Here is a 70,319-nt window from a genome sequence, read left to right on the forward strand (position 1 = left end):
TTCTGCACAGCACTATCAACTAGCTAGGATTTTTTGTCTTGTTTGCTTACTTATTTAATGCTTTAATTCTCCCCCAAGTAGAAGTAAGCTTCTCCAGAGCTTGTTCACCAAGCTATGGGTTCATAGTAGGGCTCAGGAATTATTTGTTGAATTAATTAGTAAAAAATGGTCCTAAGTGGCCGCCCTCATTTCTTCTAGTGGGAAGAGAGGGAGAGGATCTGAGTTCCCGGCCCTTAGTGGGCTCCCTTGTCTTGGCTCTCTGGGAGGTGGCCTCACTGTGCCACCCCTGAGCTCCCCCAGGCCCCAGGCGGCACCCCTCCTTTCAGAAGGACCAGCTATGTGTCCTCCACATAGGACTGTGTGCAGCCCCTGGACCTCTGAGGACATACCCTGGTGCCTCAGTTCTGAATCTCAGGGCCAGGAATGGGAGTGGGAGGGTTTAGCCTTCATCCCAGGACTCCTCGTCAGTGTCCCAGCGGGAGGTGCCAGTCCCTGCTCAGATTCCTCAAGGTCAGGGAGCTTCTTGCCTCTCTGCCTTCAGAATCACCTCCTCTCCTTCCACAGAAACGTGCTCCCCACCTGGTGGCGCCCTGGAGCCCCTCTCTGCCCTCAGGGCCTGGAGCCTGCCGGGGAGGGGACTGCAGACATGCGGAGACAGGGCAATCCTCCAGCCTCCTTGTGTGTGGAGACTGCGGCTGCCCTTGGGCCTCGCTGGCTCCACGGTGGATGCATTGCCCTAGGGGGGCCTGAAGGGATATGAGGGAAGGAGTCCCCAGGTGTGGCAGGCCTGGAGGGATACTGGGGGGCTTTGCTAGGGCTGGCGGATTGGAAAGTGGGTCCTGGGGTATAGAGCATATCTCCTGGTGTGCCTGGGGAGGGAGAGGAGGCACAGACGGGACAAAAGATGACCTTCAGCTGGCGGTGACAATGCAAGGGAGACTCCAAGGAGCCATGCCCCACACCCCGCCCTCTGCTGCCACCTTGAGCCCATTCTGTTCACTCACACCATGGATCTGTGGCCCACTGCCTATCACGTGCTCACTCTCCTCCCCAGCAGCCAGGCTCCAAGACAGGATCTGGAAGTCTTCTCGTAGAAGAGGAAGAAACCCTGATGGTGCAAATCCAGGCCTCTGCCAGCAGGAGGGGGAGGGGTTTGGGCTGGGCCTGGCATTCCTGGGCTAGAATCTAGGGTGCCTCTTCTTAAGAAGGTGGTGGGAGAAGGGTGGTCCACACCCCAAGGTGGCATCAGCAGTGGCCCCTCTCACCTCCTACTCTTCCAAGGCAGCAGGTGGCGTCCGAGGCTGCCAGTGGGACCAGAAGAGACAGGCCTGGAGCCTGGGGAGGTGGCCTTCCTTACACACACACACACACACACACACACATATGCATGCAGGTGGGGGTGGGGAAGTGCTCTGAGAAGAGGTCATCAGCTCCAGGGGCTAGATGCTTCAAAGGTTAGGACTATCGACCCGTGCTAATTAATAGAGATGACCTGCTCAGCGCCCACTGAGAGGGAGTCACTCTTCTTCAGGTCAGTGGGAGGGAGACAGCAGGAGAGGAAGAGGCAGAGAGAGGGTCAGAGGAAGGGAGGAAGAAAGAGCCCCAAGGCTGGTGGAAAGTGCCTGTGCCAGGGCAGAAGAGCAGCAGAACCCAGCCTGGAAAGAGAAAGGGAGGTTGATGAAGCCAAGGGCAGCTGGACAAGGAGTCATGGCCAGCCAGGGGTGGTGGGCCAGTGCGTGCCACCATCACTGGGCACAGTTTGCCTGGGTCCCTGAAGTGAGAGGAGGGGCTGGCCCAGGGTTGCAGTGTTTTCCCCCCAGCCCCCTTGTTTCTTCTTGCAGGGCAGCCTGCATTTCTCTACCAGGCACTCTCACCCACCTGGACAGAGGACAGGCTGAGCCCAGACTGCAAGCTCAGCCAGGCCAGGAGAAAGGTGTAGGCTTTGCAAGACCTGGGGAACCCTTCTTGCCTCACCATCCCTGCTGGGTGACCCAGCCCTCAACCACCAACACACACACACACACACATGCTCCCACACAGGTGTGATGTCAGACAGTGTCACCCAAAATACTCCCACACTCCCCATCTCATAACATAGCCGGGCTGTCTCACCCACAGTCACACTCATATACTCATCCAGCCCCCTATCCGACACCCTGTTTCCACAGATGTTCACAGGCACCCACAGTCTCAGTCTTTTGTTCACAGTCACACACTCCTCTCCCTGGGGCTCCCTTCCAGGTCTCCAAGGGGGGCTGGTGCTGGGATGATGAAGCACTCCGCCGCAGGGTGGGGGGACCGAAGACTCCAGGGTGCTGGCTCAGAGGCCCCGCAGTCAGCTCCTCCCTCCTGCACTGCACAAGGGCAGAGGACGACTCCAAAGGTGATTTATTAAGGAGCGAGGGAGGTACAGCGGGAATACACAGTGCGGTTCACACCGAGACCTTCAGGGTGGGAGAAGCCCCCTCACCACTCCTCCCTGTCGGCCCCCAGCTCAGCTCCCCCTGCTCTAGTCGGGCAGAAAGGGTGGAGTGTGCTCGACACAGCTCTATCTTAGGGATGATCTGGCTCAAATCAGATCCCGCCCCCATTAATCCCAAAAGGTCATGTTGGGGTAGAGACAAGGAGGGCGGGGAGGGACAGAAGGGGGTCGGGCAGCCTTTCTCAGCAGGCGGGGACAGGAGACAGCCCAGGCTGAACCCATCCTTTCTCCCCCTCTTCCTCCCACCCCTTGGGGGCGCGGGCCTTGCTGAGAGCCCCTCAGAGTGGCTCTGCTCGCAGTGCCCAGGGAGGGAAGGACCAGCAGCCCAGTTTCCGGACGTCTGGGGAGCGAGATAAACTAGGGCCCAGCAGACCCCACCCTTTGAGGGCCGTGCCTGGACACCATCCTCACACTCCCCGCTCCCTCCCCCGGAAGTTCCAGAGATGGGACAGAGGAGGCCACCTGTGCCCAGCACCGGACCCGTATGAAAGTTTTCTTTTTCTTGTCTCTCCTCCTCCCTCTCTTTTTTCCTAATGGCACTGATGGGAGGGAACCGGGACAGGGGAGTCAGGACCGGGGACCCGGGAGGCTAGGGGGCGACGCCCTCCCGGGGCAGGTCGAGCCGGACCCCATCGGCGCGCGGCGCGTAGAGGGCTGCGGGCGCGGGGGCATCCAGGGCGAAGGGGCCGGGGCTGGGGCTTGAGCGGCCGGACGACGCGGCCGAGGGGGCGGGGCTGATCTGCACGGCCGTGGTGTCCTGCGCCGTGCGCTCGCTGCTCTCCATCTCCAGCGCCACCCGCCCGCCGCCCCCGCCCTGGCAGGGACCCGCGGCCGCCTTCGAGCGCGAACGGGGCGCGGGCCCGCGGCGGCGGCTACACACGCAGCAGGCCGCGAAGAAGCCGAGCGCCAGCACGAGCAGCGCCGGCCCCAAGATGAGCGGCGCGTTGTGCCCCGGGACGAAGGAAGCGAAGGCGCCCACCAGCGTCACGTTCACGCCAGCCAGCAGCACGCACAGGCCGCAGGCGCAGAACAGCGCCGGGGACGGCGGGCCGGGCAGCCGGCCTTGAGCACGGCCCGCGGGCGTCCGGGCCGGGGGGCCCTGGCTCTTCTCCGGCGGCGGCATCGGCCTGGGGACTCCGGGCACTCATCCAGCTCCCTCCTGCCGCCGGCCCCGGCCAGCCCACATGTCAGGGGCTCAGCTCACAGTAGTCCTGTGGGCACAGATCAAGGGAGAGGTCAGCTGGGCATCTGGGCTTCCAACCCCACTCTCCGTTCTGTGGCTACATTCAGTGCCTGGGAGTGCAGAGGCCATGCCGTCTTGGCCAGCCCCTGTCTCTGCCTCTGCCTTTGGGAAGCAACAGCTCACCCCCCATGGGAAGACTCCCTTATCCCACCAGGTCCCTGGAGTTCCTCGTGGCTAATCTTGCCATCTTCCCTCCCTCCCCACTTCCTTATGTCCTCCAGACAGACACCAGTCCTCCACCTCCTCTCCTCCAGAAAGCCTTCTTGGGCTAATTAAGTGAGTAAATAGGTGTAAAGTCCTCGGCACAGTGATAATCCTGATCAGTAGTTCTAATCAGAGGCCAGGTGGCAGCTCTTGGGACTTAGCTTCCTCCCTTGAGTGTTAGAGGCCCTAGAAATCATCTGGTCTAGCCCCAGCTCGCCCAGAAGAGGAAACTGAAGCGCTGAGAGATCTAGCGATTTACCCAGTATATCTGGGACCGGGACCTCATGACCTGCTGCCTGGCCTGGGGGCCAGCACCCCAGGTTCTGATAGGCATAGCAATGACATTAACTTTCCCGAATATCAGATGAGCCCCTGGAGTGAATGAACACATAAGAGTGAGGAGCTCTTGAAGTTTTAGATGGTCAGTGAGAAGAGACAGTCCCTACATGGGTTGGGCTGGAGCAGACCCAAGGCCCCGGGTCCTTCCCAGACTGGGCATTTTATTAGATTCCACTCCTACCCCCATCCCATCCCCCAGGAGTCTAGTGTTGAACCTGGACTCAAAAGCCCAATCACTGGGTACTAGGATCCCTTTCTAGGATTTTCTCATTGTATCTGGTGGGATCTATCACTGGATTCTATAATTCTGGGAATGCATACAGAAGCAAGGGTAATGTCATCAGAGTCTGGGGAGTTTAAGACTTCTATTTGAGAATTCTGCTCTATAACATGAAATCTCAGGTATTAAGGCCCTCGAAGGATGAGATCATAGCCATGGAGCTGTGTTAGAATTGTGAAAAAGTGTCGGAAAAGGGCTCTGAGTTGGGGTGGGAGGGGAGTAATTAGATGGGACTACTGGTTGGCACAGAGCATGCTGGATGAGTAACGGAGCATGACCTGGACAAGTGGCCTAACTCTCTGTGCTTCAGTGTTAACACCTGTAATGTGGGGCTCATAAGAGAACCTACCTGATAGGGTGTGGTGATAACTAAATGCTGTAAGCTAAATCAAGTGCTTACAACAGTGCAGGACACAGTGAGATTTCCATGTTACTCATGTCGTAGTGGTGGCTGATAAAGAAGGGGCTCTAAGGTCTCAGATCTGGGGGGGGTCAGTCATGTCAAGTTTGGAAACAGAACAGTTAGTCTGTCCCTCAGATGGAAGTGCCTCAGGGACAGGCCCTGAATTATCCTTCCCGAGTCCAAAGCCGGTACACAGAGGAGTTGGAGAGAATTTGATGATGGGGTGTGTGAAAACGAGGACTAGTGCTGGGGAGGGGCAGCTCAGGTTGTCACTCTGGATACAGGTAGGAATCAGCTTAGCCCAAGCAGGTCAGAGGATCTGGAGGCCACCTCCGGGCCTGCCCAATGTGATGACTCCAGGGCTTCCTCCCCTGGCATCACAGTGGGAGGTGGCACCAGGGGAAGTGACAGCTGTCCTGCAACTCCAGCGAGAAGCTCCTGGCTGACACAGTAAGCTGGCAGGAATTCAGAAATCCCCAAATCCTGGTGAAGAAAGCATGTGTTGACCCTTGAGGGCATCTACCGACCACAGATTCCTCAGGAAGCTCCATATTTGCATGAACCATCTTTTTTTTTTTTTTTTTTTTTTTTTTTGTGGTACGCGGGCCTCTCACTGTTGTGGCCTCTCCCGTTGCGGAGCACAGGCTCCGGACGCACAGGCTCAGTGGCCATGGCTCATGGGCCCAGCCGCTCCGCGGCATGTGGGATCTTCCCGGACCGGGGCACAAACCCGTGTCCCCTGCATCGGCAGGCGAACTCTCAACCACTGCGCCACCAGGGAAGCCCCGCATGAACCATCTTTGATCTGCAGCTGTTGGTTCTGCCAGGCAGCAATAGCAACTGCTGAAGGGGTACAATTTTTAAAGCAGCTTCACATGCATGACATCACTGAATGATATACCTGCTTGATACTTATTAACAGCCACATCTTACAACTGAGGAAATGGAGGCTCAGAGAGGGAAGTTGATCTGGGTCTAGTGGCTGGACTAAAAGGAAGACCAGAATCAGAGAACACATGGTCTAGTTCACAACGTATGCAATCGTGCTTCATTTTAAAGAGAAGGGTTTGATCCCCTTGGTGTTGATGTGGAGATAAATCCCAACACTTTCTTCCTGCTGCCCTCAGGAGGTGCTGTGAGATCCCCAAATTTCACCCCTTCTGTACCTCATCATTATCTGACATTGTCCTTCCTATGGGGAAGGCTCTGTCTGAGGCTGATGGAGGGAGCCCCTGATGGAGGGGATAGTGTCTGGCCTTTCACCTTATCTCACAGCAGACTCCTGAAAGCTGACACTGGACAAGGGTCGGGGGGTGGCGGGGGGAGGCCTAGGTGGCTGGAGGATCCAAGGCTCTCCTTTCTTTTTCCTTATAGAGAAGACTCTTTATCTTTGGGTTTTGGCAGTTTTACTATGATGTGCCAAGGTGAGATTTTCTTTGTATTTATCCTTTGTGGGCTTCCTGATGCTTCTACAATCTGTGGCTTGATTTTTGCCTCTTTTGGAAAATTTTCGGCCATTATCTTTCCCTCTATTCTCTCTCTTCTCTCCTTCTGGAAACCTAATTGCATACATGTTCAACCATTTGACATTGTCCCACACATCTCTTATACTCTATTCTGTATTTTCTAGCCCTCCCCCCCCCACCCCACCCCGGTTCTCTCTGGCTATTTTTCTACCGATCTGTCATCCAGTTCACTAATCCTCTCTTCACCTGTGTCTTCTCTGCTGTAAAATCCATCTATTCAGTTCTTAATTTCAGTTGTTATAACTTTTCAGTTCTAGTATTGCCACTTGATTCTTTTTCATAGATTTCAGTTTTCTTCTGAAAAACTCCTTCTTATGTATTTTCTTGAACATATTAAACTCTTTGAAGTCCTTGTCTGAAAACTCCAACATCTGGATCTCTTGTTTTTATTGTCTGTTTTATTGCTTTTGGTTTGGGGGTCATTAAGTCTTATCTCCTGTAATGCCAGATCACTTTTTTATTAAACGCCCAACATTGTAGAGATAGCTTGAGGTCCTGGATGATGTTATCTTCCTTTAGAGAAGATTTACTTTTGCTTCTGACATGCAGCTGAAGAAGGGGACTGCAATCTGGGACTGCACTGACTGGGAGCTGTGTTTCAGTCTTCCTGAGTCTGGTCTATATCTGGTTAACCAGTACTCGCAGAGGATAGCCTTTTGGGGCCCCCAACTAAAAGCTGGAGGTGTTTAACAGGGCCTTTCCACTTTTTAAGCCCTAAGTTCCAATTTTGACTTCCCAAATCCATGGCCACTGCCCCCTACAAACTGGAAAATGCCTTAAGGGAAAGAGTGAAATAAAATATTATTTCTCTTCTCTCCAAGATCTTGGCCCCTCAGGTCCTTACTGCCTTGATAGCTCTCCCATGCCTTTAAACAGATTTCTTAAATGTTTAATCCAGCCTTTTTAGTTACCCTCAGTGAGTGAGTTGGTCTGATACAAGCTAGTCTTTCTTAGCCATAAACAAGTCTAGATGAGAATCTGAAATTAGCACTTTCAGATTGCTAACCAAGTTAGTTGTGTTGTGTTGAGCACCTTGCAATAACATCTAATTTAATTTTCACAGCATGAGATTAAGTATTATTGTCATATCCCCATTTTGTATATGAGGATATTGAGGCACAGAAAGATTCAAGTTTCCCAAGACCATTGAGTGGCAGTGGTGGTGCCAGGATTTGAAAACTGGTGTCTTGACACCAAAGCCTGAGTTCTCAACCCAGTATAGCGCTAGGTTTGCTAAGTGCTTGTTGAACGACAGAAGCACAGGGCAGAGGCTTCTGTAGATAAGCTCCTGTAATCAGTACTTATGCTGCTCAAATATCAACAGCAGAGGAGGACAGGGTGTGTTCTGTGTGTCTGTGAAGGAAGGTAAACTCACTTTGCCCCCTCCTTGGCTTAGCACACTCAGTTCAACTAAAGCAAATACCTGCCCAAGGGCTGAGCTTCCAGGGGCTAATTGCCAGCAAATGATTCTTACCTGCTCCTGGAAAGCAGAACTGACAGACTACTCCCAGAGTCTCCACCCCAGGCAGAGAACAGGCTAAGGGCTGATTCCTGAAGTTGCCTCCACCCTGGTTAATTGGGATCTGGAGCACGCAGGGGTGAGGTGTTGAGGTCGTTCAGCTATTGCAATTAATTCAGTCCACAGCACCATTTCCATCTGGTGGACTGTGGCCCTCCAGCTGGGGCTGGTGGATACTGTTTTGTAGCGAGTGCTCTGGGTGTCATTGGTGCTGTTCACTAAATCTTTCTGATACTCCCGCCTTCTGAACACATGTTATGATTGCACTTTCTGGCCAATTTGTGATTAGGTGGGGCTGTGTGACTAGTTCTGGCCAATGAACTGTGACATTCGTCACTTCTAGGATGGAGTATTTAATTTCAGAAGCAGGACCCTCCGAGTTGGTGCTATTGCTATCCCTTCAAATATCCCTTCAAACCCTTTCTACCTCATCCCAAGGCCAGTCTTCAACTCCATTGCCTGAGCAGGAGGGAAGGTCATTGTTCTGAATCTTGAGTTTTAGAATTGGGACCTTCTCTTTAGTGAGCACCCCAAGCTGCTGAACCTGTAAAGATCATCTTGTTCAATTCCTTCATCTGCAGAGGGGGGACACTGAGGCTAGGAGTGAGGAAGTTCATGGAGGGAGTCTGTGGCCAAGCCAGACCAGAACCTGGCCTTTCCCCACAAAGCCAGGGCTCTGACCATTGCCATTCAGCTGTGCATGACCCTGGTCAGGCAGCCAGAGTCCCCCCTGCCCTGCCTTGGCCTGGGAGGCCTTGTGGACTCTACTTGGGAGTCCAGGCCATAAGCAGTTAGGGGCAGAGGCAGACACTAGGGGCAGGGCCTCAGATAACCAGGGTTCTTGACTCTGGTCTGGTTGGGCAAATTGGGAGGGCCAGGGCCCCTCTCTGGGCCTCAGCTGCTGAATGTAAAGGGAAAGGTTTAACCAGATTATTGTCTCTGAATCTGTCCTCCTGCTGCTGGTGGTTTGTGAAGGTGGACATGGAAACCAATCAGAAATTACTGCCAGTATAGCAAAAGATCTCAAAAAACTGTACACTTATCTGTAATATGGCTTTGCTTCGGGCTGGGATTAAGTCATTCCCCTCACCCTGCCCTGCAGAAGTAACCTGATGCTCTGCTGTTCAGGGTGGGGGTGGGGTGGGGGGTAGCTCTGATTTTGGGGAGATGGGCACTCACGTTGAACAGCCACTCTGAGCTAAGCACTTTCCCTGCACTCACACATTTAATCTTTACTATGACCCTGTGGGCTGCTGCCATCCTGAACCCAGTTCACAGTGAGAAACTGAGGCTGGGAGAGGTGAAGAACGTTCCCTGGTTTACTCAGCTGTGATAGGTAAAGCTGGGATTTGAACCCGGTTCTGTCAGATTGAAAAGCCATGTTGTTTCTGCTACACCAGAATTTCTGCTTACGGAAGGTATAGAGATACTTGATTATTTTAAAAATTAGTAATTGATTATTACTATCCAGCCAATCATCAACAAGCTTGGGGCCCAGGGAGGATGGTCCTCCATAGGTGGATGCAGAGCTCCTAGAGAGGGGATCTCCGTCTGAAGCCCCTCAGGTCAGCCTGACCCACCCAGTCTCTGAATCTTGGATGTCTGTGTTGTTCTAGAGCAGTTACTTGACCAGGGGCAGTTTCCAGGCCTTCTGGTCCCAGGTTCCTTGGGCAAGGACCCAAGAGCCTCTGGGCAAGGGGGCTGGGGCTTCGGTCCAAGCATCAGGCACTGGTCCCAACCCCCTGTCTTCCATGTGAGATTGAGTCCCTCATTTTCTCAGTCTGAGCTCTTTCCCCTCACTGTGAACCCCTCTGTTTTCCTTAGCTTTTGCTCTTCTGTTCCCCTTCAGTCCCAGAAAGTCTGGGCCAGCACCCTCCCCTGGCCGCCCCATCCACCACCCTCCATTCCATCCCCATCCTCAGGGAACCTCCCACATCACCATTACTCAGTGCCAGCTTGTTCACTACCCTGGAAGCTCTCAGCTTCTGCCAACTGAATTCTGCCTCCTGGGAGCCCCCAAAGCTGCCACCACCCCCACCCTAGCCAATCCCACGGCTCCCCTACTTCTGCGCGCACACACACACACACTCTCACACGAGGCTCACCCAGATTCTCCAGGCTGGAAACAAGAGAATGAAGAGAGTGAAATCTGGAGGTGTGGCTTCCCAGCTCCTGCATCTGACACCTGGGCCCCGTGATCCTCATCCCTCAGTGTATGTGCACACACACATCACACGTGTACACTCAGTGGCCAGACATATCCCGAAACACACACACAGATGCATTACACACTGAGAGTTGCAAACACATAGTCAGACACAAAGACCCTCTCAGTTGCCTGCCTATCTGGTAGAAAGAAGCTGTTGCCCAGCAGAGGTACCTCTGGAGCCTTCTCTTTGCCTGGGAGCGTGGAGGTGGACCGCAGATTGGCAGCAGTGGAACTGCCCTTCCTGCCCACCTCCTTCCAAGGCTTTGGGAGGCGCTCTTTCTCCTCCAGCCCAAGTGCCCTGAGGGACTTCAGCATCCTTTGCACGACCGCCCCACCCTGCACCCTCTTAGTTCCTTGGCTCCTCATTTCCAACGCCCAGTTCCTCCGTTCCACCCCAACTATGCTCCCCCTCGTTACCCCAAGGACCTCACCACCCCTGTCATCACCCTGAATCCTTCCACCTCTGAGAAACCCAGCCATCCTACTCTTGACTAAACCCCATGGCTACCACTATAGAAACACCTGCATAGCACCTACTATGTGCCAAACACTGTTTTAAGCCCTTTATATTATTAACTCACTTAAGCCCTATGACAACCATATAGAGAGATGCTATTGCCATCTCCAGTTTTGGATGGGGACAAAGAGGCTCAGAGAGGTTGAATCACTTGCCCAGGGTCACAGACATGGTGATAATATGTGGCAGAGCTGGGATTCTGACCTAGGCTGTGTGTCTTCTAAATCTGTGTTCTGCACCACGAGTCCACAGCCTCTTGCTGTAACTGCTCTGATCTAATGCAATCCTGGAACTCTCTCTACATTTTCTCCGTGAGCCTCTCACCTCTGCTTCTTTCTGCTTCCACCGGAGAACCCCCACTGCCTTACTTCACTTACCCTCTTGCAGTTTACCTTGTCTTGCAACTTGTTCCTTTGTCCTTCTGCCAAAGCTGCCCAGTGATGCCTCGACCCTGCATCAGTCCAGCTTTCTGTCTCCTCCACGTTTGTGCCCAAACTGTTAAGCTTTGTAGGTGATAAGAAAATCACCAGCTGGGCAGCAGGGCCCTCGTGCATCCCTGTCTGGCATGACTCGGGCCCTCAAGGATCCCGGGGAACGTCCTCCTTCCTGGTCAGTGCTCAGCCCTTCTCACCGCGCCTGCACCTCCCTGAGGCACTCGAGCCTCTCCTTCTTGAAACCAAACAAAGCCCCCACCTCCCCCACACCTGCCTGCATCTTGAGAGCACTGTCTGCGCTCCCTACTGTACCTCCTTCTCAAAGGTCAGTCCACTCCCGTCGCGCTTCTCTGCCACCGCGCTCCGAAGGCGCTTGCTCCAAGGCCGCCAGTCACCTCCTCGGTGCTGAATTCAGTGAGGACGGTTCAGTCCTTAGCTAACTTGACCTCTCCACAGCTTTGGACCCCTGAACCCTCCCTCCTGGGAACATTCTCTTCCTCTTAGAAACAAGCCCATTAAACTTCATCTTCTCCCACAAAGCCCAGACTCCCAGCCAGAAACCTGGCTTCATCCTTGCACCTCCTCCTCCCTCAGGCTCTCCCCGCCACATTTCCAATATAGTCTGTCACCAGCCCTGCAAATTCTTCCCTCCAGGGGTCTAGAACCCATCCCTTCCTCTCTAGACTCACTGCTACCCCATTCCACTCTCCTCCCCCTTCGCTCCCTGCTGAAACCCCTCCTGGGCTCTCCCAGCCCTAGCTCCCTCCAGGCAGCCCTCTAGATTTTGCTGGAGCGGAGCAGAACTCGCCAGGTGTGGTCGGGTGGCCAGGCTGCTCCTGTTGCCTCTACGTTCACCTGGCTAACTCCAGCTCAACCGTCAGAGCACAGCTGGGACGTCGCTTCCTTCAGGAAGCCTTCTTTTGCCTCGGTGATGGGGAACTGCTGTGTCCAGGTCTGTATTCCCCACTGGTCTACCTTGAGGACCAGGATTATATCCACCTTGTTTGCTGTCACAGCCCCACTGGAGTGTCTGGGTCTCCCCAGGTGCCCAGGAAATATTGGTTAGACAAATGGTTAAGGTCAGAGGGGCCACTGTGGCCTGCCTTTATCTGTCTCTTGGTTTTGAAGTCACTCTGTGCCCACTTCCCCCTATTCCCTCCTCACTTTGGGTCTTGGGAGGGTGTGGTAGACAGCTGGGTGGGGACTGGAGGTGGTTTCTGGGGCAGGTTCTTACTGAGTTAAAGACGGGGGAGGGATCAGGGTAAAGCAGAGGGGCCCAGGGCAGCCTCTCCATGCTGTGTGTCCCCCTTCTCCTGTTTCCCTCTGTCGTTCTCATCTCTTTTCAGAGAACTGTGCTTAAGGCTACAGGCGCTTGACCTCTTGTCTGGGCACTACTCAGTTCCCCTGGGGTTTAGGGCTGGATATAGAGTATCTCCTCCAATCCTAAAGCTACCCTCCCCATCGTCTCCCTTCTCCTTTCATCCCCTTGCCCTCCCTCCAGCCTCCCCCAACGCCTGTAGCTTGCACTTGCCTGAGCCGGTCCAGTGGACACTTCTCTGCCGGTCCTGCCCCCGGGAACCCCCAGGGGAGGAAGGATCCCTAGAGAGGAGGGCAGCCAGGGGGGTGCCAACTTGGAGAGGGGTGCTGGGGGGAGCGGCGGCCGCCCCCCCCCACTCACCCGGCTGGCGGCTTGCAGATCCCCGGCTTAGCGGGTGGGCGGGGGCGTGAGGGCAGAGGGGCTCCAGGGAGCAGCTCCCGGGGACCCGGAGGTGCCAGGAGGGCCCTGGCTGTGGGCTGCGCCGTTCGGAGCGCCCATCTCAGCTTCCTTGCGGCCCCTCGGCTCCCTTTGACCCCCCACGGATCAGCGTTCCCACCAAGTCTCTCCTCTTCTCTTTGGCTCCGGCTCCGCACCGCCCTTCTCCCCTCCCCGCCTCTAGGTTTTAATGCTTTTCAAGCGCCTGGCAATGAACTCCCAGCCGCCCCCACACTCTCCAGTCTGGACTTCGTGAGTCCGGGATGGACACATTGCCGTTCACTCTAGAGCGAGGGGTGTAGGTCTCACTGGCTCTGTCTTCAGTTTCTGGCAGATTCCCAACCCTGGGCGGGGGTGGGGCTTGGGGGGCGGATGGGAGGGGGATGCAGCGGTGAGAGCAGGAAGATTTTTCCGGGGATGGGGCTTGTTTTCAGCAACCCTTCTCCAATCACCCTCCACAAATCCTGCATCCTAGAAAGAGGTGTGGCCACGAGCCCCTTATACAGCTCCTGGTGGGATCTGGTGGGATTTGTAAGTGTTTCTTCGGGGGGTGGGAGCGGGGAGGGAGTGCTTGGCCTGCCTCCAGGCTGGACTGTGTTGGCGAGGACTGGGTGGGAGTCTGAGGTGTTGATTTTCCAGGACCTGGGGGAGTTCAGCTGGAGGAGCATCTCCAACCCCCTCTTCATTCATTCACTCATCCATTCATAAATCCGCCCTGATGTGAACCACGCGCCAGGCCACCTTCATCCTGACAGTGGCCTGGGAGGGACCACTCATCTTCCACCTGCAGATGAAGAAACTGAGGCTCGAGGCCTCACAGTCTCTTGTCCAGGCCCTGGAGGGGGGAGGGGGGTTGCTGAACCAGTACGTGAGTCTTATCCCTAGACTCCAGCTCCAGCCTGGTCAGTCCTCCAGGTTGGCCCAGTGGGAATGTGACTTCCAGGGGGCTGCCTGGACCAAGCACTCCCCACCTTTGGTATAGTCTCAGCACCCAGCCCAAGGCTGGCTAGTCACATCCACAGTCGAGGTCAGAACAGGGCTATTGGATAGAACTGATTTCATTTATTGAACAGACCACTGTCCTATAACCCGTCCCTGTCCCCCACCCCCACCCCCCACCCCTGCACTGAATGGAGGGTTCTGGACCTGCTCGGAGGGGAGAGGGCGCTTTCCCCTAACACTACCCACCGCACCACCCCTGCCTGCTTGGCCCAACCTCAGCTTCTTCCAAAGCATGGATGGGGAGAAGTCACGTGTCTCCACAGGGCCACTACTGGGACCAGGTGAAGGGGGTGGGGGTCAGGGGTAGAGATGCAGTTGGGGAGGAGGTATCTGGACACTCACCTGGACTGGGGGAAGGGAGTTCTCAGGAAGCCCATGGCAGGGGAAAGAGAGGAAACAGGCCCAGGCCTTGAGAACTCCCAGAGTTTCAAGGGTCCTTGGAGCCCCACCCAGTTCTTCCCCAAAGAACATAGCTCTTGCCTTTTCACGTGTTCATTTCCTAATTTAATCCGCTCTGATGCCCAGCGCTGCTCTGTGCCTGGCCCTGCCAGGCATCTGGGATACCATAGCCCTGCCTGGGGGAGATCATGGCTGGGAAGGGTTGATGGTGGGTGAGGGGGGGGACCACAATCCCTACAGCTCAGGCACCCCTTCCCCACTTCCACCCCATCCACCCCTAGGCATCTCTTTGGGGTGCTGCTGGTGAGCATGAAGATGGACCGGAGGAAGCATTTCCTTACTGATCAAGGAAACCAGGCCCGAGTTATTGTTGATGACGATGATGTTGAGGAAAAGGAGAAGGGAGAGGGAGCAGGCGGGAGGGAAATGCAAGGAGGGGGACACTGACTTCCCTCGGGCTGGAGGAACACAAGTCTCCCCAGCCCAGCAGCATTTGTGAAATTTGTTCTATCCATGGAGGTCTGTCCCACAGTGGTCAAGGAGTTGGTCCCTGGGGCCCGTGTAGAGGACAGCAGAGGGTAGAGCCGTGGGTGGGGAGAGAGAAGAGGCCTGGATTCCAGGTTTGGGACAATCTCTCACCATGGGACTTGATGAGTCCTTTTCTTGCAGGGCCTCAGCTTACCCATCTGTACAATGGAGTGCTGTCTCCTGCTTTTGGTGTGGTTTTCCAACATCCACTGGATACCTTCCACGTGCCTGGCCCTCAGCGCCCCCACTCTCGTGAGGGGGAAATAGACAGAGGCCACTCAGAGTGCTGGGGGCTGTGATGGAGGGGAGCCCTGGGGCTGTGGGAGCACAGAGAAGTCAGGGGAGGCTTCCAAGAAGAGGTGTCATCTGCACTGATTCTTGAAGAATGAGACTCTTCCTAGCTTGTCTTTTGCTCACCAACCAGGACAGAGGCCACATGGAGAAGATGTCTCCACAGAGGTCATACAACTGTGCTTCCCCCTGAGGTCGCAGGTGTATGAGGAGTGGCGTGGAGGGAGGAGCAATGTTTCCTGTACAGCCTGGCTCCAAACCCTGTACACATGTGGAGCCCTGAAGTGGCTCTCCCAGGAAAGCCTAGGGAATTGTTTTTCCACTAAATTTAAGCCATTTAACATTTATTGAGCACTTACTGTGCACCATGATGGTAACTGGAAAAGGGCAATAGACAGTAGGTTTAAACAGGATTAGTAACTGTTTTGTGAAAAAGAAGACTTCAACCTGCCTGGAGGGTGTCGAGAGAGGGAGACAGAGGCTGGTGGAAGAGGATGAGGAGGGCATTGTGGTTAAGGGGACACTTGGAAGGAGGCCTTTAAGGATGGGGGATTTGATAGGCAGAGGGGAGCAGAGCGGGGGGCATCCAGGAGAACACAGGCCAAGGCTTGGGAGCTGGAACGTGTTTCGATGGTTCAGGAGCAGTGAGAGGGTGGGGAGAAGAGGAAGGCTGGAGGTCTTGTTTGCAGTCATATCATGAAAAGCCTTAAATAGTGGAGTCAAACCCCAAGAGTCTCAGCACAGGGCTCAGCTCAGGAGACACCTCCTCCTGGAAGCCTCCATGCCCGTGCATCACCTGGGCTCCTGTCAAGGCGGCGACCATTTTGTTTTTCTAGGCTATGCCGCTGTCTGGTTCACTGCTGCTCAGGGCCCGTTCCTGAGGAGCTGCCTGGAGCTTTTGATATTCAGGGGAGTCTGGTCCAGGCCCTCTATGCAGCCAGTGAGCTCCTGAGGCCCAGGGCCAGGCCCAGACCCGGTGTGGTTCCTGTGAGCCTGCGGTTCACTTCCCTGGCCAGGCTGGAGCAAGAGACTGGGGTATCACTGGGCCCCAAATTCCAGAGGATCCAGACAGTTGATCAAAAAGGGAAGAAAGCCAAGCTGCAGTTCAGAGAGAAAAATCCAGGTCAAGAGCCTGAAACCAGAGACACCGTGGTCCTGGCCCCACCCCACTACAGGGAATCCATTTCCAATGGCCTTGGTGAAAGCAGGTCTGGCATCTTCAGGACCTGGTTCATCTCTGGTTTGGACCCGGGCAGGCTCTGAGATTGGGGTAGCGGGTGGGAAGAGAGGGCAGTGCAGGGGGCAGCCCGTCAGCCCCTGCCTCAGCCCTCCCCAGCCCCCCGGCCCCCTGGCTTCAGCTTCTCCAGGGTTCTGCTCACGGTGGACAGGCTGCTGCGGGCTCCTGCGGGAGAGACCAGGACAGGGCTTGCTGAGTAGGCAAGTCCCGGGTCAGAGCCACCCAGAGGGACACAGGGTCAGAGCGGGCTAGAATGGGGAGGGAGGGAGGCGCGGATGGTCAGAGTGGCCCTTCTGGAGGACAGCAGCATGGTGTGGGTGTTAGAGGCAGGACTCGGGGCTGAAGGCCTGGTTTCTGGCCGTACCACCTCCCGGCTGCCTCATGTAATCTCCCTGTGCCTCAGTTGCCCCATATACAAAGTGGGGCTAATTATAGCACCTGCCTCATATGGCTGTTCTGAGAATGAAACAAATTAACATATGTAAAGTGCTTGGCAGGGTGTCTGGAATGGAACCTTCTGCTGAGTATAGGCACTTCCACCGGCAGCAGACACAGGATGGAGGCATCTTTGAGAAACTCTTGCTCTGGCATCTTCCAGTGTGTGGGGATGAGGGAGGAGGGAGATGCCCAGTTTCAGGTACCAGCTCTGAGAGCTGGATTCCACAATGGAAGAGGAGAGTGAGAAAATAAGCGGGCATGGGGCCTAGGGGAGGGAAGGGGGCAGTGTGGTGCCATGCTGGGTCTGACAGAGAAACCCTGGGGACCAGAGGAGCTGAGCTCAGCTGGGAGCAAGAAGGGTTTTGACTAAGCTCATGGAAGAAATACCCAACGCTGCTGCCTCCCTGTGATCAGAGAAGTCCCCTCTGCACTTCCCTCAAGGTTTCTCTGGGGCCCCACAGAGCTGTGCACCCAGAGGGGGAAGATGGCAGATGGACTCCGGGATTTCTGGAACTTACCTTCTTTATTACCATTGGCGCTGGATCTTCCTTCCCCGTGGTCTGGCCCTGGCTGGGGGTGGATTCTTAGGCTCCCTATAGGATGAGACCACCCCAAGCCCCCTGGTTACCAAGCCATTCTCAAATCAAGTCCAGCTTTGGGAAGGGAAGGCCTTGCTGTTATCTACTCTCCATCCCTGCTGCTGTCTTTGCTCCACTACATTCCTTTACGTCTCCCACGTGATCTGAGCTGATCTGGGGAGAGGAGTGAAGGTGGAAGAAATGGGCCCTGGAAGGAGAAGGTGGCAGATTTTTATTTTATTTTATTATTATTATTTTTTTGCGGTACATGGGCCTCTCACTGTTTTGGCCTCTAGCATTGTGGAGCACAGGCTCCGGAAGCGCAGGCCCAGCGGCCATGGCTCACGGGCCCAGCCGCTCCGCGGCATGTGGGATCTTCCCGGACCGGGGCACGAACCCGTGTCCCCTGAATCGGCAGGCGGACTCTCAACCACTGCACCACCAGGGAAGCCCAAGGTGGCAGATTTTTAAGGAGGTGGAGGTCCCGGGGAGACCCAGGGATACGTAGCCCCACAGGATTGATGGAGATGGGAGCGCATATGTGGGGAGCTGAGAAGAGGAGGGGAGCTGTACAAGGGTCCTAAGGTCTCACACACAGCCAGTACCAGCGACACACCTGGGCTCGGCTCCACTGCAGAATGGGCCACAGACTTACAAACAAAGCGTCTCACCCAGTCCTCTGCTGGCGGCCGGGGAGAGGACTCACCTATCGTAGGCAGGATGTGGTCCAGGTTGAACCGAGCCTTCAGGAAGGGGTAGGCCAAGATAAGGAGCCCTGAGAAGAGAGACACAGAGGGGTTCCGTGATGGCGAGGGAGCCTGTTTAGTCTGAGCTGCATGAAGCTGTGGGCTGTGGGCTGTGAGCCTGGGGGTGGATTATGGGTGAGCATGGGAGGAACCCCAGTGGCAGGGTTGGGACTGTGGGTGTGTAAATGCAGCCTGTGAGTGTGTGCGTGGGGGGTTCCCCAATACCCGGCCCCAGGAGGGGTTGGGGAGCAGTGCCTTCTGCGGAAGGGGCTACAAGGCTGTGAAGGCCCAGGCTCCTGGCTCCACACCGCCCAGATGATGAGCAGGTTGGCTTTCTTCCTTCCCAGCTGGCTGGAAATGGGCCCATTGACACTCCCCAACTCTCTGATGTCCCACCCTCCCCTAGGGCCCCCAGGGCAGGACTGGGGGTGCTCCTCAGTGTGCTCCTTTTCACCCAGACCTGGGGAGGGGGTAGCAGAAGAGCGGGTCCTGCTCTGCCCACTCCCAAGTATCTGTGGCCCTTGGCCTGAGTTCACAGGTACAGATGCCCAGAGCCCACTAGCCTCGTGCTTCTGCTTCTGCTTGTGGCCCAGGGTGGCAGAGTGGGGCAAGGGATGGCACCCAACACCACTGTGGGGAGGTGAGTGGGACTGGCCCAGATAGATGGATAGATGCCTGGACAGACAGATCTGCTGTTGCGACATTTGGGAAAAGAAAAGGAAGCCCTCTCTCTGAGCTGGATCCTGTCCTGGCTCAAGGAGGGTCCCACAGAGAACTCTGTCCTCTTCCACCTGCCCCGCATCAACTCAGCCCCAGCAGGCTTATGAGTCCCAACACTAACCCAAGAGCCCAGGGCTTGGGACTGGGAGCTGGAGCTGGAGTAGCCCAAGAGGAGTGGTCGCCAGCGCCTCCTCCACGCCTGCTGACCCCTGCAGTGCGCTGCGGGAATCTCACCCCAATCTCCCTCTCCCTCCCTGTACCCGCCCCCCCACCATGGCTGCCTTGCTCACACCTCTTGCTTCCATCCTCCCCAACCAAATTCCTGATGACCCAGCTCTTCCCTCCATTTCTCGTTCACCTGACCATGGCCCCGGCTCCCTCTCCGAGCCCAGCACCTGCTCACCCACAGCAGCGGCACCAATAAAGATTCCACCCACGGCAGCTGCAGCTTTGGACACGGACACACCAATGATGATGCTGCCGGCCACCAGGCCGAGGGCCACGCAGGCCAGCTGCAGGCAGCGGAAGTCTCTGCTGCTGATGGGGATGTCCATGCAGGCCCACCCGGGGCACAGTCTCCAGCCAGCGGAGCCTTTTCCCCTGAAGAGCCCTGGAGGTCTCAGTCCTCTTGGATGTCTCCTTGCTGGAGCTCCACTTTTAGGGAGGGAGTTTCTGGGCAGTAAGATTCTGGGCTGGTAACCCTTGGCTTTATCTGCAACCCTATCCGACAATAGTCTTAGCTAGGATCTCTCCCAGGTCGCCCCAGCTTACTCTTCCTCCCCTAAAGGCCCCTGAAGCTGGAAGCCACTCTCGGAACTTCTGCCTGGTCACATCCTGCCTTGGCTGCCAGAATTCCAGAGAGCTGGGACTGCCCCACGGGCTCCTCCCCTGTCAGCCTCCTCTCGGGAGAGCTCAGCCCCAGCTCCCCTGCCCAGGACCTCCTGCCCCAGCTCCCTGGAGCCTGCTCAGCTGCCGCTGAGCCTCAGCCTATTAAAGTTTAACGCAATGGAGGTGGGAGGCGGGGCTGGTCCAGAGGACGTGGCTTCCTCAGAGATGCAGGCGGCAGGAGGTGCTGAGTTATTTATGAGGTTGCAATGTGAGCTGCTGCCCACAGGCCCACTAGGGCAGTCAGCCCAGGTTCCACTGTTGGTCCTGGACGGGGCAGGATGAGCGGGTGGCTTCACATGCAGCTCAGCAGCCAGAGACGTGAGGAGACTCCTTGGCTACATGCTCAGGACCCACTCTGCTGTCCCTTTGGCTGGAGGTGCACCTGGGGGCCTCTGCTTGGGGACTCAGAGACAGAGGCATGGAAGGAGACCTGGACGAGGCTCAGGAGACAGGAACAGCGACGGGGACAGGAGGAGGAGGGGGAGAGGGTCCTGCCAAGTCCCCTCGCTAACCCCGCCTCTCCCCCCTCCCCTCTCCCATCAACCTCTGGGCCCCCAGGCAGGGCTGAGAGGTCCTCGTATGAGGACCATCTCAGGCGACCCTCTCCTCCTCAGGTAGGCTTCCTTTCAGTTGCCAGTGGACTGAGAAGGTGAGCCCTTCCATCTGCCCTGGGATCCTGGGCGGGGGGCTGACAGGGAAGAACAGTGGTGGGTGCAGGGGTGGGAGGAAACACATGCAAGCTAGGGGGCTAGGGTTGGGAAGAGGAGCTGGCAGGGGCTGGGTGTCAGCAGTCGGGGTCAGGAGACGGCGACAAGGCTGGCGCCTCCTGACCTCTGGGCTGAGCTCTGCCCAGCCTGTCTGACCTACTTGCAGAAGCCACCAAGTCAAAGCCGGGCAGAGCGGTAACCCAGCCCAGCCCGGCCCCGCACCCCAGTGCCAGCCCTCATCACTAATTGCATTCTCTGGCCGTTAATGTATCAGCACAGTTCCCAGGGTCCCATCACCAGCCCCATTGGCCTCTCTTTGGATCTCCTGTCTCTCCGCTCCATGTCTGCCGTCCGATGCAGCCAGGCCCAAGGCCTCTGGCCTCCACCTGCCTCCACAGCTCCTCCTGCCCCCGGCCCCCCCTTCTCCTCTGCGGCCCTTCTGCTAGTGTGTACCTAGCCTCTGCCATCTGGAGAACCCTCATCCTGCAGGACCCTGCTTGGGCAACCCCAACTCTGCAGAGCCATTCCTGATGGCACCGGAGTGGCTGCATCCCCACACTAAAGTGCCTGCCACCTGTCTCCTCTGTAGACGGTGAGCCCCCTGAGGGCAGGTTCAGGGCGTGAGCACCACTGAATGGCTAGTGGGCACCTGGGCTGGGCTTCTGGACACAAGGACAGAGCTCGGGGAGGGCTTGGACCTGTACGACCACCTCAGGTCGGCAAAGAGGAGGGCTGCGGGCACCATGGGACCTCTGTCTCTAACAGGGGGCTTTCCTGGGTGGGGGTAGGGGCCTGGGAAGGCCAGGGTCATCTGACTGAGCTTCAACTGAGGGAAGGCCCTGTCAGGAAGCTGGAGTGAGGCCTGGGCGGGGACACGTGTGAACTCAAAGGTTTGAAGAGAGGAGGGGTGACTGCAGAGCACTGATGGACCCCAGGGCCATGTTCCCGGCCCCCATACGAGGAAGGCCCTGGAGGTGGGCATCCCAGCCACAGCTGCTGCTGCCAACATCCCCTGTGCCTCTCGCCAGGATGAGGTCTGATTATTCCTCTAATGAGGCATCAAATGACAACCCATGTCTCTGTCACACAATTTATCCCCCACTGACTAGTTTTAGAAGGAGCCATCAAAATAGTTGTCCATGAAAACGTGTTCTTGAGACATGAAGCTTTGGGAACCTGAACACCCTCCACAATGCCCCCCCACCCCCACCCCCCGCCCCTATTAAGTGTTTGCATAACTCTGGCCGGGCAGGGCCTGTGCCGGCTCCTCTCCTGGTGTGAGGCTGAGGGCGACGCTCCCATACCATCAGCAAGACAGAGGCTCCCCGGCCACATCTCCGAGGTGGGAACCTTGCACTGTGGGACTCACTTTGCTCATCTGGTGAATGGGGATGGGGATGGCAGGGGCCAGAGTCAGGGATGCCTGTGCATTGTGAGTTTCAGATTCCAGAACACCCTGACCTCTAAAAACTGGAGACAAATTCTAAATTAGAGTTTTCCTTTGACACTCTAAATCCCTCAGGGCACAGAGGCAGAGCAGAGCATATGGAGGAGAGACACATTAAGCCACCATCGGTTACAAGATCACAGAACCCCCCAGCTCCTTTCCAGAACAGATGGGGAAACCGAGACATGGGGAGGTGGAAGGACGGCTTCAGGGTCCATGATGGAACCCAACGTCCAGATTCCCCGCTCAGCTGGGAAGTACGCTAGCACATCTCTAAATTATCTTATTTGAGGTGGGAGGAATTGGCAACCCCATCATTAGAGGGAGACATGGTGTTCAGAAGAATCAGTCGAGGCCTGCGTCGTTCCCGCATGACAGGAGTATCACTAAAGGCTACTGGAAACTTGTGACACCTGCTCTTCTGTTGATTACAAATGTAGAGAGGGAGACTTGCCAATTCTTTCCTCAATACTGGCTGTACCAGCTCTGAAGAAGAAAGTGCGTGCTGGCCCTTGGGTGATGAGCTTACTGGCACAGGTGGACGAGATGGGAGCCCAAGGCTCTAGAGCCTGACCACCCCACACTTCCCCATCCCCAAGCTCAGAGCCCTCCTAGCTGAAGCCTCGGTCCTCCAGGTCCCCGGATCCAGAGTGTGGCTAGGCCATGAGCCACTGCTGAATTCTGTCACAAAATCTCTTTGTCTGACAGGGAGGCCAGGGCTGGAGGGTGCCTACCTATGCTCTTTCCTTCCTGGAAGCACCAAGTCCAAGGGTGGCATGGGGGTGGGGAGAAAGAGTGGGTGAAAAGGCCTCAGCTTGGTTTAGTTCTGTTTATTTTCCTTGAGGGGTGAGGACCCTGGAAAAGAGCTTGATTAATTCACCGATCCCCTGGGGGACAGGCAGCTTTCCCGGACTGTTTGGAAGCTGAAGTCGGGGAAGTGGCTTCCAAGGCAACTGCTACCATGGCAACAAGAGTGCCAGCCGTGGGGGGACCTTGCTTCTCGCTGCTCCCCTCAGACCTCAGCAGCTGGAGCAGTTGGCATGGGACTAGGGCACTGCTGTTCAACAAACTGGATCTGGAGAGGGGCAGTCAGCCAGAAGGGAGGAGGGGACCTCAGAGCTCAGGCAGGTGGACGCCTGGAGGGAGAAAGACTCCATCGCTGTATCTGAGCCCCCAGATGGAGCTCAGACAGGAGTCCTCAGGGTCCATTTGAATCAGGACGGGCTGGGGCCGAGGCCTGCCGAGACTGGATTTGAGGCAAGAAGCCTGAGGTCCAGGACACTCCAGCCCTCTCCTAAGGGCAGCCCGCACGTGAGCCCTAGAGCTGGGGCTCTGGCTGCCACAGTTCCAGGCCCCAGAGCCTCCCTCAGCATGTCTGCCTCTGCCCAGCAGAGCCAGGCACATGGCCTGGTCCCCAGAAAAGGCAAGGGACTTCCCAAGGTCACCTAGTGAACAGTGGTAAAGGAAGGACTAGGACCCAGGGCCCCAGCCCCCAACCTGGCTCTTCCCGTGGCATAACAGCTGCCCCGTGGGGACAGGGACCCCCACCAAGAGGGACAGAGCAGCCTGCCAGCAGGAGGATCCCACAAAAGGCCAGAGGCCAGCCCCGTGTGGAAAGGCCAGACACATCTCCACCCACACAAGCCAAGAAAAAGCTTTCCTCATCTCCATCACTGGGGCCCAGTTGAGCAATTCTGCCCCAGGAGACAACAATAAAAGTAACTACAACCATCACGGCTCCTGTAATATTTATTGAGCACTTACTATGTGTACTTGGAACTGCTCTAAACACTTTACATTTATTAATTTGTAACTTTCACAGTAGCACCACGAGGTAAGCACTAGCCTCCCCAATTTTTGGTTTAAGAAACTGAGACCCTCAGAGATTGTGTAACTTGCCCAGGGCCCAAGGCCAGTAAGTGGAAGAGCTGGGATTTGAACCCAGGTAGCACAGCTCTGGGTATCAGGTCTCTGGGAAGAATTCCAGTTCTACCTTCCTAGCTCTACAGCTGTGGGCAAGCTATTTTTTTCCTTTTTCCGCTTGGTTTTTCATGTTAAGTGGGGTAAAACAGAACCTTACCTCACATAACTGCTCTGAGAATTAAATGAGATAATGCCTGCGAGCTTCTTAGAAAGCACTTGTTCCTTAGTAAGTGCACAATAACGCCAGCAGAACCAAAGTAGGCACAGAAGCATTTAAGCAGAGCTGTGGATGAGAGAGGCCTTGCCAGGTGGACCTGGGGAGTGGGATGGGTGGAATACTCGGTCCAGGAAGCTCCTGTAAGTCACATCCCTGCTGGACCAACCTGGAGGATCGACTAGGGTGGGGCTGGAGTCCAGGGACAAAAGTCACACCCTGCTTCCCAGTCTCCAGGGACAAGGAGACTTTGGGTCAAAAGGCTCAGATTCTGCAGGCCAATTTAACCAGCCCATCCCACACCGGGTAGATGAAGAGGGGACGTGAGGATGGTACGGGTTCCTGCAAAGGAAGGACCATCAACAAAAAGTATGTCCTCGTTGACATGGAGGATTCACGGTGCAGAACACCTGGCAGCCTGGCCCATGACCTGCCCCCACAGGGAAGAGTCCCGCACCCCATCTCGGCTCTCTGCTCCCCCAGGGAGCAAAGCTGGCAGCAGCGCCCAGTCTTCTGCCCTGACACTCAGACCTCCCTCTGCCACCTCCTTGGGAATTTCTAAAGGCCCTCCCCATACAGTCCTCTGAGTCTGGTTCTGAGGATTACTAAGGCAATGTGCACAGAAGCCTTCTGCTCGAAGAACATGAGGACTGTGGATTGAGGCGCCATTTTTCTTTGTTACTAATGCTGGCAGGACAAGCACAGTCCCAGGCACATGATGGAGCCTCAAGAAAGGCTTAGTGCTGCTTCAGACAGACGGGACTCTGCTCCACTTGGGTGGGTGGGTGGGCTGGGCTGGGTACAGGGCACGCCTGTTAAAGTGCTTTTTGAAGCCAGCTTGTGTGATGGTTGCTGACACGGCCTCTTCCACTGGATAGGGAGATTCTAAAAGGCAGAGGCTGTTTCCCACTTATCTCTGGGTCCTGGCACAGAAAAGGAGATTGACAAATGTTTGATGAATTTCATTTCCTCACCGAAAAAAGAGAAGCAATGATCTCTTCTTCACCTTGTGCTATATTCAGAGGTCTTGACAAGGGGCAACCCCCCTTGGCTGGACCCAGCCCCTCTCTAGAAGGCCTGTCTCCTCCTCAGGGTTGCAGGTGAAGAAAGGACCACCAGGAAGGCACTAGAATTTAAAACAGTTTTATTAAAATAAGCACAATGCATAATAGCATCCTTGTGTTGTCAAAACATGTGACATATGCAAACCGATTTTCTTAGATAACTAAGCAGCTCCACTGATGCTCAGCTATCAGCTCCCCAGCAGAAGGCACCACACGGCTCAGACCAGGGTGGCTGGGCAGCCTCCGGACTGGCTCCACATCAGGCACAGAGCTCCTCAGTGCCCCAGACCTGCGCTGCCCTCCACACCAGGCTCGAGGAAGGTAGCAGCAGACACACTGGTCTCTGAGTCACTCATCATCTGAACAGCTTAAAACCAGTTAGAGTAATAGGAAATAGCTCATTAAAACCTTCCAAATGCATGGAAGTTCAGGAGAGAAAAGTGAACCCTAAGAGCTCTGGAAAGTCCATGGGCTCACAGTGGGAGTTTAAAGTCTCATCTTTGTCGGAAGAGCACGGTTAGAAAAAATGCCAAATATTGTAAAACACGAAATAATACTGACTTCAGCAGCAATCCCAAACCAGGTAGAGGATGATAAATGACGGACACATTTTGGTCATGGCAAAGAAAGATTATGTGCTTCTCTGAGCTATCGACTGGAAGACGGATCTGGCCTCCTGAATGCAGAAGGCTCCCTGCCCTTCCCTGAATCGAGGGGATGGCTTCCCTCAGCCAAGGGGGAGGACGTCCGGAGGACAGAGGAAGGTGGAAGGACCGCCAGAGGGGGGTGACAGTGCAGAGAGAGGGAAGAGCCTCTGTCAACTGACGCTTCTCAAGGCTGGCTCCCTGAAGGCCGCAGCCCCAGCCGGTGAGAGCAGGCTGGATCCTCGATCCGCAGGCGGGTGAGCAGGTGGGCAGGAGCCCAGTAAAGAGATGTCCCTGCCGCAGGCAATTATGCAAAGTGACAAGTGATAGTTTGCCTTTCAAAGACAACCCCTTAGGAAAAAGCTTTTTCCTTGAGGACTCTGGGGAAAGGAGGATGAGAGCCTTTGTGGATGAAAAGGCCTGGATGGAGCCGCAGAGCAGGCCCCTCACAGGTTTCCAGTGGGGCCGGGCCTGGGGCCCGGAGTGGGACAGAGCGCTGTGGGTGTTGGGTTCGGTTGTGTGTCTCCACTGCGGCCTGCCTGGGTCAGCGCCCTCCGGCGGGCCAGGCGTGACTTGGAGGGAGGGGAAAGCCTCACGGAGCAGAGGCCCTCGGCCAGCGCCTCTGACTCCTTCGCCAGTTCATTCTCCTCGTGCTGAGACAGCTGGCGGTTAAGGGCGATGGCCTCGGCCGCAAAGAGCGTCAGGTCCATTGTGCTGCTATTTCTGCAGGGATGGGGGAAGCAGAGAAGAGAGGGAGGCAGGGCTCAGTGGGGTCCGCCAGCCAGCTCCTCGACACCCGCACCAGTTGCTGCGGTACTATGCTCCCACTGGATTTTTCTGAGCTGGCACAGGCTGCTCTCTGAAGTTCCTGCATGGGTTTGGAATCTGACTTCACTGGGGCTGGAAAGGCTTTGAGCCTCAAGGACAGTCTCTGGACTTAAGAGTTGGGACAAATGCCGCCTTCCATCCAGAGCCCCCTCTTCTGAGCCCTGCACACGCTCTACCAGAGGAAGGGTCACGGCACTTGAAACTCACCCACGTACATCGCTCTCCCCTGTCAGGACAGGGGGCTCCAAGAGCAGGGGCTGTGCCTTTACGTCTGTGTCCCCAGAACCCAGCTCAGGACTAGCATGTAACAGGCACTCTGGGTTTGCTGAATCAGTTTTCTAAGGTGGATCTGAGGTTTGGAGCCTCAAGGCATCTGGATGCAGCTCTAAAGAATCAGGGAGGAACCCAAGCTGGGCTCAAATGAACTGTGACTATAAAGGTGTAATACTTCCCTGTTTAACTCCCAGAAACTGGCCAGGAGGTTGGTTCCCAGAGGGCTTCCCATGAGGCTTTATTTAGCCCTGGCCCTTGGGGAATAGGGAGTGCTCACTGGGAACATGATCTAGTGTTAAAAGGCACTAGAGTCAAACACATCTGCCTTCAAAGTCCCACTCCCTAGGCTACTGTGTAGCCTTGAGTAAGTTAACTTATCTATTCCTCAGTTTTCTCATCTATAAAATGGGGCAATAGGAGCACCTCTTTTTTAAATATATCGTAAAGCTTATGAGATTCAATATATGTAAAGCCCTTAGTACGATACCTGGAGGGTGGTTAAGTATTTCCTATACAGTGGCCATTATTATTGTTTGTCTAGTAGTGTATATGACACTTGGTCCCTCTGCCTTACAAGGCCCCAGGTTCCCGCTACTTTCACCAACCCGCAGCGGTAGAAGGAAACCTTGGTATGCTTCGGGCTGTAAATAGTGATTTCCAGTTAGGATTCATGTGGATCCACAAAACAGGTTTTTCTCCTGCAAACAGCCTAAGGCGGGATCTTAAAGATGCTGGGGCAGGGGAAGCCATCCAGGTGGAAGAAGAGAAGAGAGGGAGCCAGACCTAGTGTAGAGGGAGACAAGGAAGAGGAGCAAGGAGAGGGAGGCCAGGAGCCCATTCAGGAAGAGGATACCTGAGCCTAGAGATGGACTCCCCGTCCCCCACGGGGGGATGGGCCCCAGTGTGGCTGAGAGCTTGAGGGGAAAGTCAAAGCCAAATGAGCAAGGGCGTGGAGTGCAGCAGGAGCATTTACCTCTGGAGGACTTGCGGCGTGGGGAGTCCCCTTTCTGGAGCTTGCTAGAACGGGAAGGACAGATGTGTGGGTAAGCGCTGCTCCCTCTTTCAAGAGCTGCCCCCACCCAAGCCAGCAGAGTGGGTAGGTTACTAGAGGCTCGGGCCCAGCACAGGGACTTGCCCATGCATGCCTGCAGGGTCAGACCTTCCAAGGAGACAGAAAGCAAGGTACAGACCCCAACCGAGCTGCCTCTGCATGAAGAGCCCTCTCTTTACCTGGCAAAGTCCTAATCACCCTCCGAGACCCAGCTCCAGGATCACTTCTCCCATGAGACAGTCCCCCTTCCTTGCTGCCCCCCAACCCCTGTCCCAAGCAGAGGTGGGTCCTTGTCCTTTGGTGCCCTGAACACTTTGTTTTGTTTTGTTTTGTTTTTTTGCGGTACGCGGGCCTCTCACTGTTGTGGCCTCTTCCGTTGCAGAGCACAGGCTCCGGACGCGCAGGATCAGTGGCCATGGTTCACAGGCCCAGCCGCTCTGCGGCACGTGGGATCTTCCCGGACCGGGGCACGAACCTGTGTCCCCTGCATCAGCAGGCGGACTCTCAACCACTGCGCCACCAGGGAAGCCCCTGAACACTTTTGATAACACTTTTGACGTACTATCCTATCATTTATTCCCTTGGTTCCCTCTCCCCATCAGAACAGGAAGACAGAGCTTGGGTCTCGTTCCTCCTACTACTGCCAGTGTCTGGCATGTGGTAAGTGCTCAGTGGTGCAGCACTTGGGTGGCTGCAGCAGCTCTTGGGTGGTTGAGAATCAGCCACTTGGAGACCCATGGATTGGGTTCCCACCTGTAACTGGGGCTGGCAACGCTTGCTTCCTTCCACTGAGGCTGGCTAGGGACTGGCAGACCAAGAAGACACAGTAAATCACAGGAGGTTTGGCAGACCCTTTGGAGGGACAGAGGTCTGGTATCATGATTAACTGAGGAGGATGGTTAAAAATGTTTTCTAGTGAAGACTTGGAGCTTTCCTTTGGGGAAAACACCAGCCTTTGCCTCTCAGGAAAGCTGCAGCCAGACCCCAGCAGCACAAGGGGAACCTATGAGCCCCCAGTGCAGCCGCACAGCAAGCAGGGTGGAAAGGCCTTGTTTCTGCGCGCTCTCAGCTAAGGAAATTTCTGTATAAGGGGATGGTGCTACCATCCAGGCTGCTCCCTCTGCTGGGTGCCTCTGCCAATAGTGGGACGCACATGGAGAATCTCCCAGAGGCCTCTTCCATTCCAGAGGGGCATGCGCCGCCTGGGGCTTAGTCTGTGGCCAAGGTTAGAGCCGAGTCAGTGACATCTGTAAGGCACTCGGTGTGGGGTTAGGCCAGGGGTCAGTTCAGTTCTACGTGCACAGGGGTTGAAGCTGCCATCCGGCTCCCTCCAGCTGAGATCAGCCACGGGGGCGTGAGAGCTTCCTCATGCCTTGCTGCAGCCCTGAAGAGGTGGACGCCCCCACCCCCCCAACCAGTCACTCACCCCCTGCACCCACGGGTGCTGCAGAACTTGGGCGGCACTCAGTCTCTGTTTCACGTCTCGAACCAGGAGCTTGGAGATGAGGTCTTTGGCCTCGTTGGAGATATGAGCCCAGTCCTTGTCAGGAAACTCATACTTGCCTTCCTGGATGCTCTCAAACAGCTTGTTCTAGGTAAAGGAAATTCCTACTGAGGCCACACTGGCCAGGGGATGGGCAGGGTGTGCCTGTCATGGTCTGATCATGTGGGTCCAATCGACCTCAGCTGTACCTGTGGCTAGTGGCCTGGGTATTTCCCAGACTAGGGCCCCTTCCCCAATCCCCACCCTCCCCTGAATCATCCAACCACACAGAACGCCCTGGGTGGGTGGGATGACAATGCTACTTGGAGGGCCAGGTGGGTGAGGAGTGAGGAATGTCAACTAGAGAACAATACCCAATTCCTCGGCCTTTCATCCAGGGCCCTCCATCCAGATGACGGGGCTCATCTCCCGCCACCAGAATCCTTATCCTTCCTCTTCCTCCCTCAACATACACCACTGTTTCAAACCTCCTATCTTTGCTCGTGCTGTTCCTTCTACTTGCATTTCTTGCCTCTCTTCCCCTCCTGGAGGGGGCCAGACTCCTCCTTTGAGACTCACTCAGCTCAGGAATGATATTCTCTAACAATCCTCCCCTGAACTCCTCTCTGGACTGAGGGCCTGATGATCTCCATCTCACCTGGTGGCTGCTCTTGGACTGAGAGGGAAGGGCACGATACACCCCATTCCAGATCAGGCACAAGTCCTGCTTGGCCTCCCCCAGCCACCTGACCTCCCAGCAGACCCTGTGCTCACCTGGCACACTGTGCAGACCTCTCCCCGGTCCCAGCCACAGTCGGCTCCGCAGTGACCCACAAAGGGCGGGTAGCCACTCAGCATGATGTAGAGGACCACACCCAGGCTCCACAGGTCACAGCGCTTGTCGTAAAAAGTGGCCTTATCCGTGAAGACTTCTACCACCTCAGGGGCCATATATTCTGCAGAGCCACACTGGGCGGGGCCAGAGGTGGAGATGGGGAAATGGCAGAGAAGAGAGAGGCTTAGTTACAGGGAGGGGACCGTAATGGGACTTGAGCAAGAGGATGGAGTTGCAGAGTAAGAAGCTGTTGAGAAAGTCGGCCAGAGAGCTTGACTGGTGCCACTCAGGCACTTAGAAAAGCTGGGCCACTAGACATTTGTAAACTGAGTCCTATCATTCCCCACAATCCACAGGACCAGTTAGTTCCAGGTCACCTTATCTTCTCAGGTCCTTCTCCAGTAGGCAGAGACCCTTGGTCAAGAAGCTCCAGGAATCTCTCCCTGCCCTGGCTCTCTGTAAACAGTCACTCAATGAGCAGATACTTCAATGTACCAGGAGCATAGCTCTTGGGAGGAGATCCAATTCCATAAAGCAAGGATTTCTTTCTTTCTTTTTCTTTTTATAAATTTATTTATTTATTTTTGGCTGAGTTGGGTCTTTGTTGTTGCGCGCGGGCTTTTCTCTAGTTGCGGCGAGCGGGGGCTACTCTTGGTTGCGGTGCGCGGGCTTCTCATTGCGGTGGCTTCTCTTCTTGCGGAGCACGGGCTCTAGGCATGAGGGCTTCAGTAGTTGTGGCTCATGGGCTCTAGAGCGCAGGCTCAGTAGTTGTGGCACACGGGCTTAGTTGCTCTGTGGCAAGTGGGATCTTCCCGGACCAGGGATCAAACCTGTGTCCCCTGCACTGGCAGGTGGATTTTTAACCACTGCACCACCAGGGAAGCCCAGCAAGGATTTCTTAAAGTGAAGTCCTGCCAAGCTTCCCTGCTAGCTTTGAGCATGGAAGAATAAGAATTTAGAATTAAGAGACCATCAAAGCTAGGAGAGCTCTTAGAACAAAGCTGATCTCCTCACTTCTCCCATTTATGGATGGGAAAACCAAGGACTAGAATGGGACAGGGATTTGTTCAAGCACATCAGTGGCAAACCCAGGTCAAGAATCCAGGAGTCCTTCCTCCCATACTTGCATAGAAGACTGCTGATAAAAACAAAACAAACTCTTTTTGCTTCCCTCTTCATTATTTCAGGCTCACCAGGAGGCAACCCTCCCCCCAGCCTTGCAACATACACAACTAATTTGATGGGAAGATGGTGAGTGGAGAAAGGGCATTTTCTTTGTTATTGGCAATCAGAGTTAATGCCTTTGAGAATAAGGTAGCTCAGTGTAGTAGAAGCTAATACAGAGACATCTCTAATAATGTTGCTTAGAATGAGACACGGGCATATTTTAAAACGTCTTAAAAAAAGATTATTAGGGACTTCTGTGGTGGAGCAGTGGTTAAGAATCCGCCTGCCAATGCAGGGGACACGGGTTTGAGCCCTGGTCTGGGAAGATCCCACGTGCCGCAGAGCAACTAAGCTCGTGTGCCGCCACTGCTGAGCCTGTGTGCAACTACTGAGCCCGCGTGCTGCAACGAAGAGTAGCCCCCTGCTTATTGCAACTTGAGCCCGCGTGCTGCAACGAAGAGTAGCCCCCTGCTTATTGCAACTTGAGAAAGCCCGCACACAGCAACAAAGGCCCAATGCAGCCAAAAAAAATTAGGAAAACTCACTTTTGAAGTGTGCAAATCTCAAAAGAATTATAATAATTATAGTATATCCAGTATGTATAAGAGATGTCTTAGTAAGAAATAGCTCCCAGCAGCACCATCTGGGCAGGAAATGGGACGTAAGAGAAGCAACAGGATAACTCAGCCAGGCCCTTACGTGCAAAGACCTCTCAGTTCTTGCCACAGAGGCCACGCTCCCTAACCTTCACCATAAGGTGGACGTGCCCCAACTCTACCATGGGAATGGGAGCTGTCCACATGCTCATATGCAAGAGTGGGCTGAGAGTAGTGTCTGTCTTTACCTGGGTCAGGAGTCAGGGCTCAGCCTGTTCTTATAGATATAACTAGTCTCCTCATTAGCAGTGCACCCACCCCAAACTGAAAGCTCTAATGTCAGTTCCACTAGCACCTAAGCAGGGGAGGGGTGGGGGATGGGGGTGGTTGTGAAGATAGGAAGTGAGGCCAAACAACAACTCAGGCAGCAGCAGATACACTTGGTTTCCCTTCCTTAGCCCTCTGTTCTGGTCTCCAGAGCATTAGGGACAGGAGCTCAGAAGGAGAGGGCACAGGTGCCCAGCCATACATACTGGAGTGGTCAGCTCTGGTGTGGTTATGGGGGTGCAGGAGTTGTTCAGTTTCACCCCACTGCCCAAGTCAAAGTCACAGATTTTCACCGGAGACACCTGAAACGGAAAGCAGGAAGCAACGTTACAAATAGGAGCAGCCAAGGGGCGTGAGGAGACAGCGTGTCTATGTGGGTATATACTGCCACAGTGTGGCTGCTACACTGAAGCCCAGCTTTACCTGGCAGTCATGTTTCCTCTTCTTGAGTGAACTAGAAATCACCTGAGGATTTGTCCTCAGGTGTCCCCTTCTCCATGCTCTTTCCTTATTTCCCGACTAGGAGAAAATGTGTGCACTACACGGGGTCAGACTGTGGTTGTGAACGTCGTATAAGACAAGGAGCAAACCTATGGAACTCTCGCCAACAATGTAGGTTGCAACTCAGAAGTTAGAGAAGTTAGCACGTATTCCTGAAAGACTCCTTGTAGCTCACTCACTGCAGGGCAAAGGAGTTTTGCATAAAACCCTTGACCACCTCAAGTGGCTTAGGGTGGCCAACCCGTCTTTGCTTACTTGGGGTTTTGTTGGGTTTAAGCACCGGAAGTCCTGCATTCCAGGAAATCCCTTAGGCCCGAGCAAACTGGGATGGTTGGTCACTCTAGGCAGCATCAACATAGCAGCCCAGTCCACTGGGACTAGATGCTGCGCCTGAGACTGCAGAGAGCATGAGTCATCTCTGGAGCCAAGGGGGAGGCGCTGTGTGAGTGCTTGAGAATGGCCTGCGTGGTGGAATAGCACAGCAGCCAGTCAAAAGTGCTAGGCCCCATTTGCCATTTACCTACTGCAGCTCCCACCTCTCTTTCTTTCCTCCATCCCTTTTCTCTGCCTTACATTCTAGCTTTCTTCTTTTCTTTTTCACTTAGCTTCTCTTTTTCACTGTGGTTAAAATATATATAACAGAAACATGCCATTTTAACCATTTTCAAGTGTACAATTCAGTAGCATTATTACACTCATGCTGTTGGGCAACCATTACCAGTATGTTTCCAAAACTGTCACATCACATCAAACAGAAACTCTACCCATTAAGCAATAACTCCCCATTTCCCCTCTCTCCAGCCCCAGTAACATTTAATCTACTTTTTGTCTCTATGAATTTGCCTATTCCAGATATTTCATATAAGTGGAATCACACAAAATTTGTCCTTTTATTTCATTTAGCATACTGGTTTCAAGGTTCATCCATGTGGTAGCACGTGTCAGAACTTCATTCTGTTTTACGGCTGAACAATATTCCATTATATAGATATACCACATTTTGTTCAGCCATTCATCTGTTGATGGACACTTGGGCTGTTTCCGGCTTTGGCTATTATGACTAGTGCTGCTATGAACATTGATGTTCAAGTCTCTGTCTTCAACTCTTTTGGGTATATACACAGGTGTGGAATTGCTGAGTGCTATGGTAATGCTATGCTTAGCTTTTTGAGGAACTACCAAACTGTCTTGCACAGTGGCTGAACTGTTTTATATTCCCACCAGCGATGGGGAAGAGTCCCAATTTCCCCACATCCTCATCAACTCTTTTTATTTTCTATTTTCTGTATTGTAACTATCCCAGTAGGTGTGACATGGTATCTCACTGTGGTTTTGATTTGCATTTCCCTGATGACTAAGGATGTTGAGCATCTTTTCATGTTCTGTTTTTTTTTTTGGGGGTACGCAGGCCTCTCACTGTTGTGGCCTCTCCCACTGTGGAGCACAGGCTCTGGACGCGCAGGTTCAGCAGCCATGGCTCATGGGCCCAGCCGCTCCGTGGCATGTGGGATCTTCCCGGACCGCGGCACGAACCCACGTCTCCTGCATCGGCAGCCAGACTCCCAACCACTGCGCCACCAGGGAAGCCCCTTTTCATGTTTTTGCTGGCCATTTGTATACCTTCTTTGGAGAAATGTCTTTTCAAGCCCTTTGCCCATTTTTAAATTAAGTTGTCTTTTTGATATTGAGCTTTAGAAGTTCTTTATATATTTTGGATATTAAACCCTTATCAGACATATGATTTGCAAATATTTTCTCCCATTCTATGGGTTGTTTTTTCACTTTCTTGATGATGTCTTTTTACACTCAGTCTCTCTTAATTTTAACGTCAGCCATAAAAAGGGGCAACAAACCTGTGTCATGAAGATCAAATGAAACAAAGGACATGAAAGTACACTGTAAACCAGAGGCACTATGACAGCGTAGTTCAGAGCACCAGTGGAGTCTGGGGTCAGACTACCTTAGTTTTAATCTCTACTACTTAACAGCTGAGTGACTTTGGGCAAGTTTCTAAATCTACCTAAGCTTCAGTTTCCTTATCCCCATAAAATGAATATAATAATAGTGTCTACCTCATGAGATTTTATAAATACTAGATAAAACAAGTGTAAGTGCCTGGTACAATGTTAAGTGCTCAAGAAATGTTAAACATAATTATTAATAATAACCATAATGATAATCATGATAAATTAGAAAGTTTTATGCCAGAGCCACTGACAGGAAGTTACAAGATTTATTTGAGCGAATACATTTCTATTCCCCACAAAAGCATTGTAAGTAGCAGGCTGACTCACATGTTCCCTCACAGCCACTCCTCATTTATGAGTTCTCCCCTAATCCAGACCAAGACACGTGTGTCATGCATAGGCACATGTATACACACACAGCTAGGAATGTGGGCCATCAAAACCACCTGGGCCTAAGTCCCTCCTAACAAACAAAGACTTTGTCAAATTCATACATGCTATGAAGATGCAAACGCTTCCATTTACTAATAGATTAAGATAAAGATTAAAATAGGCTGCATTTGTTCAACACCAAGTATAAATGTCTTCTTTTTAATGGGCATCTTTGGAAGTAAAAATGGAAGCAGAAACCCTTTTCAAGAACTTGCTTCCTATGATCACTTCTAGTGGTGGACACCGGCAGGCATATATACCATAACATAAACATCATTTACAGGCAGAGATCTGCTTGATGTAAGATGGAGGTGCTGTCTGACTCACATCTACTGCTCTAAAGGTAGGGGCATCGGATTAGAAAACATTCATTTTGTGCAGGTCTCATATATTTTACAAACACTCAGGCTTAAGCCAATCTGCTGATAAAGAGCACTGAAGGGCCAAGGATTAGCCCTACTTGGGATGTAGAAACACTACACGTTAGGTATAATATTCTCATGTGCCTATAATAATCAGTTCAACTTGGTACCTGAGGCCGAGAGAGCTGCTAATGATTTACACTGAAAGTAAGGGTGGCTTCCCTGAGTCAGTATGAACTGTGACATCCCAAATCAGGCCCTAAGTACCTTTTCTGGAGATTCACACAATATATTTTCTGGCTTCAGATCGCGGTGAGCAATGCCTGAAATGACAAAGAGCAAAGAAATGGTTAACATATGCACTTGACTATCAAACATTCCACACACAATTAATTTTTTCCAAATGCTGTTGTTCGCAAATTAATTCCCAATTATGGTACATTAAAAAATCAACTAGCTGCAGGAGGCAGAAGTAACCAGAGACGCAAACCAAAAGCACAGTTGGTTCTGCAAGTTCTTTTGAAGCGAAAGCTTTAGAAGTCAGTCAGGGATAAGAAGGGCTAAATGAATCCCAGCCAGCCTACCTCTCAGCACCGCACTGACAACCCAGAATAAGCAGCCTAATATGAAGCAGAGCAAAGAGCCCTGCAAACAGCGATGCTTGGAACAGCAATGAAGAAATAATTAGTGCCTTGTTTAAGAGCATCTCAGGGGGCTGGGACTGCTCTACCTCATTTCTTCTTGTGTGGCCGATTCAAAAAAAAAAAGATTCCTTCAGTGGGACTCCCTGAATGTTCAGAGGATCAAGCGTTAGTTAACAAGTCTCCCAAAGCTTGTCTGGTTCCCTTCTCACCTGCTCTGCATGTCCAAGACAGTCCTGCCAGAAGCTCAGCAAGGACAGCTTTGGCCCGAGGGTGCTGTTCTTAAGAGAAACCTCTCCTGTATTTTGGTCAGACCTCCTTGAAGAAGACTGAGGATTTACAGCTTACCCTGTGAGGCATTAAAAGTTGCTGAACTGGCCAAGAAGGCACCTGGGGGCAAACCCCTTTAACCAAAGACAGAGACAAAGAACCAACTCATGGCCATGGTGTTCTAGTGGTGGACACAGAAACCTCCCATTCCTTTTTCCTCCTGCAGAGTGTACGGCACAGAGATAGAGGGCTGTAAAGTCAAGCAAAAGCCAAACAGCTACTGCTTGGAAGTACTGGGAAGCAGCAGAGGATTCGTGGAATAATGGGGAAAAGCAGACTCTGCTTCACTACAACTCCCTTGCTGATCAACTTCTCAGGCAGCCCTCTAGATCCCCAGCAGGAGGCACTTCACTAGGGAAGAAGAACCTGAGCTCCAGCAGCCTAAGTAACTTCATCACTCACCTAATTGAATGAGAACCCAGAGCGACTACGTCCAGGCTGCACAAATTGAGCTGGGCTGCAGCTCGCCGCGTTAAAAGTGAAAGATATTTTCCATTACAGCAAATGCTCCCACAAAAGGATCATGAGCCACACGTGGAGCCTTACTCTCCAAATAGGTGCCGATGGCCCCGTTGCCCCCGGCCTGCGAACTGAGAGTCAGGCCGTAATAGTGGGCCTCCTCCGTGAGCACACCGGCCATCGAACTGCTCCGGTTCATTTCCCAGAGGTTGAGCTGCAGTATGTCCAGTATTTAAAATATGGAACTTGTTTCAGGCTGACCCGTTCTAGCCCAATTCATCTTTCCAGCATAAGGTTATTTAGAAAACAGCCAAGTTCAGCTGCAAATCGTTTTTCATCCCCTCCAACTTCTAGTCACATGGGCAGCTGGCCAGCTAGATGTTAACTAGCACTTCAGAACTCCTAAGACACCACCAGCCTCTGTTCCCTGTAGTGCATTCTGGTAAAAAAACAAACAAACAAACACAAAAAAACACACAAAAAAACCTGCCTTTACCCCCCTCCAAGGTATGGATCTTATAAAAAGTGTGACCCAGTTTTGCAATCTACAGAGGCAGCTTGGGGAGCAGTTGTAAATCTCTGTCAGGCAGGTGTTACGTACATGCATCCCAGCTTTCAGAAACAGAACTACTGCTATTCATCATGCTGTGCAAAGTACAGACACCCCCTTCTAGGAATTTTCATCCCATGTGCAAGTCAGGCCCCCAACATGGGCAGCGTCAGCGTGGAGCACTCTCCTCAGCCACGGGAGGAAGCGAGGTGGACTGGTGAACCTCCCCTCCGGCACGTCTCACCAGTCTGCACGGTATCACTGGCACACAGTGGTATGCGGGAGCAGCATGCCTGCAAGTGGGCCTGAGCGCTCACAACCAATGAGGCTGGCCAACGTCCATGGAAGTGAAGGGAGCAGAACTAAGTCTCAGAGCATGTGCTCCACCCCCACGCCCGCCAGGCAGAGTGCATAATTTTAAGGGAATCAGTATGCGGAGTAAAAATGCCTTCTGCCTGGTGGGGGAGTAGGGTGGAAGAAATGTTACTGAAGAACTACTACGTGCTGGGCACTATGCTCCACCCATATATGTATATGTTATAAGTATACAACACATACACAAGAGACACACAATTATGTAAGCGAATCAATATATATAAAAGGCCCAGGATAGTGCCTGGCACATAACAAGGGCTACGTAAGTGTTAGCTGCTGTTGATGATGTCATTATTATCTCTCTTAATTCTCACCATAGCTCTAGGAGGTAGGCATTGTTACTGAGAGAGCACACAGCTGGTAAAAAGGTGAAGCCAGAATTCATTTTTGCCATGGCACTGCTGTTAGGCAAATTTTAAAAACATATGTAATAGTCAAACATATTTCAAGAAATGCAAAAACATATAATTTGCAAAAATATTTAATCTACTACAAAAGTTCTAGCTAAGGAACTGTAAACTGAAGTGTAATTCAAACAATAGTACCTTGCTATTTACACAGTGTTCAACAGATACCTCAAACTCACCATGTTAATAGAAAAATGCATTTCCCATTTGTGAACAAGATATAAAACTACAGGTATACTACCATGCCAATTTTGAAAAGACTAGACTGAATAATACCCAAATATTTATATTAGAGTCTAGGTCATATTATGCATGAGTTTTGCATTCTTCATTAGTAAAGGATCATTCACATACACACACTCAGACATACCTTGTTCAGCATGAAATTCATTGTTTTTTACTCCTTGCTCTTTCTCCTGTATCCCTATCCTGCTTAATAGCTCCACATCTACCCACCATTCACATCAGAGATCTAGAAGCCACCCTGGCCTGCCCCCTCACCCACCTGGGTGGGCCTGCCAGCTGTACCAGCTCCTGGCCCAGCCCTCTATCTGGCCTGCCCCTCTCCCTTGGTCCTCAGAGGCAATCAGCCCAATCCACCCACCACGGCCAAGGCCTGGCTAACCTTTGGTGTGCAGGAAGTCAAGGGCTGCGGCAACATCCTGCACCACTCGGCTGGCTTCTCGCTCGTTGAATTGCTTCTGCTTCTGGATGTGGGTCAGGATGGAGCCTGGAGAGCAGAGGGACACAGAGGAATGCCTTTTCAGGCTCTAGTAAGTGTAACTTCCCAGAGGCCAAGTTTTCAAAAGTTTGGAGTGGGGACATAGGCTTATTCATTGCTAAATGTCCAGCAGCAGTGTGGTACCTGGCACAGAGCAGGTACCAGCACAAAACTGGACCAAAGAGAACTGGAAGCCTATCTTCTGTATCTGTCTATGATAAGCACAGAAGGGAGAGAGAATACCATTTAAGTGACCAAGAAATATTAATGCCACTGGGGCAGATTCGGCTTCTGAAATTGAAAAGAACTAAAAGTGAATCCACACGAGGTTGGGGGCCTCTCTAGAGGAACTTTTCCTCCCTTGCACCTGATCTCAGTCCAAACAAAAGCACATGCCTTCAAATGGAAAAGCCACACCTTTACGCATTATGTAAAGGTCTAGCAAAGGGAAAAAAATGGCTTTCCCCCTGAACTTTCCCATTTATTATTATTATTATTATTTTGCTGTCAATGGCTAACATTTACTGGGTAGTTAACTACATACAAAGCACTATGTGATACTCTTTAAATAGATTATCTTATCCTCACTGCAATTGTACAAAATGTACAAAATAGAGTCATCCCCACCACACAGCTATAGATGGGGAACCTGAAGCCAAGAAAGGTTAAGCAACTTGCTCAAGATCATACACCAGGAAGTGGTGGCATCATCAGGACCCAAGCCCAGTAAGTCAGGTCTCGGAGCCTGTGCAGACTTCTCCTCAGCAGGACCTATGGTCTGACTCGTGGGGGGATGGGTTTTCCTGAGCCAACCACATACCCTCTTTACCCGCTGAGTCTGCCCTCAGTAGAGCTGCGCTCTAAGTGATATAGTTACTGATGACCCCGGCTGCATCAAGCGTCTCAGATAGGTAATTCATGGTGGTGGTGTGGTTGGGAGGGGCGGGGTAGACACAGGCACGAACATATGACTTGGCTCCATGTGGTCTGTGCTCACCACTGGAAGCCAGCATTTTGGGGCAGAAGGTGTCATCTCTGTATCCTAAAAATGGCACATGTTTACTTATTATCTCTGGTTTTTGTCATGGGGAGGGGATGAAAGATCTTTCACTTGCCAGATTAAACAATCAAAGCATCCCAACACGCTGTGGAACATTCTGAGAAAACTGGCTCTTGGCTAGGTCTCAGGCTTGCTCTACTGTAGTGAGTCTCTCGTTTTCAAATTTGTTTAAAGGGAGAGTGGCGAGTAATACTATACACACTTCTAAGACAGCCCCCAGCATACCCAATTGTTACAGCTGACATTTATTGAACCCTTAGTGCCTATGGGGCACTGAGCTAAGCATTTCACAGGAATTATCTCATTTAATCTGCACAGTGTCCCAAGGAGGTAGGTGCTGTCATTATCCTTATTTACAGATATAGAGAATACTGTTGGGAAAGATTACGTGACTTGCTCAAGGTCACACAGCTAGTAAGTGATGGAGCTCCCTTAACCACCAAACCCCTCCGTGTAGCCCTCCATTAGGCTCCAGACATCCTCCCTAACCTTCACCTTGCAAATGCTTCCTGGGGCTGGGTGAGTGATGGGGAGAGAAAGGGCTTCTCTATGTCAGAAAAGCAACTTAAATATATATTCCGGGGATCGTATGTGTGGGTGATAGTGGTGATGGTCGAGAATGGCATCTGTCCGTCTGAAGGATGGCACCTTCTGGTGAGCCTTTTTAGACTTCACAATGAATGCAAGAGCTCCGACCCCATAATTAACTTCATTAAATAGTGAATGTATCAAAACAATGGACTGATAAATTGATGACTAAATGTATCTATATATGAGTCCTATTATAATGAGAAGGCATTTATAGAAGTCCACACAGGTGACATTCTGAGTTCTGCAAAATGCTAATTACATCCTTCCCTCCGGCCTCCCTTCTCCCAAATCAAGGGCAGTTTTAAGTCCTTCATCCTTTTTATTAGCTTGACTCATTTTAGAAGTCTCTGGGATTCATGATGGATGATCACTGCCCTGGGTCTTAATCAGAAGTCCAAACACATACTCAACAGTAAGTACCTCCTTGCAATTTCTCAAAGACCAAGTAAAACCTTGTGTCGTCTTCAAAGAACTCAATCAGCTCCAAAATGTTCCTTAAATAGGGAAAACAGTATTATATATTGAAGCCCACTTACAAATGCACAATGAAAAAACAAAACAAAACAAAAACCAATGCCCTGTAACAGGGCAGAAATCAACTTGAAATCAGAATGCTTATTAAAGCCCCATGTTTGAGAAGTAGCCAATGGTGTTAGCAAGATTCAGGTCACCTTATCTTTCCATAATGTTTAGTCTCTGGTGTTTTCACCAAGTCTGTGCTGTCAAACCCCAACCCTAAAACCCACTAGGTAGAGTTATAAAAAAGTCCCAGTCACATTAAACTGAATAAAATCTGCAGCCGACTGGAAGCAATTGCGGCTAATAACACTGAATAGTAGGTGTGTGTCCTGGAGGCAAGCAGCAAATAATTACCTGCCCTCCCTCTTGCCCATAAATCACGGGGCAGTATTTACATTGCCTGGAGAAAATGGAAACATCTGTCAAATAGACTTGGGGCCTAACGTGGGCACCGCTAGACCCTAACTGCTAAGCGCTACTTAATGAAACGGCTGCGTTCCCAGCCACTGTAGCACTTGTGGCCTTCCCCGGTGAGCATTCTCTGCCTGCCTGAGCGTTCCTGCGCTCTGCCAACAAGGTCGTCTTGTAACTCAGTAGGGAAGCCACCAGCCTGGATATTGGAGGTGTTGGGGGCCTTTTTTTCTTTTAAAGAACGAAATAAACCAAGTAGAGTCTGTAATGCTGAACTCAGAAGCTGCAGGGCTGAAAATAAAAATCTGTTCCTCATAAAAAATGCTGACCATTTTGGGAGACACCGGACATTTACTAGCAAAAGCGCGTCCGAATAAGATGGCCAAATGGCCTAATTTGAAAGAAGATTGTAGAGGCAGTGCCTGGAGTTAAATCAACAGCAGCCCCCTTCCTCCAAGCTTAATGACAAAACCATCAATACTGGCCACTGGCTCCCTGCTGACCCTGCCATGGAGGGAGAGAGAGGGGGGAGCGGCGTCTTAGAGGTCACCCTGATTTAAAGCCACAGTGGGAGAGCCATTCATTTGGAGAGGGTGGTGAGTAGACTAAGACGGGGCTAGAGACCACCTTGGCCCAGTTATCAAGCAACGAGTGTTAAACAAGGTTTCAGGACCCTTAGTAGTAGCTGCACGTATATAAATATGCTAGGAACAGAAAGTGCAAATAGTCTTAATAGTTCTCATCATCCTCATCTATTAACTAAAGCAGGTCCCTACAGATTTCTACTAGGCAACAGTCAGCCTGCTTTCCACAGGCGCTTGAAAGAAATAAAGCCCCGTTTTTTCCCAACCAGCCACTGATTCAGATTGCTTGCTCTTCTAACTTGCATAAATTCCTGATATGTACAGTATTTCAGCCTAAATAGAAGACAGCTTCTTTGCTGCTGCTGCTTCTCCTCTCTCTCTCTCTCTCTCTCTCTCTCTCTCTCTCAACACTGAAAGATGGAAGGAGTTATACACAGTTCTGGGGGAAAGAGTGAGAACTAACTGCTGGGGTCAGGAGACGGTAAGAATAACTTCCTTTTCTGCAGCCAAGCATTCCCCCAGAGAAGCAGCAAGTAAGCCAACACTATACTCACTTGTTTCCTTGACACTGATACAGCGTCTCCACCTCCCGAAATACCCTACTCCGACTGTGTCCTGCATGTTTTTCAATGATCTGTGTGAAAAATAAAATCTGTCATATACACCCACCTGGTCAAAACACCCCTCAGTGGGTGCCCTCTGGGACAGTGCAAGGCCAAATTCAGCCCAAATCCAGTTTCAAGCACAAGTCTGGAGTAGGCCTTGTGGCTCTGTCAGCAAAGCAACCGACTGGCCCCAGGGCTTTCTAGCCCACCTGGGCTTGTTTGACTCTGGCCAAGTACATCACCATCGAAGCCTGTGAGGTTGCTACCCCCAGCCACCCAGGGGAGACCGAGGCAGCCAGCAAGACAAAGAACCAGCTCTACCAAACTCCTACCCTGAAAACATCTCTGTCTGCTTTAAGGATAAGAATTTACAAGCTCTACTAAAGGATCTTCTAGTGCTGGAGGAAGAGCAAGGGGAATAAGGGATACAGTGAAGAGGAACTAAAGCCCCAAGGCCCAGCTCAGATGCCACCTCTGCAATTCTTCTGAGAATCTACCTTTGGCAGGCACCGTATTAAGTCATTTAGGTACATAATCTCAGTTAATCCTTAATCCTTAATCCTTACAATCCCAAAAGACAGGCAGAGGTAAAACATTTTGCCCACAGCTCTGGTAAGTGGCAGGGCTGCAATTCAAGCCCAGAGCTGCCTCCAAAGCCCTTGCTATCCTATACCTGCTTATATCCTACACAGCTTTTTCTCACAGAACCTAGAGGCTCTGTCTCTCCTACGATAATGTGGGCTGCTCCTCCTCCCCACCTGTACGTGGAGATGCTTGGCAAGTACTGACTGAAGGAATGGGGGAGCCAACAGCTGAGCAGGTGGTTTACACAGGGACTGGCCGACCGTGCACATCTCTACAGACCCATCCAGAGCCCCAAACTGTTGCTAGTAGAGCCTGTGGGCAAGTCTTCTGCAGAGCTGGCTCTGCCTTATAGTTCCATGGGCGGAGTGGGCAGACATCTGGTTCCTTCATTCCAAGACTGCTGTCAAGGACACTTCACACTTCTCCAATATGCAGCAGCACAAACATCCACAATCAAGTAATTTTCTAAATAAGTACATGTCTATTAGTAGACCACTGAACCCATTTTCTGAGCTGTCAGAGAGGTGAGGTGCTGGGGCACAGAAGCTATTCAGCTCGTTTGTTCACCAAGCAGATCAAAGTCAGGAAGAACTTTCTAGCAGGCAACTATTCAGCAATGGCATACTTTTCTGAGGAGGTAATGAGCTCCTGCGACCAGAGATGGGGGTGGCGGGTGCCAAACATGGAAAACTATGTGAAGAGTTACAGGGGAGGCTGAGGACCAGATTACCTTGAAATTCCATTCCAACCGTGAGACTCTAGGATTCATCAGTTGGATGCCTGTAGGGAAAGTCCTAATAAAACCAAGTACTGTGGAGGCAGGCTAGAGAAGTAGCCCACGTCTGGGGAGCTTTCAAAGAACAGAAGAGACATGAGACATGGGCAGAACTGCTGAAACCAAAGAATTGCGAAGCCCAGGTCTGGTGTTTGTCCGAAGATGCCATGGAGCATGAAGGAAAGGCAGCCTTGAAGAAATAGTTCTGTCATCCATAAATGTATTCATATCTTTGAATATCAATTTATATTTGATTTTTTTTTACCACACTTAGGCATATTTTTTTTTAAAAATTACTTGTAATTTATACTGACCTGTTTCCAACAAGAAATCGAGATAATGCTTTTGTTACCATATGAAGCAACACTCCAGCAAAAAGGGACATGGCTTAGCAGAAGTGTTCTCCTTTATAAATCCAGCTGGGACTAGGACTATGACCAGTTGGTTAAAAGAAGAAACATTTCTTTCAGGAGCCAATTTGGCTGGGTTTGCCCATATGAGGCAGCACTTAGACATGGTGGCTCCGGCAGATGATTTGAAAACTTTGCTGGATACCAGAATCACCCGGACAGCTTGTTAAAATTAATGTTGCTGGGGCCTACCCCTAGTTTCTGATTCAGGAGGTCTGGGATAGGGCCAGATAATTTGTATCTCTAACAAGTTCCTAGGCCATGCTGGTACTGCTGGTGCAGGGACCACACTTTGAGAACCACTGCTCTAGATCCATCCCTTCTTCCATGTAGAGTCGGCAAACGGAAGCACAGAGGGATACGGTGAGCCACTCCATGGTCATGCAGCTGGAAGTCACCTCTCCTGCCACAAAGCTGAGTGCTTGGTCCTCATCACCACATTGCTGTACATCACTTGTATAGCATCTTGTAATTTATAAAATGTTTCTACTTCTACCAGTTCATTTTTGTTTTCATCTTCATAACTACTCCATGAGACAGGAAGGGCAGGTATTATCATCTTCATTCTAGAGATGCGGGAACTGAGGCTGAAAGAGGTTCAGTGACTTGCCCCAAGTCAAACAGTAGTAGTTTGTCAAAACAGAGATTCAGATAGGCCCTCTAATTCCAAATCTGACTGTCTGCTCCCTGAAGCTAACTTCATTCACTAGAGGCATTGTTCTAAGCACTTCACACATATTAACTTATTTAATCCTCATGACAATACTATATACTATATCGGTTCTGTTATTACACTCATTATACAGATGAGGAAACTGAAGGACAAAGAGGTTAAGTAACTTGCCCAATGTTACATGGCAAGTAAGTAGAGAAACCAGTGAATCCAGTGAATCCAGCTTCAGAGCTCCCATTCTTATTAAGCCACTATATCGCAGAATATAAAATTTATCTGGTTTAGGACAAGCTAAGACTGACTACCTGCAAAGTAAAGCCTGGCATCCAGATGAGACACTCACTTTGACAGCATACTCCTTGCCATTCTGCAGGCTCACGGCACCTTGAACTTTGGCATAGGCTCCCTCTCCAAGCAGCTCAGAGGTCAGTTTGTACGTATCTAGAGGTGAAATGGGTGAGAAGAATAACAAGATGAGTCACCCCTTTGCATAGAAGGAAAGAAGAGCTGTGTCACTTGGCTTCCCCAGTCTGACAGCGCAGGCGCACGAGGACTCCGCAGTGCTCAATGACGAGAGTCTAGGGCTCCCAAGCTGCCTTGGGACTCGGCTTCACAACAACCAGGCCACATCGCTGAAGGATCTTGTTCCTCATTTTAGAGACGAGGTCAGTGAAAGAGGTTCAATTCGGCACATGCTTCCCGAGTACCTACTATGTGCCAGACGACATCGATGGGGACACAGCGAGGAATAAAGTATAGTCCCTGCCCTTTGAGAGTCACGATCCAGTGGGGAAGACAGACACATACACAAGTGACCCCAGAATAAACCAGGCAGTGGTCAGCACTCTATTATCACAGAGGGACAAGACATAGTAAAAAAAAGCGGGGGAAGGGAAAGGTTAAATCTGTTGAGGGAGTCTGGGGGATCCTCACGGAAGGGATGTGATTTGAATGGACATCATTCATTCATTTACTCATTTGTTGAGCACCTGCTATGTGCCCAGCTCTGTGCTAGGAACTGGTGATACAAAGGGGAATAAAGCACTGTTTTATTTTATACCACACACAATGGAAGTCGGAGGTATTTTTTTGCGGTACGCGGGCCTCGCACTGCCACGGCCCCTCCCGTTGCGGAGCACAGGCTCCGGACACGCAGGCCCAGCGGCCATGGCCCACGGGCCCAGCCGCTCCGTGGCATGTGGGATCCTCCCGGACCGGGGCACGAACCCGTGTCCCCTGCATCGGCAGGCGGACTCTCAACCACTGCGCCACCAGGGAAGCCCTAAGTCGGAGGTTTTTGAGACATTTTCAGAAGTCACCGGCAGGAAACAGGAGACAGAAGATGCAAACGGATGCCTTGAGGTTTTTAGGGTGCTGAGTCAGAGCGGCTCTAACACAGCAATAGGCCTGGGTGAAAGTATATTTAGGTGGCCCGCCCAAGGCCCGCTCCTCACAAAGAGCACAAGCTCTCTGACCCCCTTCCAAAGGAAGCCATAGCTCTATCATGGTCTCTGCCGAGGCCTCTCCTCCCTTGGTCTCCATTCTTCAGCTTTTTCCTCTTGAGGCAGCCTAGCATTTAAACTCACAGACTACTGAGAAGAATACTTTTAACCACGAAATTAGATTTTATCACTCTTAGTCATGAGAAACCCCATAACTGCACAAGCCATCCCTGAATAACAGGAAATACTCTCGTGTTCATTGAAAGAGGAAGACCCGTTGATTTGGAAACTATTCTAAAAAACCCTGCGACTTTTGTTCATTCCCCAACCCCCTCTGCCATACACACACATCTACTGTTAAAGACAAACAGACAAAACCTACATTAAGCACCCTGTTGGTTCCATCAAGGTTTGGTCTCACAGATGCAAGTATTTTAAATGACGTGCTTCTCTTACAATGGACACTTGGGTATTAGCCTTTGCGTGTGTCAGGATAGGTTGGTGGCTGGAGGTCCAATATTCCTGACTCATAAAGGGCTTGTTTTTAGGACCACTCTACAAAACAGTCAGTTCACTAGTATGTCTGCAGTGTTGGAAAGAGGGACCGTAAAGAGAAGCTATTTCAAGTTTCACAATGAAAGAAACAAAATAGATGATGGGGGCTCGGTCACTTCTAGGAGGAGCTACTTATCCTTTCAGTCCTTCGCAGGAGTTTCCAATGAGTCACTTCATCCCATCTGGTGCCCAGTGATAACAGGACCAGCACTGAGCCTGGTGCCTCACACACACTGTTCAAAATGTTTGACAACTCAACATCGTGTCCCCTGAACACAACATGCACTATTAAACAGAGTCAAACTCATCCAGCACAAGTAGTTGCAATCTCTATAAGCTGAATTCTCTGCTTATAGAATACTGAAGTTTCTTTCCTTCTTTCTTTCTTTCCTCCTTCCTTCTTCCCTCCCTCCCTCTTTCTCTCCCTCTTTCTTTCTTTCTGCCGCGCCACGTGGTTTGCGGGATCTTAGTTCCCCAACCAGGGACTGAACCCTGGCGACGGCAGTGAAAGCACAGAGTCCTAACCACTGGACCGTAAGGGAATTCCCTAGAAGATTTCAGTTTCATTTGCAGCCATGGCCCTTGACGTTCCCTCTTCCTCTGACATGGCTGTTCTACCTCTCGGCAGCTCCTCCAGGACCAGCTGAGGGAAAGATCACACCTGAAAAGCAGCTGAAGCATACCAGGCGATCTCACTCCACGTGCAACTGTGACACACTGGCCTTTCTGCTCCCTGATGAAATGCTCAGACCATTCAGAGGAGGCTTGTGCACCATCCAAGAGCTTCTCCCATCCCTGCATTCTCTATCACCCCTTTCCGTAAACTCTCTCACCCCTATCTTTCACGCCTATCACACGGGGAACCATGAAGCTGGCTCTAAGATGATGCATCCTATGACCTTTACCCCTGGGCTACCAGGACACTCCTCCCATGCCTGGGAAGCCACCAACCCAGCTCTAAGAGATCAAAGAGAGTGACCAACCTTCAAACTTTCCTGGCAAGGAGTCAGTGGCCCGGGCCTTCCGCTTCTTCTTCTTCCTCTTGTCACTTTCTGCAATGGGAACAGGTTCACTGCTGCCCATCTCTGGGAGAAAAGAGGAGAGAGAAGGGAAATATCACTGGACTGATCAGGCTATAAGTTCACCCAAAAGGAAAAAAAGGAGGGGGGGACCCAGGAGCTCTCCACTCACATTTTAAAAATATCTGTGAGGGCTATTTATCTATTTTGACCCAAGAGGCAAAACTAAAAGCAAAACCATTATAGATCATTAACTGTGGAAAGGAACTCAGACAGATACTCTAGATTAAAAGAGGATAGCAGAAGCCTGCTGTAACCAAGCTCATTAGCACATGGATTTAGATCTGCCCCCAAATTCGTTAGATCTGAACAACGAATCCTTAAGCAGAATCCCACATGTGACATCCTCCTTCAGCCTCAGCACCAGAAAGGCAGGACCCATGGAGCTTAAGCAGGAAGGGAGGCGGGTTTGTGGGGGCGGGGGGGGGGGGGGGGTGGGTTCCATGCAAATGAAATCGCATGCCGCTCAGTAACATCCCTGTGGATGTGCATAGGGACTCAAAAGGTCCTCAGTGGAGGCTGCCTCTGTGACGGTACAGCAGGGCAGGGGGTGGGTTTGGGGATGGCCCTAAATTCCTTCATGTCCAAGAGCACAGACTTGAGTGCTTGGGAGGCCAGTGCATATTCTCCCTCCTCAGCTCCTTATTTGAGAGGAGGCAGGTAGGGTCCATTCAGAAGCCTGCAGTTGACGGGTCTACACCGGGTTGCTGGATGCAGTCATTTATTGCAAAAACATTATTATCTCTCTGGCAAGCACCTGGCTCCCCACCTTAAAGGGAGGATTTGTGAGGCAGACATTCAGACATTGGACAGATTGGGCAGGAAAGGGTGGGGACAGAAAGAATAAGCATGAAGACTGAGAGGGGGAAAGAGAAAAGGAGGAATAATGAACCAGCAGCCAATCATAGTCCTGTTTCTAAGACACTGGAGTAAGGGCCTTCCCATGTTAAAGATAAATTACTTATAGAACATGCCATGCCCTTGATCCAGAGTGGAGCCTTAATACTCTTCGCCTGCAGTTAGAAATAATAAGATTTCTCTGAAGTCTCTGGGTCTAAATCCCCACCAGGGTGATTAAACCTTTACATCCTTCTAAAATAGAGGCGGTCGAGCACTGATGGGGCATACAATGTGAGAGACTTTTAGACCAACCTTCAATAAACACAGGCTCCGGGTTGCTAGATTTTTTTTTCTGAGATTTTGAAATGGAAGCTGGCTCTTTGCCCATTGAGGGGAAAGGCCCACTCTCTTCTCAGAGGACTCCAGCTGAACATGATCAGAAAAATGGCAAGTCTGCTCAGGAAGATTGATTAGAGCCTACGCACGTCTACTGCACACTGTTCTCAGAAGCAAGCACACACAACCGTTAGGGGAAAGCACACAGAACAATGGCGCGTTTCAATACCACAATCCAGAAGCTGGTTAAGCAGCCAAGTGTCTGACAGCTCAACTGAGCTGCATTCTTCCTCCCATTTTTAGGATCTGATGACAGTAGACTTTCATTTACACTTTAGAGAAGATAAATATGTGGAGAAAAGGAATCCACAGAGGATCTCCAAGTATTACTCTAGCCAACAGCTTCAAGCACAAGATATACCTGGGGACTGCGACATGCTATGAATTCAAAGAACCGAACTCAAACATCAGCAGCCAAAGATCCACCCTCACCAAGGGAAATCAAAAGGAAAAAAGCTGCCCAACGCAGTGAGAAATTCTACAGAAATAAAACAAGGGTCACTCGTCTCCAGGACCCCAGGAGAGGGGTGCTGGCCATTGGGACAGCAGCTGAGAAGGAGGGACCACTGTCCCTCTTGCCCTGCCCTTGAGTGCAGTCCAGTGGCACCCCTCCCCACCCCATCTATTTTCTCACCAGCACTGCGAGCTGAGTGCAGAGGGGACAGATTTGGGATTCACTTCTCTTCCTCCTTCCCCTGCCCACACTCTGAAGGAGGGCCAAAGTACAAGCAAAACAGCCCAAAGGCAGCAATGGAGAGGAGCAGCAAGACAGCTGGCGGTGTTATAGTTCATGGGGGACACGCAGACATACTTATGACTCTAGCTAGAAAACCCCGTTAGCTGCAATTTATACTTGGTTTTCACCACAGCAGGGCTGAGGGAGCCTCTCGTGGAAGAAGCATACCTCTGAGCACTGCCGCATACATGGTATTAGATTTTATGGCTTCACACACAAAAAGATCGAGTACCTGGTCTATTCTGCATGGATTTCAATGGAAGAGGGTGCGCCAGAAGGGACAAATGGTTAAGACTTTCCTTGGAAACAGAACTTGTTGAAGGAGAGTTGTTTTTGAAACTAGGAAGAAAAAAATGTAGGAAGACAGTGAAGTGAAAAAAACATGCTTAACTTCCCTGTTTACAGCGGAGGAGCGGGATGGAGATGTGTCATAATCTTACCAAAGGCCTGAAAGCTCTTCACCTGGAGCCTGTCTATACACTCTATTGGGACCTTAGTTTATTATGCATGCAATCATTTGAGAAAGGCTTCCTCAGGGTGTGAGGCTCCACAATCAAGCTGGCTTACCTCCTTCCTTTGGCCTAAGCACTCCTCTCAGCCATTAAAACCCAGCTCAAAAGTCTTCCCACCTTAGAGTAAGTTAAGGTTTGCACAAACTTTTGAAATCTATGCAAATAGATGGTGTTGCTGCACAGAGCTCGAATCCGGTGCTCCATCCTCTGTTCCCGAACACCCTGCTAGCAGCTATACTAGAGCACTGGTTTTATTTGGCCTTGAGCTCTCTCTACTGTTCCTAAAGGCCAGGGCTATCCTTGCCTGTTCATCTCTGCGTCTCCTATAAGTCGTGGTGTGGTGTCAGACATGTATCAGGCATCAGAAAACGTGTACTGAAATGAGAATGATATGAGAGGACGCACATCCTCGGGGTTAGGTGCAGGCCTGTCACCCAGGCCCTCTCGGTGACGAGTGCACACACTGAAAGAAACGTAGGTGCACCTTTGCCCTTCAGGCAGCACAGAGTAAGGCTTTACCCAGTCTATGAATTCCCTGATAAACTCCCTCTCAACAAAGCCCTATGTCTCAAAATGTCCTTAACTTTCTAGCAAGAAGCCTGGTCTTTGCTATAGGATTGGGCGATGTGTCTGCTATTTCAGAGGAGGGAGCGAGCACTTCCTTCATGTCTGTAGACAGACCTCAGCTGGCATGGAGGCTCCCAGCACTTCACTGCCTCCAGCCCTTGCTTTCCTCTTGGGCCAGGCTTGGCGGTCGGTCCACTACTTGTGTATCCGTGGAGGTAGAGCTGGAGAGGAAGCACACTGCTGACAGGGAAGGCTCGTGGGCTTGGCATCAGGAGACCTAAGTGAAAGTCCGGTTCAGATATTACCAGACGTAGCACCAAGACCAAGTTACTTCGCCTCTTAGAGTCTCCATTTCCTCATCTACAGGTTAGGTTTAAAAATTATACCTGCCCTTTCCAGCAATGCTGTGAGGACCCAGTGAGCTACTTAATATAAATGCACTTCAAAAAAACATATATGGGGCTTCCCTGGTGGCACAGTGGTTGAGAGTCCGCCTGCCGATGCAGGGGACACGGGTTCGTGCCCTGGTCCGGGAAGATCCCACATGCCGCGGAGCGGCTGGGCCCGTGAGCCATGGCCACTGAGCCTGCGCGTCTGGAGCCTGTGCTCCGCAACAGGAGAGGCCACAACAGTGAGAGGCCCGCGTACCGCAAAAAAACCCCCCAAAAACAAAAAAAACATATAGGTATGCATAAGTCTGTATGCACATACAACAGAGTAGAAAGATTAGACAGAAATACACAAAATTGTTAAACTACTACAATCTGAAGGAGTGCCTATTATGTGCCAAGCACAGGTATTTTACATACATTATCTCTAATTCTTACGCTAATCTCCAAAGTAAATATTTCACCATATTTCAAGTGAGGAAACTGAGGCTCAGAGGTTAAATTATCTACCAAACACCAAACATCTAGTTAGTGGTTTAACTTGGATTCAAACACAATGCTGCCCTTTCAAGTCCAGGTCACATCTTATCTATAGTAGTTTTCTCTGTGTGATTTTTATTTTCTTCTTTATATTCTTCAGTATTCTCCAAATTGTATACAATGATGTTTATTACTTTTTTTAAGTGCTATTATTGTTTCAGTCAAGTTTCATTTTTAACAAAATACACAGTAACATTTCTCCAGTGCACACTGGAATTTAGAGTCCGATTGTACAGTTTTACAAATTATACCTAGATTTCTTTATATTGAAATTCAACAGCAGGTGAAGAAAAAACATTTCAGGAATATTGGGGCCCTGAATTTTTATAATCTTGGAAAAACAACAAATGGCATTTTAACTTTTATCTCTATAAATGCTATGTTTTAAAAGGAAAAACTTTGTGAAAAAACCCCCAAATAATGCACTGAACATCTGCACCTGAGATACACCCTTTTAAATCCTGGTCTTCACACGGTGTGAGCTTTGGCAAGTTGCTTAGTTTCTCTGAGTATCAGTTTCTTCATATACAAAATAAGGTCAGAGTAAGGACTGGCCGCCCTAGATCACAAGGCTTTTGTGAGGATCCAATAAGAAAGGAGAAGTGAAAGCACTGCTGACTTACTCATTCAACAAATACTGTTTTTTATTTGGCACCTACTGATTGTCCAGTGCTAGACAGTGAGAATATAAGAGAAGACACAGTCTCTGCCCTTATGGAATTTAAATCCACTGACATGTAAAACGATTTCAATTCAGTGGGACGAGTGCTATGACAGGGGTACCAAGTGCTGTGGAGCAAAAGACAGGCGGCTAACTCACTATAGGTCACTAGTGACCAGTTTGGTCACTAGAAGAAGGGACAGCTAAGCTGACACCTGAAGGATGAGCAGGAACCAGCCAGGGTGGGGGCTGGGAAGAGAGACAGAGGAGGTGCATGAGCTAAGGCCTGAAGGAGAGGCAGCATGGCCCACTAGTGCCACTGCAAACTGTTCAGGCTGGCTGGAGCACAGAGTATGTGGGGAGTGATGACAAGTCAGCTGAAGGGGTGAGCAGGGGCAGATCATTTGCAGCTTCACCACCATAGTATCATCACCATCATCACTATTATGTGTTTCTATTCCTAGGCATAAGTTTATTTTGTTTTCTCCATTAAAGTAAGTGTAGGGATGCATATTCTCCTTTCTTTGTAAAACAGGTATTCATTGGAGGCGTAGTAGGTGCTAAAGATACAGATCCAACCACCAACCTGGCTCCTTCACGGGGAGAGGGCCCAGAGGACCCACAGAGCAGATGAGGAGTGGCTGAGGGATCTCACCCGGGGGGACTACCAGAGCCACAGATATTCCTCTAACATGCCAGTACTGAGCCACTGTACAGCCCACAAGTTGACCTCAAGGCCCCCCTTCTGAAAGAACTGTGTCATTTCTCCATGAGGTCTTATGAGCCACATGGCCCCCAAAAGGCACCAGATCTGTTCTCCACCTTTTGGTAGAGCTTAGAGAGAACTAAGCAGCTCTAACATCTGGTATGTCACACCAAAGACGATCATTCTTCCCCAAGAACATGACTCTGCTGGCTAACTCAGCTTGACAAACTTAGCTCATGCTCCTCTCCCAACCACCCTAGAGTTCTTTTCAAGATCTATGATTCACTTCCCAACGTGTGACAGCTAGTTCCCTCAGTCGCTAGAGCTTTCTAGAGAAGGAATAGTGGTGACAGTAAGCTGATGAGGGTAATTATCAATTCATCTGCCTTCTCAGTCATCAGCTGGCTGAGGGCCCCCAAACAAATGGAGAACTGAGAAAACGAAAGGGAACTGAGGAAATGAAAGGAAGGGGGATGGACACTCCTAAGGAAGAGGCCAAGATTAAGAAATCTGAGCAGAGGAGGAGGCAGTGAGGAGGAATGGGGAGACTAGCCCGGGATACTTAACTTCTCTGAAGCAGTAGTAATAGTAGTGGTAGTACACACACTTACATGGTACTTACTCCATGCCAGGCAATGTTCTAGGCATTTTACAAATACCACAGTTTACATATACTGACTTACTTAACCTTCACAACTCCATGAGGTAAGTATAATTATTATCCACATTTTACAGATGAAGAAACTGGGTGCAAAAAGAATAAGTAAGTTGCCACGATCACATTGCTAGTAAGTGGCAGAGCTGAGATTTAAATCTAAACAGTCTGGCTCAGAATTCAAGCTTTTAACTATTATAGCATACTTAAACATTAATGCTGAAAGGCAGAAGGGGACAGCCAGTCAGAGTTAGCTGGGCACCAACAAGAATGCTTTTATTTAGAAACCTTAGCACAGAGCCTCCCCACTGATGTGCTGTGAGTGAGATATTGATCCTCTCACCAGGCTGAACATCATTTTCTCTGTGTGCTACGATGTCCAAAAGGTTGGGTGGCACTGCTCCAGCTTAAACACAAGGGCATTACGACCATATTATCACTATTATATTAATCTAAAATCTAATTTATCAGAAGTTTCCTCTCCTTGCTCTGAGATAGCTTTGTATTTTGTGTTCTGGCCTGTTTTGTAGGATGAGCTACAAGCCAGTCCAACCACATTATTCCATGGCAGTTCTGGTATCAGGACAAGGCTTCTGTATTCTTCTTTTGTCTGACCTATTAGTTGGTTGATTTGGTTTCTGATGGTATCACTACCATGTAGGGGACAAGGTCAAGGGTACACTCAAATGGAAGCTAGTCAAATTTAAACCACGGTGGATGAAAGGAGTCCCCCTGTGAAATCAGCTTGTCCTGATCAAAGGACGGTCTGTTAGTGTGATTCCAAGGGGCTAAGGTATTTCAAAGGTTTGCCGCAGAGTCCAGTGTGTAGTGGGGCTGGGCAGCATTACGCAGATTGCAGTCTCTCACTCAACTACAGTGAAAGCAGCTTGAGGCCCACTGAGGTGTCAGAGGGATGGTGATTCACAACAGGCCTCAAACAGGGCTGGGATGGTAAGATTCCCAGGGGCAAAAGGTCTAGCTTCAGGCCCCCCTTCTTCCTCAGTTCTGATTCTGGGATCATATGCAGCCTTCAGAGCTGTCACTGCATCACCTGGTGGAAGGAATGAGAACAGGAATGGTGCAGGGGGTAAAGGGAGTGTGTACTTAAGAAACAGCAAGGAGGAAAACAGAACTACCATATGACGTAGCAATTCCACGTCCGGGTATTTTTCTGAAGAAAATGAAAGCACTAACCTGAAAAGATATCTGCTCCCCATAAGTAAACAACCTAAGTGTCCACTGATGAATGAGCAGATAAAGAGTGGGAGATACACACACACATACACATATACATACGATGGAATAGTATTCAGCCATAAAAATGAATGACATCTTGCAGTCTGCAACAATATGGATGGTCCTTGAGGGTATCAGGCTAAGTGAAATAAGTCAGACAGAGAAAGACATACTATATGATCCGCAGGATTTCACTTATATGTGAAATCTTAAAAACAAAACCAAAAAACAAGCTTATAGACACAGAGAACAGATTGGTGATTCCTGGAGGTGGCAGGTGGAGGGCAGGTGAGATTGGGGGTAAAAGGGGTCAAAAGGTACAAAATTCCAGTCATAAAATAAATAAGTCATGGGATGAATGTACAGCATGGCAACTACAGTTAATAATACTGTACTGCATATTTGAAAGTTGCTAGGAGAGTAGATCTTAAAAGTTCTCATCACACACAAAAATTCTGTAACTATGTATGGTGATAGATGCTAATGAGACACTGTGGTGATTATTTCACAAACATCAAATCATTATGTTGTACACTTGAAACTAATATAATGTTATGTCAATTATACCTTAATCTTTTAAAAAGGAAAGAAAGAAATAGCAAGTAGGAGTAAAGGACTGGATTTGTGTAAGCAGGACTGTATAAAAAGCTGAAAAAGGCTGAAGCCAGCTCATCCAAGCTCATTAATACGGCCTACAAGGCCCTCCAACATCCAGTGCCTGTCTACTTTCTAGCCTCACTAACCATCAGTCAGTCATTCTTTCAAGGAAAAATGAAAATAGTAGGTAGTTCAGCTTGCAGTTCACAACCTCACAAGGGCTTTCCCTTGAGACAAGCGCTGTGCTTTGGTATGCAGCAGGAGTGCTTTCGAGCATTTCCACTGTGTCACGCAGAACATTAAAAAGATGTGTACTCAAGGGCTGAGATTCAATAAAATTAATAACACTTACTGCTTCATCAAGGACATACTTAAGTGAAACGGCATTTTTTAAAAACTGTGAGTGCATAGCAATAAGAATACAATGACTGCTAGCGCAGTTCAGCGCCACTGCCTTGATTCGCGCTAAGGCATCAGCAGTTTTGCCCACTGTTGCTTTGCAACAACAAATAGCATCTTGGCACTATTATGAAAGTAGTTTTGACCTTGCAGATACCTGAAAGGTTTTCAAGGATCCCCAGGGTCTGTAGAGCACACTTGTGAACCACTATTCTAGGCAATGGGGAGGGACTGGGCCCCACTGGAGCTATGCTTTAGGGCCATCAAACCAGCTGTGATGGCAGAACAAACTGGAGGCTGGAGGGGGATGAGAGGGCAGAGCGAGGCTGTGGCAACAACCCGGAGGAAGGCAGGGAAGGTGTGTGGCTGAGGTGGGGATAGAAAGGAAGAGGAAGAGGTGAGGGGTGTGATGGGGAGAGGTAATGAAGCCAGAGAGGCAAAGCTGGTCCTGGTCCTGCCCAATGACTGGAGATGGTGGAGGAGTCCAAGACCACTATCCTCCTTGAAGGGAAGGCACGGAGTCTAATTTCTCTCTATCCCCACTGCCCTGTATGGAACCAGGCACACAGGGGGACCTCGATATATGCTTATTAACCAAAATCAGGTAACTGTAAGAGCAGTAGTACCATCAAAGAAGGGGAGAATTCAGGAAGGGAAGCTGGCTGGGGATGGGGAGCAGGGGAAGACTGTGCCCCGGGAAAGCTTCAGTTGAAGGAGGGTGACATAGCAGCAAAGTCTGAAAACTCTCAGAACAGGCTAAAGCCATTCTCACCTAGCCCTCATCTGAAACAATCTACAAATGAGGCATTGTTTATAACCCACCAGGCATGATGAGACCTCAGGATACTGTGTCATACAGAACACTTCAAAATGTCCTCAGATATGTCAAATTTTTAAAACCTGGAAAGATACATCTCAAGCCATTATTAACAATAGTTAACTTTGGGAGAATGAAATTGAGTGGATACAGAATTTTACTTTTGATACTTCGGTTGTATTTGATTTTGTTTTGTTATGATACAGTCATTTTACCTTTATAATTAAAAGGGAATAAATACGTTTTCCTTACTGCACAGTTTTCCTTATGACCCTCTCTGCCAGTTTATTCTGGTAGAAATGTGCTCCACCCTACTGAGTAACTGTCTTAGGCATGCCAGAAAGCCCAGCTAATCCTAGCTGCCCAACTGAACACTGGAGTCTCTGACTCACCCCTTCCTCTGGAAGTATCAGATACAGGTCTCCCAACTTTTGGAAAGTTCGCTTCACACCACTTTGCTTTTATGAAAGACCTACATTAGTATGTACCTGTTTTCAAGACATACTAAGAGGATTTTCATATTTACGAGAAAGGGTGAAAAGTGAAAATAGGGTTCAGCATTTGTCTTCCAGTGAACATTATAGAGGAACCACGCACCACGAGCAGTGAGAGTGGCACTGCCAAGCTCCTTCCCTAGGAACTACACTCAGCATCAAGCTGACAGAGCTTGGAACTATGTCTGTGAGCATCTATGCTTGACCTCCGTTTATTTTGTGCATCCGTTAGCAAGATGTGTCCTAAGATAATTGCTTTACACCATTTCTGCTTAAGAAAGGTTTCATGGGAACACTCTACTTTCAGATAGTGGGGGAATCTGCAATTTCAACCTGATGCAATCTAAAAGGTTAAATAAAATGTGCATCCAATCTTACCTATAGGTCTGCCCAACTTTGCGAAGCAGACCCTCTCTGTAACCTTGAAATTCCAAATGCAATAATGCTCCTGTCAGGGGGCTGCTGTCTTCCAGTTGCAGGAAGTGTTTCAATGGCCTCTGTACATAGCAGACATTCTTCAGTTTTCCATTGGCCTCTGCTTCATTATACCCGGCATGAAAATCTTCAGAAAGCAGAAACAGAAAGGATGTAAAAATGCTGACTTAAAAAAAATGACCAGAGAAGATAAAGATCAACTTGTGTTCCCCAAATCTATGTGTTACACCAGTAAGTAAGTAATCACAAGGCAATCACAGATTTCCCCAGTCTTTAAAATTGGAGCATGTAAAATGCTGACACAAAGCATGTGAAGATTTAACAAGGGTCTGGGTAAAAGTTTTCGGATTAGGCTTCCATTGTGAGATTCCAGAACCAAAAAGATGTAACTGGACCTGAATGACAGATATGGGCACCTCTGTACGCTGAGGAGACTCACATGGAAGATAAAAGCTGTCACTTTTCTGTTGTCCACTTTTTTAGAGATGAATGAGCTCTGGTTTCACCTCCTAGCAGTTAGGTCCAAGACTCACAGGCAGGAGGCACCAGAGTCAGAAAGGTAAAGTAGATGCTGAGAGCAGCAGGCGGCATGAACAAGAATAAGGTTTTATGCCAAATGCATAACTATTGCTAGTTTTCCATCTGATGACTTCATTTTCTGTATGTCCACTGCTATTTTTAATCTCATGGCTCTAGTTACCATGTGTCAAAGCTGATTTGTCAATTTCTCTACTCAATGAATATGTACTTCCCCTTTTCCCAATGGAAAAGCTCTAAAAATGTAGTTTAAATCCGAATTCTAGGCCCTGGAAGCCAGATGTGTTTCACCATTACCTCAAATCACATGTCCCAAACTGTACTTATCCCCAACCCCCATCTACCACCTCCTTCCTCCTTCCTCTTCTTCTCTATCAGATTATATCATTCTGCCAGTCACCCAGCCACAGAACCTTTAAATCATTTCTACTGTTGCTTTCTCCTCCAACCTCATAAACTCTATATATTCCCATTGGCAGGCTCTCCCTCAGCCTGGTATATAGTTCCTTGCAAACAACACCTATTCATCCTTCCAGGCCTATCATAAATTACTGAAAGTAGTCCCACAAATTACAGGAATAGTCCCTCTTTTTTCTACTTCATTCTGCATTTAATTGAAACTACATCTAAATACTATTGTAATGCTTAGAGTAGGCTATACTCATGCACATGTGGCTCTCCCATGAGGCCATAACCTCCTCAAAGGCAAGGACACGTCTTTTTCATCTTTGTATTTCCAGCACCTAATGTAGTACCTGGCACAAAAAAGGGCTCCAGTAAATATCTGAATGAATTACTTCATCCACAAAATATTTCTTTATTGTTCAAAAGAGAATGTTACCACGTAGAATTATCCTTCATATTGTGCTTTTTATTCCCAAACAAATCTCTGTGGCCCAACGAAACTATTTCCAGGGCCCAAAGAAGCTCAGGTTGCGTTCCCTCTCCCTATGGCCACAGTGCTTCCAGGGACAAACTTGAACACCTTGACTTTAACCCTTTGCCTTCAGTTTTGCCACAGGTTTAAACCCCTCGGTCCCTTCTTGTTGCCTATAGTAAAGGTCGGCAATTGGTTTTCTGTTAAGGGCCAGACAGTCAATATCTTATACTTTGTGTGTCACATGGTCTCTGTCACAATTACTCAATTTTGCCTTTGCAGAGCGAAAGCAGCCAGAGGTGATACAAAAATGAGTGATTGTGGCTATATTTCAATAAAACTTTATTTATGGATGCTGAAATTTTAATTTCATATGATTTTTGTGTCACAAAATATTAATTTCTCTTGAATTTTTCCCAGCCATTTAAAAATGCAAATGGCTTGCAGTCCAGACAAAAACAGGTGGTGAGCCAGATATGGCCTGTAGGCCATAGTGCACCAACCCAGCTTATTTCCTTTCCTCACCAACTCCACTCCGCTACACACACACACACCTCTAGTAGGCCTACAGTAAAAACAACCTTCACAATTCCTCTGTGGACTTTGTTATTTTGCTGTTTGGAGCCACTCTAGGGCAGGGGAGGTAGAAAATGCATGGGCTTTTGAGGCCTGGATTCAGAGTCTGGCCTTACCATGTACTAATGTGGTAGCCTTGGACATAATATTTAACCTCTCCGTACTTCACTGTCATCATCTATAAAATGGGGGCAGTAACACCTACATGACAGGGATTTTGTGAGAATTAAACAAGCTAATGTGTATCAGGTTCATGGCATAGTGCCTGGTTTATAATAGGCACTCGATAAATAGTAATTATTACTCTAGCTTGGGATATGGCTTCCCCAGATCAGCTGTGACCCTGGAAAGCAATCCAGACACTCTGTAAACCACAACTGGGCAGCAGAAGAGAATGAACTGAGAGCAAAGTACAAAGGCAGGGATAGAATTTGGAGGTTTTCAGACACATGACCCAGGATTCTAAGTGCCTGGTTTGCCCCGATTCCTTCTGACACCATTCCAAATTCCACTGGGCCTCCTTTCCTCCTCAGAAAGAACTTCTGACTCTCACACTACCTGAATCTCCTTAGCATTCCTTACCAAATACCCATATGAGCCCTGGAACCCTCTCCTCATTCCTGCACTTCTTTCTCATATAGGGCTGGGAAAGGGTGAATGCAGCCAGACCAAACCTCACAGACTGGTCTGCCACTGGGTCTTAAATAGGCCAGGCACCCAACTCTCTCTCAATTATTCATGAATTTCCTGCTGTACAGAGAATGAACTTTTTTCAGAGGTCAAGAACTAGTCTCTCTATAGAAGGTTTAGAGCAAAAAAACCCACCAAGTATACAAACAAGGGTTCCCCCATAAACCATCAGCAGTGGGCAGATAGGACAGATAAGCTTGTGGTATCTCTGTCCTTGGTACAAAAAGCCAGATTTGAGCCTGGTACTTCCTTGCTCCAACACGTCTAATGGGGGGTCTACTGCCTCTGGAATCACCAAGCTCCTGTGCTGTCACTCAGGGCCTCCACAGTCTTGCCCTAACCCACCCCTCCTGCATTATATCTTACTACTCCTCTATAGAAGTCCTCACCTATAGGCCAGGCAAAACAGACAGTATCTACCTAACTACCCTAAACAATCTCCAGCTTCCCACACTTGTGCATAACTCAATCATAGCACATTTTACTGCATATCTCCCCCCAGACTGTGAGCTAGCAACAGGGCAGAGACTGTGTCTGATTCATCTCTGGGTCCCCTACACCTAGCACAGTGCCTGACATGGGGAAAACATCCAATAAATGTTAATGAATGAATGAAAACACCTGAAATTATTCCTCCCTTAAACTGTTTTAGTTGGACTCTTATTAGCAGCTAAGCACAGTCTGGGTCACTGCCAAGAAGTAGAAAGACCTGAGAAAAAGAAAAGAAGCATGACCAATGTGATCCAAGCAACGGAAAATAGGTTTTAAGAGTGAAGTAAAAGAAAGCAAGGCTGTTTAGCCTGCCGAAGAGAAGATGAGGCCCAACTCAATTCTGGTTTTAAGTCTACAAAAGGTCCTCATGAGAAAATCTTGATTTCATCCTCCCTTTATAATCAGAGGGAACTTTTCCATATTCATGGAAAATGGAACAAGAAGAAATAGCTTAAGTTAAGGCCAGAGGGGCTGAAGCTAAAGAGAAAGAAGAACCAAATTAGGCACCACTTTTCCAAAGATACTGTTATTGTACTTTTTGACGAGTGAATTGGAGGGGTTTTGCTGAAAACTTTTTTTTTTTTGGCCGCACTGTGTGGCTTGTGGGATCTTAGCTCCCGGACCAGGGATTGAACCTGGGCTCTAGGCAGTGAGAACACAGAGTCCTAACCACTGGACCGCCAGGGAATTCCCGCTGAGCACTTTTGTTGAAGGCTGTGCAAAAGGAAATGAATATGCTGCTCTGTTCCTGTTTGCTGTGGAGACCAGGTGGGTGAAAACACAAGTTGGGTAAGATTTTCTAATAAGCCACTGACTTTTTCCCTTTTTATTTATTTATTATTATTATTTTTTTTTTGCGGTATGCGGGCCTCTCACCGCTGTGGCCTTTCCCGTTGCGGAGCACAGGCTCCGGACGCGCAGGCTCAGCAGCCATGGTTCACGGGCCCAGCCGCTACGCGGCATCCGGGATCCTCCCAGACTGGGGCACGAACCCATGTCCCCTGCATCGGCAGGCGGACTCTCAACAACTGCGCCACCAGGGAAGCCCTGCCACTGACTTTTAATTGACCCTTTTTTCTATAGGCACTTTCTGTCATGTCATGTTTTGCAGTCCTGTGATGGAACAACCTAGTATAGGCATACCTCAGAGATACTGCAGGTTTAGTTCCAGACCACTGTAATAAAACAATTATAGCAAAAAAGCAAGTCACACAAATTTTTCGGTTTCTTGGTACATATAAGAGTTATATCTACCCTATACAGTAGTCGATTAAGTATGCAATAGCATTATGTCTAAAAAAACAATGTACATACCTTAATTTAAAAATATTGCTAAAAAATGTTAACCATCATCTGACAAGGCGGGGTTGGCACAAACCTTCAAATTGTAAAAGACGTGATAATTGTGAAGTGCAACAAAATGGGGTATGGCTGTATTTCAAATTTTCCTGAAGAGACAATGGAAAGAAAGAGAAGGCAACAATGTCAGAGTAAGACAGTAGGGAAGATGGCCCTAAAAAATATATTTTCTATAAAAACAATACCTAACTGGATATTAATAATAATTTTTAATAGTATTACTATTAAAGCTAACATCCACTGAGCACCTACTATGTGCCAGGCACTGTGCTAAGTGTTTAACATAAGCTATCTCAATCCTCATAACAACCCCATAAGGTAGGTTATATATGTAGCCCCATTTTACAGGTGAAGAAACTGAGACCCAGGAAGGTTATATAACTTGCCCAAGTCACACAGCTAGCAAGTGTCAGAGCCAGGACTCAAACCCAGGCAGTTCAACGTAGAGTCTACTAACTACTGTCTCCCTGTAAGAAGGGTGACAGGCTGGAATTTAAACCTTAGCCCCTCTGAATCCAAGTTCATATTCTCAGCTACTTCCTTATACTGCCCCAAGCCAGGAAGAACAAAGCAACATATGACATCAGCAAGAGAAGAGATCTCAGATGTAAACCAAAAATACCCCCCATATTCTAGAGAAAGAAGCTAAGATGTAAGGATTCACAGATGCTAATGAGCACAACCAGGATTTGAATGCCAGCCTCTTGACTGCAAGTGGAGTCCTCTTTCCTCCATTATAGATTCTTGTTGAATTTGAGGGTGAGAAAATGAAGGAACAGTATGTGCCAAATCGGCTCCCTCCCCAGGCACTGTTGTAATGAACTGTTAAACTCACATTAGAACCTGTGCCTGAAATACCAAGGCACCAGCAGCCTCTGTAGACTGATTCTAAGGTTCTAGTAGTTGAGATGGCAATGAACTGATTAATGGTACCACAGGAGCTGCCAAAATGCTCACATAGTAAACCAATCAAGCAGACCTAGACCAGGCAGCTACCATACTAAGTCAGTGGCTCACAGTTTAAGCCTGGACTGAACTATTTCAACAGCTTCCTTGTTGATGTCCCCATTCTCAGACTTCCTTTGCCCCAGACTAGCCTCCATTCTGCAGCCAGAATAAACAGAGCCCCAGTCATGGCATTTAAGCCTTGTAGCATAATGAAAAGAACATGGATCTTTGAACCCAACACTCATAGGTTTGGATCAAGCTCTGTCACTTACTAGCTACATGACCTTGGGCAAATCACTTTAATCTTTCTGAGGTCCAGTTTCCTCATCTTTAAATTGGGGCTAAATATCTCCTTGTTACAGGATTCTGAGGATTAAATAAATTATAGTGCATCTAACACACTCTTGGCCACAAAGTAGAGTAGACTGGATAAATGTTAGCATTCTTCTTCCCACACCCCTTTCTACATTTTGGCCACAATCAATCATTTCAGCTATTTCCTTTCCTCACCAACTCCATTCCTCTTCCCCAACACACACACACACACACACACACACACACACACACACACACACACACGCCACCTCTAGACCCCTGCTCAAGCTGTTCTTTCTCACAGGAATGAACCTCCTCTAAGGCCCAACATAAATTTTCTACCTTCAGGAATCCTTTCTAGACCCTCTTCGGTCGTGTTGGGATTGATTTCTCCTTTTCCCAAACTCCCACTTTGTTTACATTCTTTACTACATTTACTATAGTCAGTCTGATTTCAGTTATTTATGTACTTACCTATCTTGCCAACAACACTGGAGGGAGAAGGCTCTAAGAAGAGAATTACTGGGGGTGGTGGTGGTGGGATGAATTGGGAGATTGGGATTGACATATATACTCTAATAAGTATAAAATAGATAACTAATAAAAAAAATGAACATGCACTGGAAAAAAAAGAGAACTACTTATAGGAGGGCGGGAAATGCGTTGTTCTCCTCTGTGTATATTTCTCAATACCTGGGTCTTGTACATAGCAAGAGCTCAATATGCGTTTATTAAACAATCTTGCCACCACTGACTGGGCATCTTTACAGAAAGATCCTGGACTGAATTTACTCTAAAATTCTGCTCTTACTGCCTGACTTGATCAACATGCAATTTTTAAAGTGTACTAATATTCCTAAACTGTTCCACCCCACTGGTTAGGAGACGACAGTCATTAAAACCATATTAAAAAGCAGAGTTGGGGAACCCGAAAATAGATCTGAATGATTTCTGTCTCAGTTTCTAAGTCTGTAAAATATAGAGTTTTGAGATGTTACATAAAAAGCGCTTAAAACAGGATCTGCCCCATAGTAAGTACTCAATAAATGTTAGAATTTTATTATAATGTAGTAGACTGGAAAAAACAGAGTCAGGACTTTTCACTTCTAGTACTATCTCCACCACTGACTGATGTCTTGTCCAATCTTGATCAAGTCCTTTCCCCTCTCTGGGCCTCTCCCCAGCTGTAAAACTGAAGTAGAACCAGACGGTTCCCAAGCTCCTTCTACCTTCAACGAGGTATATTTTTCTATGATCAACAAAGAGCCTTCTGTTCCAGATGCTGAAGCTGTTGGCAAGGAAAAATTGTAGCTGCTGGTTCCCAGAGGAGAGGGGCCAAGACCAAGGCAAGGCCAGGACAATTGATTAGTAAACCACCTGTGCACCTTCCCCTGTGTGAACTATAACACATTCAGTGCAGGTTCCTGAACAGAGCACCACCTCTCTGCCAAGAAAACTCACAGCAAAGGCAAGACAAGAGCCTGAAAACAATAGCAGCAATGAAGAATCCTGCCTTGTGCAGAATTCCTGCACTTTCTTACCTTTCATGCCTGTAATTAGGGCACCATCAATCTAAACTAGGGCCCTCCTTAGGCACAAAGAGAAGGAAGAACACAAAGGCCCACTCTGAACATGAAAGCTCATAAAACAAAGACCAAAGCGAGTAAATAAAAAATGTCACTGACTCATTCGACTGAACACACTGCAGAGGCCTACTATGTGCTAGAGGAGGTATGAAACAGACATGATCCCTTTCCACCAATGTAGTCAGAGTACATATGGGGTGACACATCCCAAAGCAGACTGTAATAAGAGCTATATTTGAGGTGTAGCCTCTGCTATGGAAGATGGGAAGGGGGCAACAAATCCAGTAGGGGGGACCAGAGAAGCTTCAATGACAAGCTACATGAGACACAGGCCTTGAAAGATGGGGAGGTGGGAACCTCAGGAAGACGGAATATAGGCAAAGGAACATGCAGGGAGTACTAGAGAAAAAAAAAAACTAGTTTATTTTGCCTGGGCCACAGGGTGCAGGTTTGGGAGAACAAAGGGAAACAGGGCAGGAGAGAGATTTGGGAACAGATTATGGAGGGACTCATCCACGAGGCTGAAGAGTCCAAAGTCTACATGGCAGGCAATGAGGCCCACCAAGGTTTCTGAGCAGAGATATAACACGATGAGAACACTGTCTCAGGAAGATCACATGGGCACCCATGAAAAGGATGCAAAAGGAACCAAATTACTAGATTACTATGGGAAGCTTCGTAAGTACGTGTTGGAATCCAACAGCTCCTGTTCACAGAGCTTCTCACTGCCCAGGTTCAGCTTCATGTAATCTGAGTTTAAGAGGTGTTCCCTTGCCAGGCCCGTTAACCGTCAAAATCTGCTAGCATAACAGGACTTCCAGACAAAGTAAAAAACCCAATTAACCCTATGGATCACAGAACAGGAAGAGCTGATGCGGGAGAAGTTGGGGAGGGAGCACCAAAGTCTCCACCTGGCCCAGCTTCACATAAAAAACCAACCCTGGATCTCCTCTTTATATCACTTCCAGCCAAGCCTTCTTTACAGGGGTTGAAGCTAAGTACAGTGGGGCCAAAAGCACTTGGTCAGAGGCTGAGGATCTAGTGAAACAATATATATGAAATGCCCAGCACAGTGCTGGGCACATGGGCACTGGTCAGTAAGCACTGACCCAACCTGCAAGGTCAGTTCCACCTATAAATCCCACTGAGGCTTCAAGACCTAAGTCACCTTAAATCTTCCCTCAAAGGCCTCTCTAAAGTACCCCAGTCCAAAATGACCTAATTCCTAGATATCACACCCATTTCATGTGCCAAATATTCAGCACCCAATTCATGACAGATGCCATACAAGGTGACTCATGTAATCCCATTCAACCTTCACAATGACCCTCCTAAGTCTTTTAATACAGGAGAAACTAAAGCTCTGAGAGGGGAAATGACTTTCTTGAGAACACACAGCTAGGAAGCGGCAGAGGTGAGATCTGAACCCACGACTGCCTGACCCAAACTCAAGCACTTCCAACACTTCAATCCTGTCACCAGCGATGGCCTCTGATCTGCTACTGACCATCTGACAGGTAGCCTGGAAACTCCCTATGGAGAGAGATGGTACCTGACACTATTCTCTCTCCTCACTGTACAGCGACCCACCTATGTCAGGAGCTTTTAAATGAAAACATCTAACTTTAAAATAATGGAGTACACAGATATGATAAATTCCTCACATAAAAAACTATTCATGACGTTGGACTGTCTGAGCCCTGAGCCCAGCCATATAGCCTGATAGGGACTGAGTCTCAAGCTGGCCCCAGGATGAGCTCCGACCTCAGACACCTGTCACAACCCAAGCCCCGACCCTAGGCACAGGCTGAGCCCGGACCGGAAACACACGCTGCACCCAGAGCTCGTCCCAGACGGAGCCCTGCCAAAGAAGAGCCCTAAAGAAGCGTCCCCTTCGGCCGTCCCCGCCCGCCGCAGCAGAATCTGGTCGTGACCTCGGGCCGTTCTGAAAGCCCCGACTGCTCCGTCCCAGGCACACGACTCATTCACAAACCCACCCCCCTCCCCGCACCATTTCACTGGCAGGGAAACCTCGCTGTCTGGGCTTTACCTCAGCTGACTCCCGGCAAGGCCCGTCGCGCACACCAACCACCTGCTCGCTCAGCCAAGAACACGGAAGAAGATATACTAGCTCCGAGGGGTGGGCCCGATGGCGTGTAGGGAGGAGCTGCGCCTGCGCCCTGATGGCCACGCCCAGCGAGTGGGGCGGGGCTAAGCAAACTGCGCGGGCGTGACGGGTGAAGGGCGGGAGGTTGCTGGGATAGGGGGCGGGGCTTAGCTCCTTCTGGCCGTCCCTTTCCTGAGTGGAGGTCGGGGAAACCCGGGAAGCGCAAAGAGGGAGGAGGCACGGCAGCAGCAGGTATAATTATATTTACCGAGCGCTTCTGCACGCCGGGAAGGAATTTTTAAAATCCCTTTTACATATGGGGAAATGCTGCCAATCTTTTTAAAGATGAGAACGAATTCTGTAAAATTCCTTAAAAGGTTTGCGTGCCTGTAATTTCACCATGAGAGTTTCTCCTTGAGTAAAGTATTACCCCCAGTAGGTAATGGTGGTTTAAAATAAAAAACGTAAAAAGTTCATTTCTTGCAGAAAACTACCTGCAAATAAATTAATATTTCAACCAACCCCCGACCCTCCCCCAGGCTGCAAGTGTGATGAGGGAGTGAGAGTGCTGACTTGAGGTTAAGGCAGGCCCTGAGTGTGTTTCCTCCGTTGTGAAATGGAAGTAAACATCGCTCCCTGCCTATGTCAGGATTGCTGTGAGGGTCTGGCGAGCAATGCTCGTGAAAGAGCCTCTTGGACTTCCTTCCCATCATCCACCCGACAAATGTTCGTTCCCTTTCCCCTTCTGGGCTCAGTCTTCTCATCTGTATGATGGAAGGAGGTCTGGAGGTCTGGAACAATAGGGAACATTCAAGGCTTTGCTAGATTTCCCAGTCTGGGTGATGGCTGGAGGCAGGGCGGGTTCTCCCAAGCTTCTGTATTAAGTAAGTCACTTCCAGAATCTCTCAGTTCAACCTGAAAGCTCCTGTGTAAGTTGACCTCTCCCACCATTGCCTTCCAGGCCCATCCAAGCCTCAAATACTCAGAGGCTGCGCTAGCCTGTTCCCATCTCTGTTCCCTGAATGTCTCAATAGCTAGATGATCCTCAGTCACTCAGTCTGTGTTCCAGCCCAGGTTCTCAAAATTGCTGTGTTCCCTGCATGGCAACCAAGTTCAGTTAACAGCAGAGATGAGGGCTCTGGGGGGCTCAGAGGAGGAATGGCTTAAAGAAGGGCTCCCCAAATCAGATGGAGCTCCAGCCATGCCTGTGGCTCCCTTCACCACACACTCCACACAGCTCCTGATGGTGGGGCAGTGGGAGTGGCAGCAGGAATCTTCCAAGAGGCTACAGTGTTCCTGGGGACTAAGGGTGGTGGGGCATCTTTTACTCAGCAGGTGAATGCTCTGCTCCAAGGTGGGGAGAATGGCTGGGCAGCTAGGCTGCAGACGGCTTTGTTTTCCTGTTGGCTCAAGATCCATAAAAATATTTGGAGCAGGGAATGAGGAAGCAAGCCAAACTATCCCTCTACCTTCAATACATTGCCTCTCCAAGGATCCTCTCCTGCCAAGTTTTGCCCTATGGGGGGCTCTTTTCTCTGTGTAGCTGAGGCCTCAGCTCTCTTTTATCTTCTCCTTTCTCTGTCTAGTCTTCTCCAAGCATCCCTCTCTGAATTTCTCAAAGTAGTTTTGTGAGGGCTTCCTGATGTATTCAGACATTCTCATGTAAGGTGCAGGCCTTGGCCACACAGTTCTGAGATAAGTCTACGCTCATATGGTGTATTCCAGAACAACTATGATCCCAGAGCCTGAAGTTTCTAAGAGTCTAAGCTGTCCAGTAATTGAGGAAGTAGTGCGTGACCTGCCATAGGAGGTATGCAAGCAGAGCCACCTTTTAGAATGCTGGACTGGGGCCTCCTCTGGTAAGCCAGAAGAAGGGGCTGCAGAGTGCAGGGCCTTACAGATCCTACAGCAATGAAAGGAGGGATACCGGGCACCAGGAAGGGAGCTAGGCAACTAGCCAAAGACAAACGATTCAACAAGCTATTATATGTCAAGCATCTAGAGCTGTACCTAACACACAGTATTAGTTATTATTGTGAATGATCCACAGACTGTAATGAAGGAGCTTAGAGATCTAAGTCCCTCACTCCCACACCTGATCATGAAGTACATGCCAGAGTACCTTGGGGACTGGGCTGGGACTGGAACCCAGGTCTCTGTCTCCCAGGAGAGGCACTGCACAAAGCCAGGCTGTCTCCTCGGGTAGAAGGAAGAGCTCTAGGTGGGCCTTTGCTGACTCTTAAGAACCAAGCTGGTTTTCAACTCTTGGCTGGGCAGTTGAGGGTAAGGGGCAGTGGACTGATGGCAAGACCTGAGCTAAGAGTGTCAGGTGTCTCCTGGGGAAGAAGCTCAGGAGTCAGCCCCATGTCTTGCCACCACTTGGAGCTCTAGCCAGCACCCGACAGACAGCCTTCTTTGGAGAAGTGTTTCCTCTGCTGTGATTACAGTTAGGGCTGTATTTCTGCCCTGTACCTTAACCCATTAGCTCCAATAAACCACCCAGATTAAGGGGGTGGAGTGAGA

At 50.0% G+C, this 70,319-nt stretch overlaps 3 protein-coding genes across 4 annotated transcripts; all 3 read right to left on the bottom strand.

Annotated features, from left to right (window-relative positions):
* Positions 1–3,071: 3,071 nt before the first annotated feature.
* TMEM275 (transmembrane protein 275) lies at positions 3,072–3,605 on the bottom strand. The gene has a single exon (XM_065898212.1). The coding sequence runs from the start codon at positions 3,603–3,605 to the stop codon at positions 3,072–3,074; it is 534 nt and encodes a 177-aa protein (XP_065754284.1).
* Positions 3,606–16,451: 12,846 nt separating this feature from the next.
* Positions 16,452–19,402, bottom strand: KNCN (kinocilin). Its single transcript, XM_065898186.1, has 3 exons — positions 19,252–19,402; positions 17,323–17,397; positions 16,452–16,531 (listed from the first exon to the last, which is right to left on the bottom strand). Exons 1-3 carry the CDS (start codon positions 19,400–19,402, stop codon positions 16,452–16,454), a joined length of 306 nt encoding a protein of 101 aa, XP_065754258.1.
* A 5,765-nt stretch (positions 19,403–25,167) lies between these two features.
* Positions 25,168–58,423, bottom strand: MKNK1 (MAPK interacting serine/threonine kinase 1). 2 transcript variants are annotated; one of them, XM_065898184.1, is made up of 12 exons: positions 58,253–58,423; positions 48,234–48,335; positions 45,597–45,694; positions 42,760–42,839; positions 41,112–41,185; positions 38,945–39,049; positions 35,825–35,880; positions 32,502–32,597; positions 30,145–30,339; positions 29,314–29,478; positions 27,810–27,853; positions 25,168–26,458 (listed from the first exon to the last, which is right to left on the bottom strand). In XM_065898184.1, exons 2-12 carry the CDS (start codon positions 48,331–48,333, stop codon positions 26,182–26,184), a joined length of 1,290 nt encoding a protein of 429 aa, XP_065754256.1. In that variant the 5' UTR covers positions 48,334–48,335; positions 58,253–58,423; the 3' UTR covers positions 25,168–26,181. The 2 variants fall into 2 exon arrangements, with proteins under 2 accessions (XP_065754256.1, XP_065754257.1); XM_065898185.1 differs by lacking the exons at positions 27,810–27,853; positions 58,253–58,423 and having other exon boundaries at positions 26,453–26,458; positions 48,234–48,333.
* Positions 58,424–70,319: the final 11,896 nt, after the last annotated feature.

Source organism: Phocoena phocoena, chromosome 1, assembly GCF_963924675.1.
Source record: "Phocoena phocoena chromosome 1, mPhoPho1.1, whole genome shotgun sequence".
NCBI lineage: Eukaryota > Metazoa > Chordata > Mammalia > Artiodactyla > Phocoenidae > Phocoena > Phocoena phocoena.

Bases quoted from the DNA above. Each gene is read 5' to 3' on its own strand.
- TMEM275 (XM_065898212.1), bottom strand. From the start codon at position 3,605: ATGCCGCCGCCGGAGAAGAGCCAGGGCCCCCCGGCCCGGACGCCCGCG.
- MKNK1 (XM_065898184.1), bottom strand. From the start codon at position 48,333: ATGGGCAGCAGTGAACCTGTTCCCATTGCAGAAAGTGACAAGAGGAAG. The intron at 29,479-30,144 runs GTGAGCACAGGG...TCCTTTACCTAG, and splicing joins AGGTCTGCACAGTGTGCCAG to AACAAGCTGTTTGAGAGCAT. The intron at 27,854-29,313 runs GTGAGTGACTGG...TTCCCGTTCTAG, and splicing joins AGCACCCGTGGGTGCAGGGG to CAAGCTCCAGAAAGGGGACT.
- KNCN (XM_065898186.1), bottom strand. From the start codon at position 19,402: ATGGACATCCCCATCAGCAGCAGAGACTTCCGCTGCCTGCAGCTGGCC. The intron at 17,398-19,251 runs GTGAGCAGGTGC...CTCATCCTATAG, and splicing joins TATTGGTGCCGCTGCTGTGG to GGAGCCTAAGAATCCACCCC. The intron at 16,532-17,322 runs GTAAGTTCCAGA...TCTCTCCCGCAG, and splicing joins CGCCAATGGTAATAAAGAAG to GAGCCCGCAGCAGCCTGTCC.